This window comes from Ananas comosus, linkage group 21 (assembly GCF_001540865.1).
Source record: "Ananas comosus cultivar F153 linkage group 21, ASM154086v1, whole genome shotgun sequence".
NCBI classification, from domain to species: Eukaryota; Viridiplantae; Streptophyta; class Magnoliopsida; order Poales; family Bromeliaceae; genus Ananas; species Ananas comosus.
This window is the reverse complement of record NC_033641.1, coordinates 1,855,880-1,927,968: the sequence shown is the minus strand read 5'-3', so window position 1 is coordinate 1,927,968 and position 72,089 is coordinate 1,855,880. Positions and strand designations below refer to the sequence as shown.

Genomic DNA, 72,089 nt, shown 5'->3' with positions numbered 1-72,089 from the left:
GGCAAGAAAAGAAAGTAGATACTAACCAGCTATGACATGTAACTACTACAATACCTGTATAAAGCTGAAAGAGACAGTATATCACATATGGAATTCATGCATGCATACTACTAATAATCATTACCCAATCAAACTGGTTAACACTTGTTAACCCCAGACTCACAACCCAAAATCCCTCTAAATCGGGGGACTCGAACCACCCGAGGGACCGTCTACTGGACAAGTACGTTAGTCCTTGGGCAAGCACGTTAGTCCTTGGGCAAGTACGTTAGCCCATCATGTGACAACTCCGGAGTGCACTGCTTGGACGGAGCGACCACCGCCAAGCTCAAAACAGACTATGTGAGTATGATTCAATCCTCACTTAGAGGATATACTAACAATGCCACACTTTAACTAGCTCTTTATACTAGATTTACATGTCCAACTTTAGATGCTAATCAGTTCATCTAGTTCTAATGCCACGGATTATACAAGCTCATTGACTTCATTTAACATTCACAACACTGGGTGTCACTCATGCTTTCTATTCACAATGCCACTTTGTCAACTATCTTATAGTCCAACACAAGTTCATGCATCTATAGGGTTCTATATTTACTATTCACTGTTCACAAGTAATTGTGCTTCCAAGCATACAATTAGACCACATGTCATAATTAACCACATATTAAGCTCAACCCTATAATGTATGAATACTACTAAACATATACAATATATGTGGGTTCAAGAAAAGTGACATAAATATAATAGGTCATTCGATGACTTCGGAAAGCACCACCCTGCAGGGATGCCGAAATGCTAAAACCCACGTCTTTGAATGTATAAGCACCTAGCTCTCGCGACTCGATACAATAAAGCTAGAATGAAACGTTTCTTAATTAGCTCGTCGTAGATCCGTCAGAACATCAATTTGAACTTCCGAGCGCGTCCACTTTTCCTTCATAGAGGAATAAAAGGGATTAAACTTAAGTCATATGTGCATCTTTACAAACTTTACATTTGCACCCCCCCCCCCCCCCCCCAACTTGTATACACAATGCTAATATATACATACATATATCTTTCTATGAAATTCTCTAGGCAGTTTAGGGTTTAGGAAACTAGAGTAACTCATAACTAACCCCCTTTAGGGTAGTAAACATGAACCCTAATCGTTATAAGGTCATATTCCCTACCATAAGTTCCATTTTAATCCAAGCCATAGCTCACATGTCACTATATAACCTATAGTTTTTATAGGTCCATCTATAGCTTTTATAGGTTTACCCCTGACCACTTCAACCTTTAGAAGCTAATTGATCCATCATTCTCAATCAGATATTAAAGTCACTCCATCTCAAATTTTATCCCCAACAACTACTCATAATATATATATATACATACATGCATATATATAGCATAGAGCTAATTTCTACGAGGTTCAAGGCACTTATGGTCTTAGCACTTTAAAAATCCCTTGTTCACTGCTTCTACACAGTGAGGGACATCATTCTAACCAGGTTTAGGATTAATCCATCTCAGATTTTCATTCTTGTTCAGAAATTAATCTAACTTAACCCAGGTTTCATTCCGGCTAACCATTCATATGTATACACATATATACATACATAACATACAAGTTCTATAAGGCTTGTAATGCAATTTTCTTTTTGGGTTGCCACTAGCTTAAGTATCCATAGAACTTTAAACTAGCTTCCCTCAGCCACCATTAACTGAATTCTAATCATACATAATCATTTTTTTCACGTCAATTTAATGCTGAATCAACTGGTTCTCAGCTCCAACAGCAAGAATTCAAATGCTGAAATCTGCTCTACTGGGTCCCCTTTCAATTCGGGCGCCCAGAACATCAGCAACTTCACAATTTCTCTCTTTTTTCAGCTCAACCCCAATTTCAGCATTTTAATTTTCCTTCACAGCCACTCAGATTTTAACCCTTCCTCAGCTAATTCCCTGCTCTGCTTCCTCCTCAGCTCAAGACACCAAGAAACCCAATTCCATTAAGCTCTCTTTCCTTTGTATAGTTGCTAAATGTTCTACATCATAATACCAACTTTAATTACTTAGAAAATCTCTATTAGATTAACTAATCTAATTCTTAACTGAGAACTAATCTCTTACCTCAAATTCCAACCTCTCCTCTGCTGATTTCCTGCTCGGACACACCTCACAGCCCCAAAATATTAAATCTGCCAACTCTCTCCTTCAACCGAACTCCACCCACATAGAGAGAGAAAGAGAAGGAAAGATGTGAGAAGGAGGCTGTGGGAGGAGATGTCTGGTACGTGGGCAGCTGTGGGGAGTGGCTGGGAATAAGATAAGCTCAAAAAACTGCACTTTAACCCCTCAAAAGACTCAAAGTGTATTGCATCCCTGCAGGTTTACAATTCAGTCCCTGCACTAACAGCAGTTGGCAACAGCAGTTTTTCAGCCCCTTTTGCACGTCTAGCTCACTCCGAGTCCCTTCAAACACTTCCAAAACATACTAAACACTATGCCGAAGCTACTAATTAAGCTCGGAAGTAAGCTAACTTCATTTTGGCATTATCTTGATCAATTTGATCAAGATTAGCAACGTAACCAAAAATCCAACATATTACATCCAAGCATCTCCGAATTTACCATTAACTATCCTCGCACTTCCAAAATAATTCGGAGATAGTACAATTAACATTCATACCTCACTTTGATCGCGTAGGTCAAAGTTAACGTCATAATCCGAAAATCTCCTTTCAAGTTCATTTCGCGCCCGATTTGTGCCCGAATACTTAATTACCTTCAGAAATCATTCCCACACGTCCAGAAACACTCTTGAATGATGCACATCCAATTCAAACTTCACTTTAATCTTCCAAATCAAAGTTAGCATCGCAACCTAAAATTTTTCGTATATTACAGTTAGATTATGTTTACAGGTGTCGAACGATCAATTTGGAAGCTTATCATCGACAAATGGTAGTAACCGAGCCGTTTACTACCGATAGTTTCTAGCAAAAACTTATTATATAATATATATATTATATATATATATATATATATATATATATATATATATATGAGCTCCTATACTTTTAAAAGTACAAGTCATTGATACTTGTAAATTTTCGGCTCTTGGATTAGGGATGTGCGGTTAGGATGATGTGGAGACCCTAGGGTTGAGTGGGTGTTGTGTTGAATAGTATAATCTACGGTAAAAATGATCAAGATGTAGATCTAACGGTAAAAAATTTACAAGCACCATAGCCGACTCTATAAAACTTAGAAGCACAAGGGCAAAAGTATTCATGCTCAACATAATTATATATATATATATATATTATTATATATAGTTGAGTGAGCTGGAATACTATCGGTAGAAACGGGCTCCGTTGCAACCACATTTGTTCGATGATGGAGCTCCAAATTGACAGATCGGTACGCTTGAAATGATCTATACCACTTGAAGTATCTAGAATCAAATTTCATGTTTTTCGATATTGTTCTCTCGTTCATCAAGTGGGCGTTAAAAAATGAACAGCTGAAAATGAATATCCTCTAAAAAGTGATGATAGGAATTTTGTAATCAAGATCGAGAGTGTAGATCTTGTTCTAAATACTTTAAAAAATTTTCTAACCAAAATTCAATTGATTTGGATAGTTTTACACCGTTAAACGAGAAAACACCTCACATCGACCATTAAAATTACAAATTTTGAAACCCTTTGATCATTAGGTCAATGATATCGAAAATATTTGAAATTTAATTTCTAGATACTTCAAGTGATATAGATCATGTTCAACGGTGTCGATCATCGATTTGAGGGCTCCATCATCGAAAACAAATGGGTGGCAACGGAGCCCGTTTGCTACTGATAGCATTCCAGCTCAACTCTATATATATATATATATATATATTTGAGCTAGAATACTTTTGCCCCTTGGTGCTTCTAAGTTTTAGCCCTTGGATCTACTACTTGATTACTAATAACCCTTGGATCAAATACTATTTCACTTACCACCACCTACCACCATCATCCCAACCCTACATCTCTCCATCCAAAGGCTAAAAACTCAAAAGCACCACTCCCATGGTGCTTTTAGAAGTATTCTAGCTCAACTCTGAATTGAGATAGAATACTTTTAGAAGCACCAATCCCTTGGTGCTTCTAAGTTTTTAGCCCTTAGATCTACTCCTTGATTACTAATAGCCCTTGGATCAAATACTATTCCACCTATCATCACCTACCACCAGCATCCCAACCCTACATCTCTCCATCCAAAGGCTAAAAACTCAAAAGCACCACTCCCATGGTGCTTTTAGAAGTATTCTAGCTCAACTCTATATGAATTGAGCTAGAATACTTTTAGAAGCATTAACCCCTTGGTGTTTCTAAGTTTTTAGCCTTTGGATCTACTCTTTGATTACTAATAGCCCTTGAATTAAATACTATTCCACCTACCACCACCTATCACTATCATCCCAACCCTACATCTCTCCATCCAAAGGTTAAAAACTCAAAAGCACCACTCCCATGGTGCTTTTAGAAGTATTCTAACTCAACTCTCTCTCNCATTGAAGAACTGAATACTCAGATCGCCATAGAGATTGTGCTTCAACTTCACTTCGTATCCTTTTTTCGGATGTCGTTTGATACCTATGCATGCGATCTACACAAAAAAGCAAAAAAGCAGTGGATAATACGCAACTAATACTCTCTCCATCTCCAATTCAGGATAATACGCAAAACTCGTGAAGATTCGGCACAATTCCTCTCTCCACGTCTCCTCTCTCCTCCTCCTCTACTTACTCGGCAATGGCGGATCAGCAGCACAGATCTCATCTGCGTTGGCGCGGCTCAGCGACACAGATCGGATAAGCTGTGGCGCAGGTTGGATCTGCAGCGCTGATTCACATAGCCCCGATATAGATAGAGAAGTAAGAGGGAGGAGACGTAGAGAGAAAGGAATTGCACCAGATATACCGGCGCCGACCAGACCTGATCCACCACCGCGGAGCGCGGATCAGGTCTCAACGTCTTCTCTCTCTTCCTCTTCTACAAACTCCGCAGTTGCGCGGATCAACTGAGAAGATCTGATCTGCTGCGGCCCCGGGTCGGATCTGCGGCGCTAATCTGCGTCGCTGTGGAGTTGGCAGAGAAGGGAGAGAGGAGACGAGGAGAGAGTGTGACCGGACCCAATCCGCTCCCGCGGGGCGCAGATCGGATCTGCACCAGTACAGGCACGACCGTGCCGGATGTGCGTCACTACGGGAGATCAAGTGCCGCCGCACATCGGATATGCGCCGGCACAGGCAGATCCGCGTCGGGGATCTGCGCCTCCGCGGGAGTCCGAGTGCTCCCGCAGATCGGATCTGCACTGGTGCAGGCAAGATCTGCACTCGGTATCTGAAATGCCGCGGGAGTGCGAGCGCCGCCGCAGATCGGATCTAGACTGGCGCAGGAACGATCCACGCCAGGGATCTGCGCCGCTCCGGGAGTCCAAGCGCCACCGCAGATCCGCACAGATCGGATAGGATCTGCGCCGGTGCAGCACAACCCGTGCCGGGGATCTGCACCGCCGCTGGAGTCCGAGCGACGCCACAGATCGGATCTAAACCGGCGCAAGAGCGATCCTCGCCGGATTTCTTCAAGATCTGTGCTAGCGATGCTGCCAGATATAATGGCTTGTGTATAGACCTCGCAATCTCGACCCATACCCACGGGTGCCTGCGGGTTACCCGCAAATTTGAGGGTATGGGTACCGGCTTTTCCAACCTAAAAAATTACGGGTAAAACGGGTGGGTACCCATTAAACTGTGGGCATTTTGGGTAACCCGCGGGTACCCACGGGTACCTGTATATATATTTTTTAATTACAAAATATATTTTCTTAATTAAAAAATATATATTTTTATTTACCCATTCTAAAAATTATAACTCTAATTTCTTATCACGTCTTTTATATTACGAAATTTTTAAGCTCTAAAACTTTAAATATTTTTATTATATGTTATTATATTTTAAATAATGAGTTATGTTATATTTTTAAAAGTAATCTATATGTATTTTGCATTTAGAAAATATAAGAGAAAAAAAGAAAAAAAAAATTGCAGGAAACCCGCATACCCACCCGCCCACCCGCGGGCGGGCATGGGTAATGATGTTGGCTATCCAAAAATTTGCGGGTAAATTTTATCCATGCCTAAGTAACCCGCGAGTATAATGACCCGCCCACGGTTTACCCAATCCACTCGTTTGTCAGGTCTAATTTTGCATTTAAAAAATATAAAAAAGAAAATAAAAAAAATTGCGGGTAACCCGCATACCCACCCGCCCACCCGCGGGCGGGTATGGATAATGATGTTGGCTATCCAAAAATTTGCGGGTAAATTTTACCCATGCCTAAGTAACCCGCGAGTATAATGACCCGCCCACGGTTTACCCAATCCACTCGTTTGTCAGGTCTAATATGAACTAGGCTGGAATACTATCAATAGCACCAAGTTATTGGTACTATTAGATTTTCGGCCCTTGGATGAAAAATTGTACGGTTAGGATGATATGGGCCATTTAGGGTTGAGTGAGTTATTGGTTTAATAGTATAATAATCTAACGAGTGAAAATAGTCAAAGGGTTACATCTAACAATAGAAAACTCGATAGCACCAAACGCTTGGTGCTATTGATATCCCAGCCGGACTCTATATATATTATACACTATAAAATATAGATGTCTAAAAATTATAATGGTTGATATACATATGCTTTGTGAATGACATAAAATATAGTTAACAAATTTAATTTTAATTTTGAGTTATTATTATAATTATATAGCTTTGGGGATTTGTATTGTGGCTTCGTTGCTGCACCATTCTTTTGGTTAACTGCGCACAATGGCTGATGGATACGATAATTTTGAGGTGCACTGTTTCGGAGTGTGGCTACACAGCCGTAGCAGGCAATAATTTCTCCATAGAACAGTGACTTGTACGTAAGCTCTTGCGTCATCTTCTGCCTTCAAAGTCAGCAAGCCGTCACAGCCGGCCGATGACCGTCAGTTTTCTCAGCCAGGGAAAAAAATTTAAAATACATCAGGTTTGATTATTGTTGTGTGTTGGTTTAAATAGATCAATATTCTGCTGTCCTGTAGCAGAAGATCAAGTTGAGTCGGGTTATGTTCGAAATGATATAAGACTGGATTGGGCCGAGTCATATTTAAAATGGGAAGAGGCGGATTGGGCTAAATCACAATCGAGACCAGTAAACACTGTATCTGTACGGTTATGTATTTCTAATAGTTCAAACCTTTGGAATTAATAGTTAGCGTCAACAATCCAACAATATGACATTTCCAACTAAGCAGTTTATTTCTTTAAATTCATTCATCCATCCATCGTGGTTATTAGAAAAATATTTTTATTGTATTTTTCTTGTAAAAAGAGAAATGTGATTGACTAATTATTGATGATGTGCTGTAAGTATTATATAGTAAACTTCTCTCCTCGCCATGAGATCTCCGACAAACTGATAGTTGATACCCTCGGAGTATGTCTGAATTATCGGTTGGCTCGGAAATAAACAGAGATAAATACAATATATATCGAAAATAAATAGAGACAAAATTAATTATGTTCAAATAAAAACTAAATTATTTTTATGAATAAAAAATAATATTTAAATAGTTAGATTGAAATTATGGAAATAATTATACTTTTAAAATAAAAATATTTTTTCTCATTAATTAACGTCAAAATATTATTAAATAATAAATTAATAAATTATTTAGCTGCGAATATTGTATAAGATAATGAAAAAATATATGAATTAATTCTGTATAGAATAATATATTTTTTGATTAATTAGTAAAGTATTTAATTAGTTAGATAATTAATTAAGAAATTAGTTAGATTAGTCAAAACATTAATTGGTTAATCGACATAAATATTAATTATTGGATAAATGTGGTATCCCTGGAGTGCAGCAGTTGAGGCTTGTCGACACGCCGAGAGAGTGTCGAGACAAGTCCGAGTCGCGTTGGCGCGAAATGAACGCCAAAAGGATTCAGTAGAGACGCGAGAGCAGGATTTAGCACTGGAATCGAAAAAATGCAAATTTTCTGCTTGCTGTACCGGTACAACCATCAAGGAGTACCGGTACATCTTGCTGTACCGGTACAACATCAGAGGTGTACCGGTATACTGCGCAGATCTCCACGCAGACTGCTCTCGGGTTGCCATTTGTACCGGTACAACTGCCTGTGTACCGGTACACCAGGGTAGGTGAGAGAGCATTTTGGTCTTTTCATGCCTCGTACGTGTCACCCTTTCCTCCCATTGCTTTATACATGTGTAGAGAGGTGAGAGAGAGTGTTTTGCATGCTTCTTCTCCTCTCTCTCTCTCTCTAAACTCGACCGTACACAGAGAGGAGCTCGGGTGGAGTTGGAGTTTCGCCGACGTCGTGCCGCAGTGCCGTTCGAGCGCGCGTTCGTCGTCGTAGCATCGTGGGGAGGCCAGGCGATGGTGCGATTCCGCCGTTCTCGACGTCGCGCTGGATTGGGAGTAGCTTTTGAGATGGGTTAATCGTCGGTGCATTTCCTAAGTATATAGATATAGTCGGCATGTGTTCGTCGTAGTGTTGTGCATATTGCTTTTGCTCGATTCACAGTTTTAGCGTGTTTATCCTCAAATCTGAATTGGAGCTTTGTCGTTTGATTATACCTACTCGCACATGTTGGACTTGGATATGACTTAGGAGAAAACCTGCGATTATAACCTGTCATATGCTTAAACTACCTGATTTAACTCTAGGAGCCGTTGTTATTTTTGTATCGTCACAGTATCAGCGTGGTGGATACCCTAGGTAGTTTAGATTTTAGTTACGTTCATGCTGGGATGCCGAGTGTATTTTTACAGTAGCGTTCAGACTATTCCGAACTGTTGGGGGCCGTCGTGGTTGACGGTGGACCCATATCGCCGTTTTGGCGTCAGATTGTGCCGAGGGCACGTGAACTGTTGGTTGTCAGACCAGTTAAACCCTATTTACTTGACTCGAACCTGTGAGAGCCGGAATGAACATAACAGAGACACTTGTAAACTCGTTGACTCGAACCTGTCGCAGTTTCTGTTTGGACAGTCCTTGAGCCGGCCACCCTCGGGGTGGTGTACAGTATAGCTGGTTACAGGTAGGGCGGGTTCGTTTGGGCAGCCCGGGTGAGATAGTGAGTGACGCTTTTCCCTACCTTCAGTGAGGTTGTGACGTGAGTGGAGTCTTAGCCATCCTGTTGGACCTTTTACTAAGACCGACTACTCTTGAGGTACGGTATAGTCTAGTTAGGCAAGACGGATGTATTCATAGTCTCTAGAGAGTTTTCTCCGCCAGTTACTCTTGAGATACGGTGTAGTCTAGTTAGACGAGACGGGTATGCTCACAGTCTCTAGAGAGCCTTCTCCGTCGATTACTCTTGAGCTACGGTGTCACCTAATTAGGCGGGATGTGTGTATTCACAGTCCCTAGAGAGTTTTCTCCACCAGCTACTCATGGAGTAGGATACGGGTTCGATCCGACAGGCGGGACGGGTGTGTTCACAGTCCCTAGTGAGGTTGGGTCAATTTTGACATTTACTACAGTTGGTTAGTGTAGAGCATGATAGTGCAGTGGCATTTAGCTGTAGATTTCTTCCAGCTTTTCCTACTATCCTTGCGTCCTCCTGTAAACTTGGTAGGTGGATCGACGATGTTGAGGGCGGTACCCACTGAGGACTACTCGTTTTTACAGTAGTTCTCACGCCCAGTTGTTATCTCTTTTTTGCAGAGCCTTCGATTCCGGCTGTTGCATCTTCTGAGACAGATCGTGGCAAGGGAGTTGCGAGCTAGAGCCCTACACGACGAGTCGCCGAGCTAGATGATTACTCGCTACAGATAGTGTAGCTTTTGAGTCATATACATACTTTTACTGTATCTCGCTGGGCGAGTTTTTGTATACTGGATGTTGTATGCATAGTGAACTTTTATTTTCTATCTTGCTATGTTTTGTTTCCTAGCAGCCCTATACTACTAGTTGTAGTATTGTATGTTTTACAGGTACAGCTACACTTCGTATACAGAAAAAATTTCTTTGTATACGGCGGATTTGTCGGCGTGCCCGGAAAACGTGTAATCCGGGGCGTGACAATAAATACATTAAATAAATTAATTTTTAATTAGCTAATTACTTAAAAATAATGAATTTATTAATTATGCAACTATTTATGCAATGAAAAAACTACTTAAATACATTAATTAGATTAATCAATGAGTTAATATAATAATTAAAATTAGATTTATACTTTAATCAAACGTATTCCCATTTAATAACAAACTTGTTGTCACGGCTCGAGTTCCGCCATTTGGACTCGTCCTGACATGTGCAACAAATTGCAACAAATTCGATGAACGGATAAAATTTCTCACACCCGCATGAAGTGAAACATACATCAACCTCGACTGGAATTATTACAATTTGAAACGTCTTTAAAATTTATAACTCTTTGAATCCCCAAAATATTACACGGTTTATACTTTTACAAAATGATATCCGCTAAATCAACTCACACTGATCTAACTAATTCGCGCGACGCCCTTGCCGCGATCTCATGCTCACCTTCTTCACATATAATCAATTAAGAATAAAAAATATAAAACTATAATTTTTTTTTTCACTTTATAAACAACCAAATAATCCAACTAAAAAAAATCACTTTTTTAAAAATTACTTTTCTAAAAGGGTTAATTTCATACAGATTCTTGTAAATATAGCGAATTGCAAATATATCCCTACAAAATTCAATTAGTATATGTTGTTTCTATAAAAGTCATAATATTTTCAAATATGTCCCTCTGATTTGTTACCGTTAAAATATTATTTATTTTATAAATAAAATAATTTTTTTTGCACCACAAATATATCCCTCCAAAAGTCCCAACTATTAATTAAAGATAGATCAAACGGTCAATTTATCTCATTAGCTAACTAAGGTTAAATATCTTATCTATGGTTATCTAATATTTTCTAAAGAATCAAAATTTTTATAGGGATAATATATAAAAGTTAAATTTTATAAGAATATATTTATAATTCACCGTATATTTATAGGACCTGTATAAAATTAACCCTTTATAAAAATATATATTTTTTAATTTTCATCACTGTTGAATGACTAAAGATGCCTTATATGTGAATCAAATACTGTCATAAGACTTCTAAACTTGAGGACAAAAAGGTATAAGGCATATCCTCTTTTTGAATGTGCCGGCAGTATCTTTATTTTGAAGTGGACGCGCCAAAAACGGCCATCGACGGTTTGACATCGCTTGTGTGAGGTCTTTGCCGCGCGCACAAGCGCTGTGACGCAAGAGCTTCCGTCAATCACGTAGTACGCATACCATACGGCTGGACCTGAAATAATGGACGAATTGTATAATCCACCAATGAATCATTATACTTGCGAATTATTTGAATATGAATATAATTTATTCGTAAATTTTTAAATAGTCAATATTTTTATCCATATCTGACCGCAGGTATGTAGGTGGGTATGCAGATAACGCGTAATTTTTTTTTCTTTTTCACTCTTATCTATTTATCTATGTATATAGTTTTATTAGTTTTATAAGTAAATATGTTTGTTGGTTTCGTCTCACCCCTTACTTTGTCGGTTCATATATAATTACTAAAATACCCTTCACATCACTAAAAATAATTATTAGCACTTCACAGATAGTCTTACAAATAAAATCTTTTTGTTAACAACATATCTAATAAATTAATATTGAATGATCAAAATATATTTTTAAATCTTTAATTTTAATATTCTAATTTCACATATTATACCAAGTAATAAATTTAAATATGAGTTTAATTTTTGAATTCCGATAAAGTCGGATGGTTCAATTCACTATAAATAAAGTTTGAATTAAAAAATTACACTTAAATTTAGATTTACAATTTTGATGTACATTGAAATTTAGAATAGAAATTCAAATTTTAATTCAAGATTAAAGTTGTAGTTTAAATTTAAAATTATTATAGTTAATTACTATTAATAATTTTTCCTCACCTTTTTGTATGAAGAGTACTTTAGTAAGTTAAGTTTATACATTAATAAATATCTCTAAAACATTTCACATATCCTCTTTATAAATACAACTTTTAATATTAAATTAAATACACATAAAATTTAAATTTTTATGACCTTTCCTATACTATCTTAATAAATGTATTTATTCTTATTAATTACATAAATTAGTGTTCCTGAGCTTTGGATAGGATTGGCTTCAGTATTAGTGACTGGTCGACATCTCTGGAGAGTGTCGGACTGAGTCGGAGTCAATTCTGCACGAATTGGATGCAGAATTGGACTCGACGCACTCAAATAAGCAAAACTGGAGTTTTGCCAGATTCGGGCGCTCAGAACATGTTTAGGGTCGCCCAGAAACGAGTGTTGAATTTAACTGAAACTGAAAGCCAATTCGGATCCCATTTTCCGGGCGCCCAGAAGTGGGTCCGGAAATTTCACCTCGTGAATATCGCTTGCTTCGACGCGTGGCAGGGCGGTAGGTGAGTTCCGCCGGTGCCATTTACGGGCGCAGCACACCGCGAGCGGAGAGTCCGAGGAGCCCGGTTTGTGCAGTCAGGATGTTCTGGTCGCCCAGAACATGTTTCCGGGCGCCCAGAAACGCCCGTTTCTGCAGGGGCACTGGATTGCGGCTATTTTTCCTGGGGCTTATCTTATCCATCCAGCAGCCTATAAATACCTGGTATTCGACCCCATTGAGCTCTTTTACCTGTTCTTCACAGAGGACTTAGAATTTTCATCCCTAATCTCTCCAATCTTTCCAATTTGCATCAAGATCCACCTCTCCAAGAATTTCAAGGTGCTGATTCTGCAGTTCTTCAGCGACGACCTTCAGTGTTTTGGCTCGTGCACGACGTAGGAAGATCGGAATTCGACGAAACTTGGTTTTCTGGATTCTAGACTTCCAGAGGAATCCACGAAGCCCTGAATTGCAGATTTTGGTTGAGGTTAGCTTGGTCGAATTGAGGCTTTTCTGGACTGCTGTTGGCTTTGAGCTGAAAATTGAATTTTTGAGCTTTTCTTGATGCTAACTTTGTAGGCAGTGGGATTTTAGTCCTGAGATTGATCACCCCTCAGTATTTGCTGGATTTGGAACTGTCCTCACCTGATTTGGAGATCATTAGGTGAGTTTTGACATTGGAGTTGAGATGAATTAGCTTAAGTGCTGAAATTTTGGCTATTTGGTGATTTTTATTGGATTTTTGGGTGAATTGTAAATCCAGATCTTAAGGGGCTTTGTTGCTGGTTTGGAGGGGTTTCCAGCAGTGTTGCTTGAAGATCCGAGACCCTCTTGCTGCCAGGAATTGCATTAGAGGTGGGTGTATCATCGGTTTCGCTCCTAAGTGCATGTTTAGTCGATGTGTATAGTTCGATTTTTGTATATCATGCTTTAATTCATCAATTAGCATTTTGGATGTAGTATGAATGTAAAGTATGCTGAAATAAATATTTATATTATACATGTTGGACTTGAAATTTGACTTAGGAGAAAACCTGCGTTTTGACCCGTCATACTTAGTGGGTGGACGATGTTGTTTTGGGCGGTACCCACTGAGGACTACTTGTTTTTACAGTAGTTCTCACGCCAGTTGTTACCTGTTTTGCAGAGCACAGGTTTCGGCTGCTGCGCTTCGCCAGATCAGATCGAGGCAAGGTTAGAGCCCTACCCGACGTGCTGAGCTAGAGGTGCTCCTACTGCAGGTAGATGTTTTGTTTCGAGTTTATGAACATAGTGGACTTAACTCGCCAGTGCGAGTAGCTTTGTATTTTGGATTTGGACTATGTATATGAAACTCAGTTTGTTTAGCTTTTGTTTTCTCTAGTAGCTCTCTACTACTGTTCGTAGTAGTGTTTGATTTACAGGTACAGCTATCGCTTCGTATACAGGGGAAATTCCTTTGTATTCGGCGGATTTGTCGGCGCGCCCGGGGAAAGTGTAATCCGGGGCGTGACAATAAACATAATAAAACTTAAATTTAAAAATAAAACTTAAATTTAGATTAATAATTTTGATGTACAATTAAAATTTAGAATAGAAATTTAAATTTTAATTCAAGATTAAAATTATAGTTAAAATTTAAAATTATTATACTTAATTAGTTTTAATGTCACACCCCGGATTACACGTTTTTCCGGGCACGCCAATAGACCCGCCGTATACATAGAAATTTTCTCTGTATACGAAGCGATAGCTGCACCTATAAATAAAACCAAGCTACAACCATAAGGTAAAGAGCTGCTAAAAGAAACATATATATATATAAAACCTCGAGGCGTTCCAGTACATACAAAATATCTACTACACCACTCGCTCCAGCGAGTACCGAGACAACAAAACCATATGTACATAAATACCCCAGAACTACCTGTGGGAGGTACTTCTCTAGCACTGCAACAAGACTGGAAAGGATCTAACTCGTAACTCCCTTTTCACTATCAGAATCAGCAACAGCAGCAGCCGCGGACGAAGGCTCTGCAAAAAGGGTCAACAACTGAATGTGAGAATTACTGCAAAAAGAAGTAGTCCTCGGTGGGTACTGCTACCGACCTCAACGGCTCGCCCACTAAGTCTACAGAAAGTATGCACAAGAATAGTAAAGGATGCTGGTAAAACTCTACAGCTACATACCACTATACTATCGCTAACCACTAACTGTAGATATAGAAATGCACTCTCTGACCTAATCTTACTAGGGACTGTAAACGCACCCGTCCCGCCTGTCGAAGCTACACCACACGCCACCACGCTGGGCTGCTGGTGAAGAGCAAAGTCCTAACTGGACACTACGACATCAACGCAAAAGTATAAACCCCAACTCCAGAGTGGCACTTGTGGGCGCTACCCAACCGAGTATGCAAGCGTGTCTCTGCCGAGCTTAATCAGGCTCTCACAGGCTATAATCAATGCAAATAGGTCTAACTGGTCTAACAACCAAAGCTCACGTGCTCTTGGCACAATCTGATGCAAATACAGAAATCTGGGTCCACCGTCAACCGCGACGACACCCGACAGTCCGAAACAGCCTACATGCTACTGTAAAAATAACCTTAGCATCCCAGCACGAGCGTAACCTCATCCTACACTAATCTGGGTATCCATCGCATACTAACAGCGATAATACAAAAGAACCACAGCTCCTAAACCTAAATCTGATAATTTTCAGAAATGACAGTGTAGGGTTCAATAGTTTTCTTCTAAGTCAATTCCAAGTCCAACATGTATAATTTATCTAAATCATTAACTATGCTCCAAATTCAGATTTCAAAGAACATGCAAATCAACGAATTCGAGCTATTAAACATGACATACGAAGCCAAAAATACATGCTGTCAACTCCGGCTTAAGAGGAAAACCGACGATTTCGGTAAACTTCAACCTACCTCGAAAAGCTCGTCCAACAACGGTAAGAAGTCGAAAGAAGAGGAAAGCACGCGCTCGCCTGGCCTCGAACGGCGCAACTGCGATGCCCACGCGCTCGAACGACCCTCCGACGCAACGGCGACAACTCCCGAGCTCGAGCCACGGCCTCCACCAAGCACCCGATCAAAACGAGAGAGAGAGAAAGAGGAAAAGGAGAAGAGTATCCTCTCTCAGCAACTCAGGTTGATATAGATAAGGGAGGGTAGGTGGCGATGATAACCATCAACAAAAAGACCACAATTGTCACGCCCCGGATTACACGTTCCCCGGGCACGCCGACAAATCCGCCGTACACAAAGGAATTTCCCCTATATACGAAGTATAGCTGTACCTATAACAAATACAATACTACAACCAGTAGTATAGAGCTGCCCGAATAAAACTGGTATAAATAGGAACAAGTTCTATATACATACATACGTCCAGGTATACAAAAATGCTCGCCCAACGAGATACAACATGTATAAGAAACTCAAAAACTAGCACTACCTGTAGCAGGTAACCTCTCGAGCAGCAGTAACTGCGAAGGGCTCTGACTGGCAACGCCCTTAACACAATCAGTCTCCGAGAAAGCAGCAGCCGGAATAGCAGGCGCTGCAAAAAATAGAGTAACAACGGGGCATGAGAACTACTGTAAAAACAAGTAGTCCTCAGTGGGTGCCACTCTCAACATCGTCGGTCCACCCACCAAGTCTACAAAAGGGAGCAAAGATAGTAGAAGAATGCTGGAAGGAAATCTACAACTACAAGTCACTACACTATCATGCTCTATACTAACCAACTGTAGGAAATGTAAATTCTGACCCAATCCGACTGGGACTGTAAGCCTACCCGTCCCTGGAACTGTGAACACACCCGTCCCGCCCGGTTGCGACTATACAGCTACCTCCACACTAAGCGGTCCGTGGAGAGCAAGTCCAACCTGCACGAACGACACCAACGCGAAAGCACAACGCCCGTCTCCGGAGTGGCACTCATGGGAGCTATTCAACCGAGTATACAGCGTATCTCTGTCGAGCTCAATCAGGCTCTCACAAGCCAAAGCCAAGTAACATTGTCCAATTGGTCTAACAACCAACAGGTCACGTGCCCTCGGCACAATCTGACGCCAAAACGGCGATAGAGGTCCACCGTCAAACCCGACGGCCCCCAACAGTCCGGAACAGTCTGAACACTACTGTAAAAATACACTCGGCATCCCAGCACGAGCATAAGCGAAATCTAAACTACCTGGGGTATCCACCACACTGATACTGCAGCGATACAAAATAACAACGGCTGCTAGAGCTAAATGAGATAGTTTAAGCATGTGGCAGGTTCAGGATGCTGTACCAGTACAAAATGTGTACCGGTACACCCCTGATGCTGTACCGGTACAACAAGCAGAAAAATATGCAATAACAGTTTCCAAAGCAAACTCCTGCTCTCGCGTCCCCCACTGAGTCCGTTTTGCGTCTATTTCGCGCCAACGAGACTCGGATTTGTCCTGATACTCTCCAGAGCTGTCGGCAAGCCTCAACTGCTGTACACCAGGGATACCACAACAATACCCCTTACCAACTCAAAATCCCAGCTGGAATACCGGTATCGGATTTGGTTACCATTACTCGGCCTCTCAGCCCGCACACTCGCAAATCGGGTACCGGTACCAGCCCGATGCTGTACCGGTACTCAGGACCAAATTGGCGCAACCCGAGAGCAGTCAGTTTGGAAAATACACTGGGGTACCGGTACTCCCCTGTCTGGTACCGGTACTTAACACTGAAAATCTGCACTTTGCGGATTCCAATGTTAAACTCTACTCTCGTATCGCACTGAGTTCGTTTTGCGTCCATTTCGCGCCAAAACGACTTCGACTTGTCCCAATACTCTCTAGATGTGTCGACAAGATTCAGATGCTGAAATCTCACTGGCAACCAATCACAAGAAATACTACATTTAATAAATTTTTCTCATCATTTTGCGTGAAGGCTATTTTAGTAAGTACATATACCTATTAATAAATGTTTCTACAACTTTTCACATACAATCATAATAAATATAATTTTTAATATTAAATTAAATGCGCATTAAAAATTAAATTTTTTTAAGACCTTTCACATGCCCTCTTAATAAATATATTTATTTTTATTAATTATATAAATTAATATTTTAAATTGGTTTTGAATTTGTATTTTAATTCAAATTCAAAGTCGAGTTTAAGTTTGAAATTAAAATTTTAAAATTTTTAACTACTTATAAATATGTTTTGTTATAAAAAATAAAAAAATCATCTACTATTAATTCATTAAATAGGTAACGATCTCAAATTTTTAATTAAAATTTTTATTTTTATTTTATTTCATTAAATATGATTTTATTCAAATATATAATTCAACATTGACTTTGAGCTTAAATTTTGAATTCAAAGTCTAAATTACTTTATTAGTTATAAATTTATTTAGGAGTATAAAATTATTTTGAGAAGTCGAAATTTTTTTTATGAATTCTAAAGATTCTTAACCTGAAGAATTTAAAAAGTAGGTGGTTTAAGAATTTTTGCGAAAAATCAAAAGCCCATGTAAATTTATACGAATAGCTAAAAGGTCATTAGAGTATCTATAAATAGTTAGATTTAGATTTTTAGTAAAGCAAAGTTACCAAGCAAGAAAATTATCTTGTACCAAGTTCTCTTGGCACCCAACAAATCAAGTAAGTTTTAGTATGTGTGAAATTATAATATATACCAATTAGTATTGTTCCAATCTTATCTTTGTTGCTAAGAGTACTCTTCTTTCAAATTTTATTCTATACTCTTCATTAATTACTAAAAAAACTATCAATTAGATATAAAATNTATCAATTAGACATAAAATAAAAATATTCAATTTGTTAGATATATTGCAATTTTAAATTTCTATTCGAATTAAAAATTAAGTTTAAATATTGAACTCATATTTCAAATTATTTAAGTAATTATAAATTTATCTTTGTTTAACAAATAATAAAAAGTTAGTTTAATATAAATTCATTAAATAGGTTGCAATTTCACATTTGTATATCAACTTAGAATTTGTACTTTATTCAATGAGATGTGTTGCTATATTTACTTTTTTTTTTAATTTGAATTCAAAGTTGAACTTATTCAAATTTCATATTTTAATTAATTGTAAAATTTTGCATTAAAATATTAAAAACTTTATTGATGTAAGATATATTAAAAGGATAATCTAATATAAAAGTTTTAATTAGATTGTGGCCAAACATTTTAATAAAAATATAAGTTCAAGTATTGACTAAATGTATTACTAAATTTAAATTTCAATACTCTAATTAAAATTTTATATCCAAATTCTAAATCTAAATTATATTGTTCTAATAATTTGATTTATAAAAATAAATACATTTTATAAATTGTTCAAGATTTTTACATGTGCATCGCACATGAGTTAACTAGTATCGCGCGCGCGCGTGCGGCGCGCGCGCGTGCGCGCGCGCACACACAACACACACACACACACTATATTATATAATAGATATATATTATATGTCACGCCCCGTTACCCGCAAATTTGGTCGGGTTCGGGTCACGTCAACAGACGCCGAACGAGCAGCATCTCCACTGCCCGCCCAAGGCTCTAATCACAAGTATAATTAAGCAATCAACCAAAGTAATTTGCAATTATACAAGCCTTGCACGAGAGCAAACAACAACGGAAGCGAAAGCTCGAATCTACAACATTCAATCATACATAATACTTGATTACATTTAAACCAAATATTAGTAAACTAAACTATTACATTCATTTGCTTTCATTCAAGGTTTCTTACATCTTAATCATTTCACCAAAATATATGATACGGTTTCAACTTATACAACTATAGATCAACAAAATAAAAGTTGATACATGTACATAAAAGGAATGACTAAATGCATAAACTCCGGTGGCCACTAGCTATGGCGCAATACCCTTGCCTCGGTCCTCCGCCGCCCCGCTCACGCTCAGACCTGTATGTTTAGTGGTGTGAGAACTACAACGAAGTTTCCAGTGGGTTCGGCAACCGGCCTCGCAGACTTATCCACTAGGTCTATTCAGGCATAAGTATTTCAAAGAAATAGAAATGGTAACCATACTAATGCTAATACTGTCACGCCCCGAGCCCGATCCTCTTTGGCCGGTTCGAGAGCGCGAAACAGACGCCGAACGGATAGAGCTTTTCCTGTCAGCCCAAGGCTCAACACAAGTATCAATAGAGTACAAATTTGTATAAGCGGAAGCATACACAATGGCTTGCACGAGGGCAAGCAATAGCCAAAGTGAAAGAATTAAGAATTCAACATATAAGTAATATGACTAAATTTAAATCACATACATGCATCCAACTATAATCAAGTTCTTCCACATTCTTGCATCATTTCTTTTTACATCTCATTTCTCTCAAAATATAATTTTTGACATTTAAAGCAAATATCCCTTACATCATTCATTAGAGCACGTTCGTGATACAAAAATCATCAAATACAAAAAATGATAGTAAAGGGTATGCAACTACAAAATGATAACCATCTCGGGCGGTCTCTACCTAGGGTGCGATGCCCTTACCGCGATCGTCTGCCGGCTCGCTGGGTCCCGGCTCTGTGAAAATAAGGGTGTGAGAACTACAACAAAGTTTCTAGTGGGTTCGACAACCGACCACGCCGACTATCTCACTAGGTCTAATCAGGCATAATAGAGTGAAAGGAAGTAAGTAACCAACTAACAAATGCAACTAATATGTCTGAACAATATAAAATGATATGCACAATGTAAAGCTCATGATGAATGCAAGGTCATAGTGTCAAAACCCAATCTCTTGGCTAACCCGTAGGTTTCGCCCTCAACAAACTCACCAACTCAAAATCCCAATGATCGGGGAGATACTCGCTACACCTGATGGGACCGCCTTCTGGGGAGATACTCGCTACACCCAGTGATGTCGACTCCGGAGCACATCGCCCGAGGGGGAGCTACCACAATCTCGAGCAAGGACTAAAGTGAGTACGATCAATCCTACATTTAAGGATTCCAAGTTCAATCAATTCCTTAACTTTAAGGAAGACCATGCTCAATGACCCTTAACACTAAGGTTGAATGTCATAATATCTCAATCGTTCTTGTTCTTGCATTCTTTGCTATCACTAATATCATATACACTATCAAGTTCTTGTACTCATGCCACGCTTGTTTTCTAAATGCTATATCCTCGTTTTCATGTCAAATGCCACACTTGTTTACTAAGGACTCTAGACTCGTCGATGTCACTTGCTAGATCTATGTCAAAGTGTCACTTTTCGTTTACTAACCCTTCTAGGTTCTTATCACAATCATGCATACATAGGGATCATCATTCTCACATTCTTACAAACATTTAACATGCATTTGAATTTACATTAAGCTATAATAAAGCTCACAATTAACCCTATTATGCAAGATGCTCAAAAATGCACATATGCTCAAGATATGACACTTAGACATAGAGAGATTTTCGATATCCTTGGAATGCACCACCCACCTTAGATGGTTACAAGGATGCTTTGGTGAATTTCTTGGAATTTTTGAAGCCCTAATCCGCGTGTTGTGACTATCTGTACGAAAAATGACGTTTTTGTCAATAACTTTGCGTACACTCGTCGGATTGTTGAACCGAGCGTTCCAACGGGTTTAAAATACCCTGAATTAAGTTTCTACATGATCAAAATAGATCAAAACCTAATTTGGGCAAAAACTCTCTTTGGGATGCCCTAACATGCAATTTTTGCATTTTTCCTAGATTGATCTCATTGCTAAGCAAAAGAAAGCTTAGAATTACTTGGGAAGCTCTCTACTAAGGTTCCTAAGCTTTTAGAACCATCCCTAGGGCATCTACTTTGAGCCCTAGTGATCCACCATGAGAGGGGTCCAAGAAATCCATGTTTTTCATAGAGTCATGGTCTTTAGAGGATTTCTAGGTTAATTAGAGGATCAAAACTCTAAATCCTAAGGTTTAAAACCAAGCCCTAGACTCTCTTGTGCAATAAAGTCACCTTGGCCACGAGCTCACCAAAGTCCACCTTGTTGGAGAGCCACCAAAGCCTCCAAGCCTCCAAAATCCAACTTCTTCTTCTTCTTCTCCACCTTCTCCACCAAACCCTAGGATTTTTCTAGGGAGAGAAAGAGAGAAATAAAAGAGAGAGAGTGTTTTGAGAGTGTGCTGTGAAAGGGAGAGGGCTAAGGCTTATAACATGTTGCAACAATTGCGAACAACCCCCCCCACAAAGTCTTATTTGCATCAGACTTCAAAGTGCTGTTTGGGGCCTCTTGTACCGGTACAAGGATTATTGTACGGGTACAAGACCAAACAGTGAGCCAAACCCGAGAGCTGCCTCTCGGGTGCGCAGGGTCTGTACCGGTACAAGGGGTCTTGTACCGGTACAAGGCCTGGACTACATCAACCCGAGAGCTACTCAGCTCGAATTGCGCTGGTTGTACCGGTACAACCATCACCTTGTACCGGTACAACAGCTCCAGAATGCTATTTTAGGTTTCGATTCGCCTCTACCTCGCGCCGGTCGATGCTAAAACCATTCTAAGTCTTCCCAAACTCATTTTTAGCCCCTCCAACATTATTAAAATGCAAGAGGAACTTGTTCATCGCTTTCTTTCGACACTTTAACCAATTTGGTCAAAGTTCGATTATCGTTTCGGGATTTCAATACGTTACAAATACTATGCCTGCAAGAAATATGTCAGTGGATATATAATTAAATGTAGAATGCTCATGCATGCATGCTTATTCCATAACTTTACTTTGACTTTTACCCAATCTTGTCGGTTAACCTTGTTAACCCCAATAACTCACAACCCAAAATTCCTTAATAACGGAATATTCGAACCTCCCTAGGGACCGTCCTCTGGGGGGACTTTACCACGGCCAGTGGTGACCAACTCCGGACCGCACCGCCCGAGGAGGAGCTACCTCCCTCAAGCCAAGACTTATCATGAGTATCGATCCAATTCCCACATAGGGAATGTATAGCCACTTGCCACAATGCCACTTTGCCAATGATAGGTCTCTACCGTATCATGTTTGCCACTCTCTAAGCTACTCTTGCCACAATGCCTCTAATAGTTAAACTTTGTTTAACAACCAATGTCGCAATGCCAATCTCGTCTCTATTGTCAATATCACCTTTGTTTACTATTGTCTTGGTCCAAGTCTTACATTCATACAATCTTTAGAGTTCTACCATACATGTCCATTATGGTTCTTTTTCAATCACTATGTCATCTACGTTAGAAACATAATATTGAAATTCTAACCACTAACCACATGTCAAACACCCTATCATGCATAAATGATTCTATACATAAATATGCTCAACAAAAGTGAAATAGACATAAAGGGAAATCCGATGATTCCGGTGTGCACCCCCCACCTTGAATATTGTAGCAGGGTTGTAGTTCAACTCTCGCGATTTTAGGACGCCTATCCCGCGACCTAAACCCAAAAATAAAGCCAAATTAGGCTTAATACATAGAACTCTTAATTAGTCTTTTCGTAACGTCAAACGGAGTTGTCCCACGCGTCGGGAATACCCCTAATTAGGTTTCTAAGAGGTCAATTTATCTCGAAAATAACCGAAAGCAAAAGCCCCAAAATCCATGCCCTAACAATGCCATAATGGGATTTCTCCTAAATTGATCTCATTCCTAAGCAAAAGCTAGCTTAGAATCAACTAGGAAGCATTCTAATACCATCACTAAGCCATTCCAAATATCCCTAGGGCATCTACTTTAAACCCTCGGTGTTCACCATTAGAGCACATGAAGCTCCCATGAGTTTCATGGTGTTCATAGCCCTAAAGGGTTTCTAAAGCCTCAAGAAGCTCAAAACTCTAAAACTTAGGGTTTAAAACCAAACCTTAGAAGTAATCTTGCAATAACTTACCTCTAGTCCCAAGCTCTACCAAGTCCTCCTTGTTGGAGAGCTTCTAGAACCACCAAAACCACCAAAATTTCACTCCAAGGCTTCTTCTCCACCTTCTTCTTGCTCTAGGTCAAGCTTTCTAGAGAGAGAGAGGGAAATAAGAGAGGGAGAGAGTGGAGGGGTGTTTGCTGTGAAGGAGAGGAGGGTTGAGTTTATTACATGTTGTAACATTTGCAAATAAGCCCCCCAAAAAGTCTTATTTGCAGCAGACCAATTTGGTACTGCCAGACCAAAGTATACCGGTACACGGGATTTTGTACCGGTACATTTTCTGCGCAGAGGCAACCCGAGAGCAGTCTCCTCGAATTTTACCAAAATGTACCGGTATACACCAGGGGTGTACCGGTACATTTCTGCGAAAACTCAAACCCGAGAACAACTTTATCTCAGACTGCTGGTCTATATCGGTTACAACTGATGGTTGTACCGGTACACATGCACCAGATTGTAGTTTTAGCTCCAATTCGATTCTACTTCGCGCCAGTCGATGCTAAAACCTTTCTAATCTCTCTTAAACTCATTTTTAGCCCTTCCAACCTTGTTGGAATGCTAAATAAAACTTGTCCAACTATTTCTCTCGGCAACCTTAACCAATTTGGATAAAGTTCGATAATTTCTTCCGAATTTCAATATGTTATAATATATATCTATACTACTTATAAAAGCGCGAGTTTTAAATTTTTTCTCTTTCCAAAAATGCCTCTACTCTTTTTACTAATATTTTCATGTGCAGTAATTTTCAACCAATCATTTCAAATAATTCACTAAATAATAATTTATTCTCAAATAAAGATATTAATTTTTTGCCATTAGATCTTATTTAACGATTGAAAATAAAAGTATCTGTCACTTTTTGTGACAATAATACCCTCGCGTTTATATCGTATATTCTAATCTACGCGTTTCTCAAATATTTCCTTCTCACGCGTAATACCTGTACCCATCAATTCTCAATCCTTTCTTAACGTAATATCCGTAAATTTCTCAAATACCTCATCAATCTACCTATCATACACGTTCAATATTTCTACCGTACAATACCCGCCCGCCATCTACGTTCAATATTTCTCCCGTACAATACCCACCCGCCATCTACGTGTCATGCCCCGGATTACTCGTTTCTCCGGGCACGCCGACAAATCCGCTGTATATAAAAAAATTTCTCCTGTATACGAAGCGATAGTCGTACCTGTATCTATAATCATACAACACTACAACCAGTAGTATAGAGCTGCCGAAATAAAGCATTTATAACATCAGAGGTTCACTATACATACATCACATCCAGATAAACAAAATACTCGCTCCAGCGAGATACAAGCATCAGTATATATGTATAATAACCCAAAAACTATAACTACCTGTAGCTAGTACTCCTCTAGCTCCGCAACTTGTCAGGAAGGGCTCTAACTCGCCACACCCTTTCCACGATCAGACTCAGCAGCAGCAGCAGCAGCAGCCGAAGAAGATGGCTCTGCAAAAGGTTTCAACAATTCAGTGTGAGAACTACTGCAAAAAGAAGTAGTCCTCAGTGGGTACCGCTATCGACCTCCACGGCTCACCCACTAAGTCTATAGAAGTAAGTAGGGATAGTAAGAAAAGCTGGAACAAATCTACAGCTAAATACCACTATACTATCATGCTCTAACACAACAATCTGTAGAAAATATAAATCCTGACCCAATCTCACTAGGGACTGTGAACACACCCGTCCCGCCTGTCAAAGCTACACTAACTGACACCAAACCAGGTTATCAGTGGAGAGTAAGTCCAACAAGGACAAAACGACACCAACGCAAAAGCACAAAGCCCGACTCCAGAGTGGCATTCATGGGCGCTACCCAACCGAGTATGCAAGCGTGTCTTTGTCGAGCTCAATCAGGCTCTCAAGGCTATAGTCAAGTAAACAGGGTTTAACAACTGAACTCACGTGCCCTCGACACAATCTGATGTAAAAACAGCAATCTGAGTCCACCATCAACCTCAACAGCACCCGACAATCCGGAACAGCCTAAATACTGCTGTAAAAATACACTCGGCACCTCAGCACGAGCGTAAATATATTCTACATTATTCTGGGTATCCACCGCCCACAAACTGCGGCGATACAAACAAACTACGCTCCTAAAGTTAAATTTGGTAGTTTTAACATATGACAGTATAGAAACGCCAGTTTTCTCCTAAGTCAACACCAAGTACAACTTGTATAATTTAGCTAGTATTCTAAGCTCCAATTCAAGATCAATAATATGCAAATCCAAGAATCGAGCTAAACAATATGCTAAACGAAGCTAAGAACACATGTTGTCAACATATAGAATTAGCAGAAAAATCCGCGAAATCCGGTAAGCATCACTTTGACCTATCTCGAAAGCCACTCCAAATCCTGCAAGAAGTTGATAGAAGCGGAACCACACGCTCGCCTGACCTCCCAACGGCGCTACCACGACGAACGCACACTTAAACAGCACTGCGGTGCAACGTCGACGTCGCTCCGGCTCCACCCGAGTCCTCCTCCTTGCGTACGACTTCAGCTAGAGAGAGAGAAAAGGCAGCAACAAAACTCTCTCTCTCAGCCTCTCAATCCTATATAGGCTGGGAGGATAAGGGTGCAAGTAATGTGACAAGAATTTACCAAAAAGCCCCTTACCTACCCTGGAGTACCGGTACCAAGTCAATGTTGTATCGGTACCACGCAGCAGAATATGCAACCCGAGAGCAGTCTGCGCAGAAAAATATACATGGTACCGGTACGGCCCTGGGTGGTACCGGTACCAAATGCTGAAATTCTGTAATTTGTAGATTTCAATGCTAACTTCCTTCTCTCGCGTCCCGCTGAGCCCAGTTGACATCTATTTCGCGCTAACAAGACTCGGACTTGTCCCGACACTCTCCAGATGTGTCGACAAGCCTCAAATGCTGAACTCCAGGGATACTACACTATGCATAATATAGAGAATGTTAATACCCTCACATATAAAATTTTCCTTCCCTACCTAATTTTATCTTATTATAATACTTATCCATACATAAAGTATATCTTAAAGTATATCTTTTTTAATCTTAAAGTATATATTTTATTTTACTTTTTAAAATTTTTAAATGCTAATAAGTTTGCATTATCATAACCTTTTATCTTTTATATTAATTGCGCAAGTCATTGTCCTTCCAACACAACACATCGTTGTCGCCCTCACCAGCGGCGATACCTCATCGTTATCAACTTCGTCGATCATCGTCGCCTTCGCTAGCACATATCTCATCGTCACCTTTGCCAGCACTTCATCGTCATCCTACTCACTAGAATGATCATTTTTCTGACAATTGGAATGCACTTCATCATCATCCTGCTCACTAGAACAATTATTTTTTTAACAATTGGAAAGGTATATTTCCCCTACCTAATTTTATCTCATCGTAATACTTATCCATACATAAAACATATCTTTTTTTATTTTTTTTAATACTTTCTCATTTGCATCTATACGTTTCTTAAATATAGAGCATATATTTTTTCATTTCCACTATACGTTTTCTCAAATATATTATTTTTATTTTTTAAATTATATTATTTTAGTAATATTTTATTCGTTCCTCATCATCATCCCCGGTCGTCTTCGCCACAGTTGAAAATGTATTTTGGTTCCACCTAATTCATTTTAGAGTGTCATAATATAATTTCCCATCTAATTCATCTTTCACATATTTTGTTTTAATTTTTAAAATTTTTAAATGCTAATAAGTTTGTATCTTCATGACTTTTTATCTCTTATATTAATTGCGTAAGTCATCGTCCTTCCGAAACATCATTGTCGTCTTCACCGGCGGCGACCCGTCATCGTCATCATTTTCGGCGATCATCATCGCCTTCGCTAGCACATCGTCTTTGTCATCTTTGTCAGCACTTCGTCGTCATTCTACTCACCGGAACAATCATTTTTCTGACAATTGGAAAGGTATTTTGATCCTATCCGATATTTTCAATCTATAACTAATTTTTCATTTTAGTTTCTAACTTAGATTTACTAACTAAGTGCACGTGAAATACATGTTGCATAAAATATTAAAAATATAATATATACTGTTTAAAATTTTTGAAAAACTAAACGCATAACTTTTAATTTTTTAAATAAATCTAATTTTTTCAAACTTCTAACAGACGTAGATTAAGTTTCACGAAAACTTAAAAACCAAACAATATTAAAAATTCTTTTACAAATAAAAAAATTCTTTAAACTGATATTAGGAAAAAACTCAAAACAATATAATAATTCAAAATCATAATAAATGGAATAGCTCAATGTGTCATACATCATATATGATTAAATATATATATATGCATTACATAATTTATTTATTCAAAAATAATAAAATATTTTTTAAAAATTTAAAAAGATAAAATATTAACAATATTTAAATTTTAAATAGGTCATAAAAATTTAATATGATCAAAATATATTATTATACACGAAGAAGAAGATTTTTAAAAAAATGCATAGATTCAAAAAAAAATATCTATGATTTAAAGTGCACATATTGAGAAAATGATGGATACTCGGTTTGTAAAATAAAAGTAAAAATCGAAATAACAAAAGAATTCTGTAGATTTGAAAAGATTTGCATCTTAAAATTCGAATAATACAATAATCATACGAATTCGAAAAAATTTAAACTCTATTATCTATACTATTTATAAGAGAGTGAGTTTTTATATTTTTTTTGCCAAAAATGTCATTCACATATAGGTTAATCCCACTCCATTTTAATTAATCTAATCCATCTTTTTTGAAATAAGTTACTTACATTCGTAGAATTTGAGTTTTTTCTATAAAATTATAATTAATCAACAGCATCAAATCTAATTCAACGGTTAAATATAAAGTATTTGTCATTATTTCTACCAAAAAATCTCTCTATTTTTTAATTATTTTAATTTTTTTGAAAATTCATTCGTCTCGCTCGCTATTATATATCGTGCATATTTTTAAAAATAAATAACTCTCTTCATGTTTTCTCTCTCACGGAAGGGAGGCCGACGTCCAGGTCGAGACGGCCTAGCGCCAGCGCCACCAGCGGCAGGCCCTTTGTGCTTACCCTAAGGGGCTCTCGCTGCCTCCCACTCAGTCTCATCCCGACTCTATCTCTTCCTTTCAATCGCTCATCCCATCAGAAAGAAATGGAAAGACCCCTTCGAGTGTAAGCAATTTTGAAATACACCCCTCAACTTTTTATTTATTTTTTTAATTCGATATCTTATCTGTTTATATTGTTTTACTGATTAATTAATTTAGTGTTTTCTGTCTCAATGAAAAAAAAACAGGAGACTAATTCGCAAATGATCTAAGGATGAGGGGCTGTTTTATATTTTTATCTAAAAAATATACAACAACACATTTTTCATAAAAGATTCTACCATATAATTCAAGACAGAAAAACCCTCTTCCACTATAGATGATTTTCAACTAGACTACTCAACTATTATGTATCACATCTTTCATAAAAAATTGAACCATATGATTCAAAATCGAGAAACCCCCATAATTATAGATAACTTTGAAATAAAACCCTCTCACTATAGCTGACTTTGAAATAGAACCTTCAACAATTATGTATTTATTTTTAATTGATATCTTTCCGACTTTTATATTTTATTAATTAATTAATTCAGTTTTATTTGATATAGAATAGTTAATTAATCTATTTTCTAAAATTTACTATTTACTATTTAGAATTTAAAAATTTTGGTTAAAATTTTAGTTTATTTGGCTAAATTAGTAGTTATGTGTATATTAATAAAAAATAAATTGCCTAAAGGTGAGGAAGAGTTTGTACATTTTTATATAAATAAATTATATAATTTTTTTACCAATTAAATAGATCTCTAATGTGGAGGTTTGCATGGAAACTAAATAATATATAGAAAAAGGATATTCCAAGAAGATTTTATTAATTAACAATGTTTTAGATACTGTTTGATTTTAAATTTGGTTTGGATCATTTTTAGTATGTAAATTGTTAAATATTTATCTGTCATTTATTAGCAAAAAAAAATTAGGGGCTGATTTATAAATGGCCTAAAGATTGAGGGCCTTCGGCCATTTTTTCATCATAATAAATAATAAATGATATGATTTGTATTCATTAAGGGGGTTTCAAATATAAAAGCTTTTGAATACAAAATAAATCAGTATGAATGACAATGGCCTAAATCATTTTTGTATACAAGGTTTGCATAACTTAAATAATTTTTGGCATAATTTATATAATTCAAGGGATTTCATGTATAAATATTATTTTTGGCCCAAAAAAAGTGGCTCGTTTATCAATAGTATAATTTTTTTTTTTTTATGGCCACATGTAGAAATCTAAAATTTAATTTATATATCTATTTCTATTACATTAAAGGAGGGTTGGGGGAACCTTAGGTTGACACCTGTCCCCCAACCCTCCACTTCATTCTCTCTCTCCACACACACACACACACACACACATATATATATATATATAATTAGTTAATTTTATTAATAAATTATATAACAGCTTATTAGTAATTAAATTTTGATATGAAAATTTAAAGTTTTGATACTTTAAAATTTTAAATTTTAAATTCTAAATTGAAAATTTTAAATTCTAAATTCTAATTTTAACTTATAATATTCATAATTTTAATTTTAAATTCTAAATTATAATAATTAATTAAATTATAATATAATTAATTAATTTTATTAATAATATGCATAATAAATCACGTAATAAAATCTAACCTGATAGATACAATTTAAATCATGTAAAATATCGTTGTATAAAAAAAAATAGTATTTAAATTTTAGGAGTAAAATTTTAGAAATATAGTGTATTTTTGTGTATATATAATTAATTTTATTAAACAATTTCATTTACAATTTTATTTTCCTTCTATTTATTGATTTTTTAAAATTATTTTGATATATTTATCTCAAATCCTTTTCATATGTATCTTTATAAAATAAATTATTATATAAATTTACTTTGCGCATATATCAATTTTAATGACTTTTCTTTAAATAGATTTAACTACTAAATTATTTTTATGTAATTTTTGTTTAATTAATAATTAGAGTTATAAAACTATATAAAAATATTAAAAAAATAAAATTTATTATAAAAATAATTTTATATCCGCAGCATCGCGCGGGTAATTCACTAGTATGATCAATTGGATAGTGATTTTTTTACTATCTTATGTAGATATAATAATTAAATTATAAATATTTATTAATAATTTATTTAAAATTTATATATTACGTATCAATCATGTCCGATCTTAATTATTTTAAATAAATAAATATATATATATATATATTATAATATTATATATGACGTGCATTGCACGTGCACTCTACTAGTAAGTTTTAAAAGTGTAACATAATTTATTATTTAAAATATCATAACATATAATAAAAATATTTAAAGTTTTAAATAAAAAAATTCATAATATAAAAGATACACGATAAAAAATTAGAATTACAATTACAATTTTAGAATTGGTAAATAAAAAAAATATTTTAATTAAAAATGTATTTTATAATTAAAAAATATATGTGCCGGTATTTGTGGGCATCCGCGGATTATTCAAAATGCTCACGGCTTAATAGGTAACCATTTATTTTACTCGTAATTTTTTGGATTGAAAAAGTTGGTATCAATATCCGCAAATTCACGAATAACCCACGGACACCAACGGATATACGTCGAGATCGTCGGGCCTACATACAGCAACAACAATGCATCCAATACTACTATACATGTTAAAGCGGTGGGCCTCCAACATATACGTTCTATATACTTGTTATGATATATAGGGATCTCCACAAAAAGTTAAATAGAAAAGACGAGAGGAAGAAAACAAATTAAAAAATCTGGTACATTGTTATGAAAGCAAAACAAAATAACTTATTGAAGAAAACAACTCATCACCATATGAAACCTTCCACGAGCGCTAATTAATTATGGCGACTGCCGGCTTCATTAACCAAATAATTCCGGCCTATCTATTTATAACTAATTACACGTAATCTTATTCGAATTCGATTTCATCTTAACCATAATTTAAATAATAACCCGATAAAATCAAATAATCCAATCCTAATTCTAATAAGTCATTAGCATTATCTCTAACACTCCCCCTATAATGCTAATATTCTTCACACCGATTCTCTCTCAGTAAAATATAAATTTCTCCAATGGTAGTGCAGTGTATCAACTCGAACATTTCTCGTACTTTTTCGGTCATCAATTGAACATGTCCAATTACTATTAAAACAACCAAAATAAAAATGGTTAGGGTTAGTATACCACAACCAATGGTCTCTTGTTTTTTTCAAATATCTCAATATCCTTTTCGCCTTATATATCCACTTAAATCCAATAATTTCAAGCGATTCAACAAACTCGTAGATATTATTTTTTCTTAATGCCGCATTTCTTTATTCATCGCATTACACCAATCATTAGACTTTGTCGCCTCCTCGAAGGTTTGCGGTTCACCAAATTGCGAGTGTATGCATTGCTCATATATTTTAGTAAGTGACTTTACTTTTCTTGGCGTCATCTCTGGAGAAGTTTCTAGCAAAATTCGTGGTGAAACTTATGGTGTTGTTTTCGTACTTATCGTACTTTCATTATTATTTCTATTTTCAGTTGCAGTTTCATTTTCGAGTATCAGAAGTGAATTATTCTGCACTTTTAAGCTCCAATCCTAAACTTTTTGTTCATCAAATATGACATCACGACTTATAATTAAAGAATTAGTAGCAGAATTATAAAATCAATAGGCTCTTCTTTAGCTTTATTCAACAAAAATACACTTCTGATTATTATCATTCAATTTTTATCTATTTTGTGATAGGATGTGAACAAAAGAAGTTGATCTAAAAATTTTAAAGTGTTTTACCTTCGTCTTCCAACCTGTCCATACTTTATCAGATGTAATATTCTTCAGCACTAAAGTTGAACTTCTATTGAGAATGTATGTTGCAGTAAAAATTGTTTCTGTCCAAAATTATTGAGAATGTATGCTGCAGTAGATACTGTTTCTGTCCAAAATTTGTTCGAAAGTTTTTTCGCTTTCAACACACACTTTTACCGGTAGTACTGGCTCGTCGCGAAGCAAGGGTTTTTAACTAATTTTCAATAATGTGAATTTTAATGCCTACTTGAGGTTATAAACCCCTGCGGCCTAAAAAAAAAAAAAAGAAAAAAAAAGGAAAAAAAAAGAAAAAGAAAAAAAGATCATTCCAAATCATAAACCCCTGCGGCCTAAACACACTCGCTTCCACAGTGCAGGTCTACGCTCTGCACATTTCTCCTCTTCTCTCTCTCTCTCTCTCTCTCTCTCCATGCTACTACGCAACCTTCTCCTCCGCCGCTCCGCCGCCGCGCTACGCTGCCACCCGGGGCGGCGCTCCGCCTCCTCCTCCTCCTCCTCCGCCTCGTCCCCACCGCGGAGCCACCGCCACCGCCGCGGCGGCGGCTGCGGCGGCGGCGGCGCCGCGATAGGGGGCTTCTCCTCGCCGCCGCCGCCGCTGGGGTCGTCGTCGGCGTCGGAGTGGTGGGCGGTGGACGGGGAGATGGACGAGGTCGGCGAGGGCGTGCCCCACCGCGAGCGCTTCGCCATCCCGCGCGACAACCTCCCCAACCGCCGCCGCAAGCAGATGCGCGACCAGTTCATGCGCCGCACCCGCCTCGTCCTCAAGGACTCCGTAGCCTCTAAACCCTAACCCTAACCATTACGCTTTTTCTTAACTTCCATGTTGATGTTATATGCCTCAATTTCGATTTGTGAGAATCACGTGTCGCTGTTCTTTGGGGTTTAGCTTCATCAGTGGCTTCTCTGGTGTTGCTCTACCCGAGATGTCTTTTTATGTTGCTGTTGTGTGCCTCAATTGTTGTTTCATATTGTGTCAAATTTCTATTCTTTTATAGTTTTGATTTGCAAGGTTTAGGCTAGTTACTGGGTTCTGTGGTATTTGTTATAGGCTATTTACTGGGTACTTGTTATAGGCTTCAATTATTTCATGTTGTATCAAAGCTCTCTTCTTTTGTAGTTTAATTGTAAAGGCTTGTTCGGCCCTGCAGTATGGAGTAGTGCTGTGTGGGAAGTGCTACTGGAGAAGCTCAGTTATGCAATTTCCCCAATAGCTTCTTTGTGCGGCAGATTCAAAATGTTAGCAAAATATGTACTGCAAAATGTTAGCACCTAGTTTTAAACTAAATTTATCGATGTATGCAAAGTAATTTTGTTTTTACTCGAATCATTGAGAGTCAAATAAATTAGGACAATTTTTTAGGATCATTCTCGATTCGCATGAAGCTATGTCCACATGGTGTCTCACTGTATCGTGCATAAAAAAGAACTTCATAATTTAAAAATAGGCTTGAAGAATCAGCTTCTCCAAAATGAAGAGAGAAACTCCCTATCGATCTAATTTGTTATAATTCGGGTCATGCTAGAGCAAGGAACACAGTGATAGGACAGAGGAAACAACACTGAGAAAAGCATAAAAAAGATTTGTAAACAATGAGGAATGAAAGAGGATTGTTAATAAGTCTGATGATAGGATAATTGTGTTCTGCTCTCTGAGATTTTCAGTAGATTTGAATGCATTTGGCTGTCTTCCTGGCTTCGCCAGTTTAACTACCACAAGAAGATTTTAATGCCTCTGTTTATCCTCAGATGATGAAAGACGAGATCATGAGAGGTTTGAAGTAGTTTGTAGCATGCCGGTGGCTGTATGCTATGGAAAGTGTCCTAATTATGAATTTAATTTTACTTAGCCATCTGAGGATGTGGCCCAACTCTTCTTGTACACTGTAACTCTTCTTGTACACTGTAAACTGAGGTCCTAAGGAAAGGTGCGGCCTGTTCTTACATGATCCAACTTTTCTTTTGGAAAAGGCTAGAGAGTTCTAGTAGTTGAAGGGCTCTTAAAATATGTGTTCTCAGACGGTTAAGAGAGGAGAACTGTTTAGGTTAGTTAAGTGATTGAGCATATAAATCTTTTGTTTCTTTCTTACGGTAAACGGGGTTCTTTGTGAGTTGCTTTGTATCTCTTTGAAAATTCAGGCTCTATTCCTGACTCTCTTGGTATTTGGTAATATTAGTGAAATATAAATAACATCTTGAAAGTTTTTTTTTTACATCACGATGCTAGGCTTTTTGACTATGGTTTGTAATTTTGGGAGAAGCTCCCAAATTTGATGAGTGCCGCATTGAATATAAGGTCTTAAATTGAAACATTTTGGTTTTTTAGTTAGACTGCATACAAAAAAGGCTTAACTGTAGAACATCAATTCAAATTGACTGGAAATTGCTTATAGGTATAAAGGAGGCTTATAGTTTGTGTTATACAAGATGATGTGATTCTTGGTATATTTTTCTGAGCAAACAATTTACGAGAAGAACAATTATCAGAACAAGTAGTTCCATGAATTGAACTCCTTATGGAGCTCTTAATTTTACCGTTTGATTCATTTTAGTTTGTGATTGTTGTGTGATTTGTTTGAAAATTGCTCACTGTATAGTATATTAGGGCCATCCAATATGTGGACATCATGCTTTTCTTGTTTACTTTGAACATAATCATTTTGGGATCTGGTAATGTAATATACATGAAACTATCATTATTTTCTTTTTTTTATAGTTCTTTTTTTTTTTGTTATGCTTCTGCAGTTACAATAACTGTATTCCCAAAACCAGTTAATTAATTCTTATGTAGTTTGAGGCTGAAATCATAATTTGACAGGAGCAAGAGTCTTGGTGTAAAAGGTACATGGAGTTATATCAAGAGATGAGGGAGAACTGGGAACGATTGTACTGGGACGAAGGGTACTCGAAAAAGATTGCCCAAGATCATGTCGATTACGAATCTGCTGAAGATGATGACTTCGATTTTTCACCATACAGGTAACAAGTCATTGAATTCGCTAGGAGATAACTCTCCTCTGCACTAATCTATCAAATTTCACAAATAATTTAATTTGAGCTGAAGTTGTTTTATCAAATTATAATATTTTGTAATTTTGGTCTTCACGGGAGGGCAAGTCAGGATCTTTTCTCCTCGTGTATTTAAGTATGAGAAGGATTGTGGTAAATGTAACTGCATTAAACTTTGTCCTCTTTATGGGTCTGTGGAAAAGGAAGAGGGAGCTTGTGCTTTTCTGCATCATCGTTTCTTGCTTTTTCTCAGTGAAGTTCTATCAACTTTTTGAATAAAATGTTGGAACTCCCAGTTCTTTTGATGCAGCTATTCTCTAATTCCTTCTCTTCTACTGCAGGAGAAGTCAATCTCATACAAAGCTAAATAAGGTACTTCTCTTGGTTTATGATTTTGTGCTGTACGTAACTAATGTCGGATCACAACTTAAAAGAAGGAAATCTAGTTGAAGTAATATATACCGTGAAGTGACCACTCCGTAAACAAAATGATCATAAACTGTTTTTAGAGAAAGACATCTTATTGCTGATGCATGATGTATCTGAAGATTGCTCTGATTTATCTTGGCTAACCAGTAATTTGAGCATACTAGTTTATGTTACTTGTATTGATTCACCAAACTGCCACTTTAAATTTATTTCATTAGAATAATATGAGAATGTTATGCAGGAACAAGCTTTTGGGGGAAACAAACAGGATGATCGGTGGGAAAGGGTTAACCAAATTCGCGACAAGTTTGAATATGATCGGGAGAGAAGGATGAGAGAGAAAGGTTAGCGGACTCTTTTTTCTTTTTTCATCTTCTTTTTTTGTTTAACTTGTTATCTAGATATATATCGTATAGGTAGAGATGAATATGAATTGATCGGCCACTTAACTATGCATGATTTGATGAATGCCTTTATTTGCCTCGCTTTTTATAAATATAACAACAAACCAACATGAATATCTAATATGATAGTAGTTATTCGCAAATTGATGTAAATCTTGTAATTCGAGAATATAGTGGAAAGTTCTCTCTCTATAGTGAATTGGCATTAGAGGATGTATCTAATCATTATAGAAATTTCTCCTTATGGGTAGGTTAAACTGGTGCCAATATTCGCAATTTTACATATTATGCCGTAAATCTCTTACTTTTATTTTCTTTCTATCTCACATCTTTCTGTTGTTTGCAGCATTTGCTCCCATGAACATGGCAAATAATTTCGACTCGCGGGATCCAAGTCCCAGAAACCAGCCATTTGACGCCGAGAAGTTCTTCCCACAATCTTACAGAGATTAAAAAGGTCAGCTACTTAAATACCTTCTTTTTATGTTTATAAATGAAGAGCATGAAGAAAAGACGGCTTCGCGCTGCTCGTAAAGAAAGTAAGCGTCCGAAATGCGCTTATTAATGACCTGTCTAATTTCATATTTCTAATAATAATAGTTGCCAGTATTTTTTTTTTCCCCTCAGTTTGTGATAAATGAAATTCCATAAATAGGAAATTCTGTTTCTCACGAATAAATCTCGTTTATAAATTCGTGCAAGAAAATTCTCACTGTTCTGTTGTTTCTCTTCTCGAGTTGATTCAAATTGAGAACTTTTTATTCATCTGTTAAACGCATTTATGTGTGCACTGTTCTCAGTTGTAATGAATTGAATTTAGGGCTTGTTTGGTTCAAGGGTGGAATTGAAATGGATAATGGAATGAGAATGAATTGGAATGGTAATTGGAATGGCCCACTCCCCTAAGACGTTTGGTTTATTTGTGGATTGAAAATTGGAATGAATTATTCACATTTCATTGTTTGGTTTGTATAAACTAAAAAAATTATAGGATACTATAATACTAATTTTACTCTCAAATATAAATTTATATTATTTAAAATTTATGAAAAATATAATACTATTCTCTAATAAGTTTTCCAAAAAAAATATTAAATTTATTTTTAAAAACTTTTATTGATGTGAGTTAGGGATAGAGTTTTGAGAGAGGATAGGTTTTTTTTTTTTTTTTTTGATGAGAAAGGGGTGAAAAGAAGGAGGGTGAGATGGTCACATGGACTTCGATAACTTAGTAGGTTTCTGGAATGAAATCTCAATCCGGGCTAAAAGATCGGAATCAAGTTGAAGGCTAATGGGCCATTCCCATTCCAGTCCGGAATAGGAATTCCAAACCGATTCATGCGAACCAAATAAAATTAACCGGATTTGATCAAATCGATTTTTATTCCATACTCAAAATGAATGAATCAAACGAGCTCTTAGAGTAGGAAAGGTGTTAGCAGTAACGTCCCAATAGTTCCACATCCGACGGAAAATGAGTTCTGATTGAGAATATAAGGGGAAATGGAATTTAATTGGAAATATAAGAGGCCACGTACTCTAATAATAATAATTAGATTTAAACATTTCTAACGAATTATTATTATTATTAGCAGTACTCAATACATAAGTACTGAAATGACAAAAATATGTTTCACCGAAGTTGTCATTTTCTCTACATCTTATTAAGGACACCAACTACTTTAGAACACCTGCAGGCCTTGGCAAGTATCATTCGTTCATCTATCTACTCCTTTTGATCCTTGAGGCCTTGCTGTAGTTTCTACAGAAGTGCTCTTTGAGTAAAGCTGTGTGAAGAAACACGAATAGATTTTCATCAAATTCTTTAAAGAACGTATCATCGTAGTAGAATCTGAAACTTTAGATTCAAATGGCGTGGTAGCATAGATATATAACTAGAACCAAGCAATAAACATCATAAGTTGAAAAAAAAAAAACATTATCTAATCTACTATACCCTATTTATCTTCTGGCCTGTCGTAAGATTTGTTGTCACGAAAAAAAAGGGGCTTTTTTTTGCAATTGGTTCCTTAGAAAAAAATTATTTTAAAATTAGTCCGAAACAAATTTATAATTGTAAAAATGGTCCTACACCTGTCACGCAGACGTCACGTCAGCGCCACGCGAGCGGGGCTGGGGCTAAGGTGTTAAGTTGAATATGATGAATGATTCACCGTATTTAATTATTTATACACCAGCACAAAGGCGGTGTCACTAAACACGGTGAATGATTTACCGTGTCCAGACACTGTGAACCATTCATCGTGTTCTTTCCGTATTAAACTCTCGAGCCGTCTTCCCCACTCTCTCTCTCTCTCTCTCTCTGTGGCCCACCCAAACCCCCCCCCCCCCCCGCCCACCCCCCGCCACCCCCTCCGCCACGCGCGTCGCCACGTCTCTCTCGCCTAGCTATCAACCTACCCTCTTTCTCTCTCTAACACTAGAACCCCACCTCTCTCTCTCTCTCTCTTCTTCTTACTCTCTCACTGCGCATGCACCCCCTTTTTTCTGACGGAGGTAAAAATCTCTCACTCTCACCCTTTCTCTTCCTCTCACTCTCTTCCGAACCCAAGCTGATATAGGTTGGTGATTTCGAGTTACCTCCCCCCAACCCCCCCCTCCCACCCCCCTCTTTCCCCCTTCTCCCCACAGAACCTCCTCTTTCTCTCTCACATATCACCCGCTCTCTCTCTTACACACAGATCATTCTCTCTCTGTCTCTCTCACAGATTACTTTCTCTCTCTGTCATCACCCCTTTTCCTCCAGAGCTCTTAATCGGCATAAAAATCGTATAAATCGTTTTCGCAAAATGGTAATTTCATCTCTCACCCTCTCTTTTGTTGTATGTTAGAGATGTGCTATATTAATTTGTTATGAGTATAATACTTTTGTACATTTTATTATTTAACTTTAGAACTCTATGTCCGGCGAATGTGTTTTTTTTTTATATCTATTGGGATGAAAATTTAGTCGTGAATAATAATGTACCACGATATATTGGCGGCCGTAAAGAATTGGTTGTTATTCAATGTGATACACATTTCGAAAATTTGAGATGGAAATATACAATGTTACCAACTATGATCGAGTGGAAGACTGTCTCCACATAATGGTTAGATGTCCAATGTGAGCCAACGGATGGGAATTAGTTAACATATCAAGTGACAATGTATTATCTGGCGTGATGGGTTTTTTTTCGTTCTATGGATGTATAAAATTATTCATAGAAAAACATGTGTCGACTACACAAGACCGTCCAAGCACCGTTAATTATACGGAAATGCGCTGTAGTGATTATCAAAGGAATTACGTCAATCGTAAATGAGTTCCTACATCAAGGTATAGAGTAATAATTTTTATAAATATTTTTTATAATTCCTCAATTAGCTTAGGTGGGCGAAATTAATAACTTTGTCTTGTAAGTGTTATAGAGAGTTTGGAGTTCCATGTGTACCAGTTAGTGCATCATTGCCATCTAGTATAATGGATCCGTCTCTGTTGGTTGGTCAAAATGAGCGGTAGGTAATTGTATGATTGAGTTATATAAAAATTGGACCAATGCGAATACTTAATCTTAAATATCTTTCTAGGTTTACTATCCCTCATAATTAAAGTGAGGGTTCATCATCTAGTGTTTGTGAATGGACCGATTGGAAAGTGAGAACTGCAATTGATAATGAGGACGTAATTGGAAGTGATGAGGAGTATGTTATTGAAAGTGATGAAGAAGATTAAAGGCGAATTGATACTGATTCTAGTGATGATGAGGAATCCTTTGTTCCGCATTCTTTGGATCCTACTCATGACGGTGGTTTGAATACACTCACATGCGCCATTCAAGATGAAGGTGTTGAATGGATTAAAAATTCAAATATCAACAACGATGATGTGCAGAACTCGGTGGAATTCGAAGAATTTGAAGATCAACGACAACGGTTTCTCCTAGGTAATGAATTAATTCATCAAACCGTTGTTGATGCATATAGTGAACAAACTATTGATCAGAGTCCTCTAAGTGATGAGGTATGGGCTAATCGAACATTTTCTGATAAATCATCCTTGGTGAACATTTTGGAAGCTTGGTACATCGCACATAATGTGCAATTTAAAGTTGTTAAGTCCAATACAATTAGATATATTATGAGATATGTAGTCAATTCTTGCCCATGGAGATTACATGCCTCTCAACTGAAAGGTAGTTCATTTTTTAAAATAAAGACTTATAGAGCTCCACCACGGCCAGACATACTACCGACAGCTGCTATGGTTGAGTATGAGATTAGACAGGTGATCGAGACGCAGGACACTCAGCCAGTTGTTGAAGGTGCTGCTATCGAACATCTCGAGTCTCGACCAGTTGGAAGTCATAGAGCCCTTCGATGAGCATGGTGTTGATCGTGGTCGCGGTCGAGGTAGGGGACGTATAGGTAGACGTGGTCGAGGGACCAGGAGGAGAATATGATATTACATTTTTGTAAATTTTAAATTAAACAGAACTTTCTATATTATTGTGATTATATTATTGTAAAACTTACTCTATTTTTTGATATTTTGTTGTGATGATATGGTATTGATGCTCTATTGATATTATGTTGGATTTATTGTTGTGTTGGACTTATTGTTGTGTTGGATTTGTTGATGTATTTGTTAGTGTTGAATTTGTTACGTTGTTGATATTGAATTTGGTATGTTGTTGTGTTGAATTCTGCACATAGTGGGCTGTATTTCTACTGAACACAGTGAATGACTCGCCGCGTTTAGACACGTTGAATGGTTCACCGTGTTCAAACGCGGTGATCCATTCACCACGTTTAGTGTATTATATACCACCTTCATGCGGGTGTGTAAGTAACTGAACACGGTGAACCATTCACTGTGTTTGAATACGGTGAATGGTTCATTGTATTCAACTTAACATCCTGATCTCAGCCCCGCTTGCGTGGTGCTGATATGGCGCTTGCGTGGCAGGTGTAAGATCATTTTTATAATTATAAATTTATTGGGGCTAATTTTAAAATAATTTTTTTAAAAAATAAAGTTTTTTCAAGAGCCAATTGCCCAAAAAAGCCCGAAAAAACCGCAGCAGGAGCTTTGTTTACAAATAAATCTAATAATAATATTTTACAAAGTCTACAACTTAATTATCAATTATACCTTTCTCTTCGTGATTTACATTTCGTTGCCAATTAAATACTATCACGTCACGTATACTATTTGTATAGTGTTATACCTCTTCTTCTTTTTTTTCTATTTTTTTGGCGAGTATATCATTACTCGTTAGGATAAATGCCATGTCTATCATACGTGTACGTAGAATTAAAAGCTTTATGTTGGCTAAATTAATACGGGACCTATATGGGACCTACGTTATTTATTTTTGGAATTAGTTTCATACGTATTCCTACAAATATAGTGAATGACAAATATATTTTTATAAAATTTAATTTTTATATAGTGGTTCTATAAAAGTTCTGATATTTTTAAGCATGTTCTTCTGATTTATTACCGTTAGATAATTATTTATATTTTCAATTTTGTTATCACAAATATATCCTTTTAAAAACCATAACAACATAATAATATAAGAGGAGTAAAAATATCAAAAAATAATCAGGATTAGGTATTTAATTTATGGTTAACTAAATTTTTTTAACGGATTCTAACAGCAGGAATATATTTGAAAACGTCAAGACTTTTGCTGTGATAATATATAAAAATTGAACTTTATAGGAATATATTTGACATTTACTATGTTTATAGTGACCTGTATAAAATTAACTTTTTTTTTTTTTTTNATCTCATAGTCATAGCGGCCCCTGGAATAGCACAAATAGTATATAGAATTTATAGATCCGCAAATGTGTATGGGAATAACAAATCCCTGCTCTTCTTTTTTAATTACTTATCTAATAAAATGCCATGTAATTAATTTGGACTCCTGCATTTGTTCATTCGAAAACAACAAAGATTAGGATTCCTGCAATTTGAATGCGAAATGCCACTACTCGGCTCTACGTGCTGCGATCTTAATAACCCAAAACTTATCTCCCCTCACAATAATAGCTCTTTTCCAAAACCGACCGTCCCTGGCGCAAGTGGTAAAAGGTTTGATGGTTAGTATCCGAAGTTCGAAGTTCGAATCCTACATGATTCACATTTTCAGCAAGTTTATTTCTAAATGNGCGCAAGTGGTAAAGGGCTTGGCAGTAAGGATGTCAATGGGTACAGATATTCGAAATATTATTCGAACTCAAATCCGAACGGAGCGAATTTATTCGATACTATATGGATATGGTTTCGGATATGGATATCAAAAACAAAAACCCGACGGATATGGATACGGATATGGATTTTGACGGTACCCGACCCAAACCCGAATTTATTTTATATTATATATAATATGTATATGAAGAAACTTGATGTTATATTTGAATTTGTATTTTAAAAATTTAGATTTTATATAATATATTTTGAAATATTGAAAATAAGAATAATTATTTCGGGTTCGGATTTTCGGGTTCGGGTTTGGATATGGATTTTTAAAATCCGTCGGGTTCGGGATTTTAAAAATCCGCTCCGAATCCGATCTGTTGACATCCCTACTTGGTGGCGGGTACTCAAGATCTCAAGTTCGAATTCTAGTTGATTTATATTTTCAGCTAAGTTTTTTTTAAAAAAAAAAAATAAGTAAAACGGATAGCATACTATCTTTCTCTCTGGAAAAAAAAAAAAAAAAAAAAAAAAAAAAAAAAAAAAACTCTTTTCCAAATGAAAGGGACTAAACATGCCACCTCATGTGGGCCCTTTTTGTGTTTAAGGGCGGCTACCTGACTTTAATGGGCCGACATAGATATATTCTTTTTGAGAAAATTATTTATATATTTCTACATAAGTCGGGGAGAAAACATGCAGAGATATATTCTTTTGAGAAAATTATTTATATATTTCTGAATTTTTTTCTATTAGTGAACTGTTAGAAACAATCGATATCTCTATATACTCTTCCACCGTCATCAGCTTTCTCTTATTCACCCTTAAGTTACGAGCAGTAGATGTATTTTGACTTCTTTTTAACTATTTTCGGATTTAACCCGAGATGACTTAACGTGTATTAATAGTAGGATTATTTTTGAATAACGGAGAAATATACAAAAATAGATTTGAAACAAAAAAAGTAGAGATATATAAGATATTTCAGAAGTTTTTTGGGGTATATTAGATATTATCCCTTTTTTTTTTTTTCTGTTTCGCAGTGAAGCTGCAGGAATCATATCTTAACTAAATTTACGCGATCTACGAAATGTGCACGTATGCTCTGCTCGGATGCGAGAACATTTTGTTCAGCAGCATAATTTTTTATTTATTTATTCAAAAAGCTTGTAATACTTGATAGATTAGGATTGTGATCGAATTTGTAATCTGGCATATTATATTCGTCCATCGATTAATATTAGGAAAATAAAATAAATAATTACGTAGGTAAAATATATTATTCTATCAAATAATATATGTCGAGACATACCAACTATCAAGAACGAAAGATCGAGCTCAAGAAAAGTCATCACTGGATAATTTATTACGACATCCAAATAAGGCCGTAAATGTAAATGTGTACCTCTCTACAATTCCCAACATTGGATGCATAGTCTCAATATTGTTTGGTCTTAATGTGTGACTAGGATTGATGTATGCCTAGTCCTAAAACCTTACATCACTTGCCACAATCATTACAAGAGACCAAAGGAAAGGAAAAAAAAAGATAGCTAAGACCAAAAGCTAAGATTGTTTCCCCTCTCTCTCTAAGAAGTTTGGCATAGATGATGATGCCTCCCACTTTGTGAAAGCTCCAACAATATGATGGGATCCACTCTTCCTCCTCTTCTTATTTCACCACAAAGTTGGTACCAAAATATTTAGAGGTGGTGTTCCCCTCATAAAAATTTGCTACACTTCATTTTTAGGAGAGAAACTCAAATAAGATAACACCTTCCTCATACAACTCTCAATAATTTGAGGGTAGGGGATCATTGAGCTCACCAATTGGATGGTTTCGTCCTTTTCGAGGGCCCAAAACTTTCGGCAAGTGGCGAGCGACTATAGGAAGTTGGTCCAGCACCTAGAAATTGAATTGTCGTGTTATTAATAAAACTCTTTAGGTATGATATTGACACGTAAATTCATTATATCTGGTCTGCTGACCAACTGTTCCAGTTTAATGCATCCCATTCGCTTCTAGTAAAGATGCCTTCATTAATGTCGCTTTCGGAAAGTGAGATATGCTGAAACTAATGGAGAGAGATTGAAATGGCATTGGAAAATTTTTACTCCTACAAGGGTAGCACAAGTTGGTGTACTTTAATGCTTAAAAAATAAGGAAGGATTGTTAACATAAGCACCAATTGTAATTATAGCAGAGAAATTTTCACTAACATGTCAACCAGATTAGGATGAAATTAAATTGTGGTTCTGCTTGATTGGCTTAAAGTGTATAACACATCTTGTTTCATCCTAATTGATAAATTTCAAAGAGAATGGTAAAGTTTTGGCCAAATATATATTACTTTAATAAGTTACACTTTAATTAAACTATTCCTGCTTAAGCTATTCATGTGATAGAATGTTGACATAGGAGTCACTTAGCATCTATTACTGGCTATTTTCAAATTGTTTTATATTAGATCGATCTTTTGAGTTATATGATATCAGACTGTGTGCAATAAGTCCAACCAAAGGTTTTAAGACTATTATTCTTGAATTAATTTTTTATGAGATTGATCTTTTAAATCATGCAAATATGGCCATGCAACATCTTAGCCAACATTAAAATGATCATAATAGGAGAAAAGTTGTGGATGCCCCCAAAGCTCACAGTGTTTGAGTACTCAACAATGAAGCTCATGAAGGCTATGTACAAACTTTTTGACATTGTAGGTTGTGGCCATTATGAGTGCCACATGGGATTTTGTGTAAACTGGTTTTAATTGCTTGTGAATTGTAATGACATGTCATCCTTTTTTATCCCTTGATAATGTTTTGAGCCATTATTTGAAAGGGATTCTTTAAGTGAATTGTAAACTAGGTTTTAATATGGAATCTTAAATCATTTTGGCTACATTTGAGATTGTATAGAAATTGCGTTCTGTACGGAGAAAAGATACGATGCAAATATATTTCATTTGTCTCTACAAAACAATATCATGTTCTATAGATCGTCGTGATTTGATTGTGACATAATTTGTGTAATCCCAGCGAATAATATAGAAACTTGTCGCGGTATGTTTTTTCTCGATAACTTAAACCTCAATACCAAACAGACCCGAAGCTTTGTCCAATTTATGATTTACCATCAATGATTCAACTGCAAGCCATCAGAATTAAGACCCCTATTTTTATTAAATTAGCTAAACATCCATTAAGAAAATTAATTACCTAGCTGAACACATGAATTGGTAATTAAGCTAGTCACATCTCACATGACAAATGAACATAAAATCAAATTAACGAAAATAGGGTTTTATAATAAAAAAAAAAAAGTAATTCATACCTGCTCATTCTAGGGTTTAGAAAAATTTTTAGATTTTTAGTATGATTTTTATTTTTTCTGACAAGATAAGGACTTAATCTGATTGGATCTTTGAAAATTAAAAATGCTCCCTGTACAACCCAAAAAAAATAAAATTTTTTTTTCTAACAAGACAAGGACACATCATTTAATACAAAATTGAAAAATACTTTTTGTACACTCAAACAAAGGGTAATTTATATCCACTTATCCTAAGGTTTAAAAAATCTTTTAAGATTTTTAGTATAATTGTTTTTCCCTGACAAGATAAAGGACCCAATATGATTAGATCTTTGAAAATTAAAAGTGCACCAAAAAAAAAAAAATTTACATTTGCTCATTCTAAAATTTAGAAAACCTTTTAGATTTTTAGTATAAGATTTGTTTTTTTCCTACAAGGTAAGGACTCAACATGACTGGACTTTTGAAAATTCAAAATGCTCCTTCTACATAAAAAGAAGGGATAATTTCATATACCATTCATATGATTCCATATTTTTTTACTTTAGTATTCTATATTTTAAAGTGTATCAATTTAGTATCATATAGTTTTTTTTATCTTTTTATTATCGATTACTAATTTTTTTTCTGTTAAATCAATGACAAAATTAAAACTAAAGAATACTGAAGTGAATATTCGATAAATCTAAGTAAGATATCTGAAGTTTTTTTGTATATAATTTAACGAAATATTAACGGAGGAGTTGACGAAAAAAAAAATAAATGAAACTACAGGATACTAAAATAAAAATATGCGAAACTATAGAAGTGGTATCTGAAGTTTATCCTAAAAAAAGGAATAATTTATGTCCGCTAATCCTAGAACCTAAAAAAATTTATTAGATTTGTAATATAATTTTTATTTTTTGTGACAAAATAAGTGATTCAATATGATTGAATCATCACCAGAGTGTAAAATTTATTCCTATATTTTGTGTATACAGTTGCATCTCATTGCTTGTGCCTTTTTAACTAATAATGGATTGGTCCCATGACATTTATGTTTGTTTCATCTTGTGGACCAATAATTCATCATCTTGTGGTTGTGCACCAACCAACACCTGCATTTTATATATATATATATATATATATATAAAATTGAGCTCCTATACTTTTAAAAGTACCAAGTTATTGGTACTTGTAGATTTTTAGCCATTGGATTAAGAGATATGCGGTTAGTATGATGTGGGCCCCTTAGGGTTGAGTGGGTGGTTGGTTAAATAGTATAATCTAATGGTTGAAAATGATCCGAGGAATAGATCTAACGGTAAAAAACTTACAAGCACCAAGTTCTTGGTGCTTTTACAAGCACCATAGTTAGACTCTATATATATATATATATATATATATATAGAGTCCGGCTGTAATACTATCGATAGTACCAAGGATTTGGTGCTATCGAGTTTTCCACCGTTAGATTTAACCCTCTGATTATTTTTACCCATTAGGTTATACTATTCAACCAACCACTCACTCAACCCTAGGGGACCCACATCATCCTAACCATCCATTTCTCAATCTAAGAACTAAAAAATTAATATCACCAATAACTTGGTGCTATTGATAGTATATTTCAGCCTTGTTCTATATATATATTTACATATAGGGTAAATTGCATTGTTACCCCCTGAACTTTTGGCGAGTTTCACTTTACCCCTCGAACTCCTAAAATGGACAACTAACCCCCTAAACTCTAATATTTTGTTCATATTACCCCTTCCGTAAGTTTTCCGTCAAGCTCCGTTAACTGGAAACTGGCGGAATGGGTAAAACGAATGAAATATTAGAGTTTAGGATGTTAGATGTCTATTTTAGGAGTTTGGAGGGTTAAGTGAAATTCGCCAAAAGTTCAGGAGGTAGTAGTGCAATTTACTCCGTATGGGACTCTTGACTATAAATTATTTTATTATAATATGTTACTTATGGATTGGCTACTAATCCTCAAGTTAGTGATTATACTTGATTTTGAATTTATATATATTTTTTATCCTAAAATAAATTATACCATAATTTATCCTACATTTTATTGTAATAAAATAAAAGTAAAAGAAATGAATTAGAGTGGCTTAAAGATAAAAAAAGAGCGATACTAACTACATACGATGCTCGAATACTTTACTATCATGGTATACTCGCTAATATGATTGATTTACAATAGGTGTCCTCACTCAGATATAGAGATTTTAATTTTCAGTTAATTTTCTGTAGTACTCGTTTGTCCCTTTTATCTTTAGAAGTATTATTCTATAAAATACAGTTAAATAAAATTTTTGTACTTCATTTCAGCCAATTAGAAATTTTTAATATAAAAATATAAAAATAATTTATAGTAATAATTTGGGTAAATTGTATTGTTACCGTCTGAACTTTTTGGCGAGTTTCACTTAACCCTCCAGACTCCTAAAATAGACATCTAACACCCTAAACTCTAATATTTTATTCGTTTTACCCCTTCCGTCAGTTTTCGGTTAACGGAGCTTGACGGAAAACTGACGGAATGGGTAACATGAATGAAATATTAGAGTTTAGGGGGTTAGATGTCCATTTCAGAAGTTCGAGGGATAAAATGAAACTTCGCCAAAAATTCAGAGAGTAATAATGCAATTTACCTTTTATATATACTAGTGTAGTTACCTGCGCGATACAGCGGGTAGATATTATCGAAATAATTATTTTATTTATTATCATTGATCATCGATGATGGTCTGAAAAAATAAACCTAAAATATACAATTCATCAAATATGTAAAAAATATTACTCTAACTATAAAATATAGAATATTATTTTAAATAATCAGCAAAAATTAAATTGATAAAAGAGCAATAATAACACAGAGCTACTATAACTACTGCAATAGCATTTCCAACAAACCATTACCTGACTCGTTGCTTTCTTGGTGAGGTGGTTCATACTTTTTTCTGTATCCGAAAAGAAAGTAAGTAATTTATTAACTGAAGTAGACACAATGAAAAGAATTTTATCATATCAAGAAGGTAAATTTACAGCATAAAATGTGACCACTTTCGATCTAATTTTTAAACAAATTAATTGAGCTACTAATACACTTTAGAATAGGTGGATAAAATACTTGACTTGCAATTATAAATTCAAGGGTTTGAGCTTCTGTGGCTTAGGAAACCTACAGACGTCAATGTGAATTATATAAAATGCTCTATTCACATTATAAAATAAATAAAAAGTAGAGGCATAAGTAGGTTGCGTCAGATTAGTCTTAGGAATTGTTTCTAATATTTTTTTTCTTAAAGAAAAATTAGATGTATACTCAGAAACCTATAAAGAGAATGGAAGAGAAGAGCACGATCTAATTTGGGCTAGCTTGATATTTTTTCATATTTATATATTTTGAATTTTACATATATTTTATATCAAATTAAAAATATATATATAATTAGTTATTCCAATTATTCGTTTTTTAGCTCCAATCAGTCCATAAATAACTATTGTCAGTTACAAATAATGGGCCAAAAAAATGATCCAATTCTTATCATATTTTGAGCACGAAAATTCTAGTTGGAAAGAGTCATCAAATTCTAAAAAGCTCAAAATAAATAAGTAAATAAATAAATAAAATAAATTACCGCCACGGGTACCGCCACCACTGAGGACGCGGTCACTGTCGCCATAGTCATTGTCGGCAATAGCACCGTCCTCAGCCTCGATGCCGCCCCGCCTCCCCGACCCCGCATCTCTCATCGCCCTCCGGTCGTCTAATATAAAATTAACTCTTTAAAAATATTTTATTATGAAGTTGCTAATCCTAGTTGTGTTGATATGCTCTAACTTGATAAAATAATAAATTTGTGAAATTAATAGATTTGGTGCAAGAAGAATATGGAGGGGTGAAAGTTTATGCTAAGAGAGCGGAAAGGTAAGATACACGTACATTGCAAGGAGAAGATGGAGGGATGGGAGTGAAGCCGAGGGGAATAAATTATATATGTTAATTAATTAATAGAAGTTTGTAAATTAATAGATTTATTGCAAGAAGAAGATGGAGGAGTGGAAGTTTATGCTTAAGAGAGGGGGAAGGTAAGGTATACGTTGCAAGGAAAAAATAGAGGGGTTGGAGTTAAGACAAGGGAACATGGGCTGAGTTAAAAAAGAAAAAGTAATGTGATTGTGCCATATCAGTAAGATTATTGAGAAATCATATATGTTAATAGTGTAGGGCCCGCGCTTTTTTGGCGGGTAAATAATATTTTATCAAATTTAAATATTTTAATTTGTAGTATTTTAGCAAATTTAAAAATTTTAATTTGTACCCAATCCAAATGGGCCCTAAGTGTATAAAAAATGATACAGATGATTAGTTTCTGCTTATATAAAAATATGCACTATATCATATATATAGATGATAATAAATTATCTATAGATGAACATATCAAATCTTTGTGGCATAGTATATTATCTTCTTCTCTAATCAAATGAATATATTAATTTGATCAGATTAATCTACTTTTTCGATGAAGGATAATGATGCGAATTGGCTAAAAAAAAAAAAAAACCTGGGACGCTACGAATGCATGACAAAGAAAAGAAAAAGGAGAATAATATAATCGACTATATTGGGAAAGTAAGAAAAAAATAATATTATAGACAAAAAATCTAACAAAATTTTCACTCTACTCTAGTCGATTTTTATAGTGTGCTTATAATTGAAAATTTTTATAACTCTTATCTATGAAAAAGAGAGACAATATAGAAAAAAGTAAATAGAGAATTTAATTCTCTTATTTAATTTCTATTAGATGAACTGCCAAATTAAAAAAAATGTATTTATTGAAAACTTTATTTAAGATTCACTCTTAAAAAGAAACGGTCAAATTAAATATGCATTAATTATAAATTTTTATTTGTTTAAAGTAGAGCATGAAGCTAATTACTTTCAGTTATTAATCATGGAAGCTAAAAGGTTATTATATATATGACAACATTAGAATTAATTATATGTATTAATTTATATTAAACTATAGTTATTATTGTGATTGTATATCAATATCAGTTACTAATCATTAAATTCTCATTTTTGCTCTTTCAAAATATGGTAAAGTTAAAAATTATAGATAAAAAAGTGATTTAATTCAAAAAGGGCTATAAGAATGAACGATAATTTGACACGTGGCAAGAATTATTCTAGATCATTAAATATATATTATATTAATTTATTATTATATATATATATATATATATATATATATACAGCCCCCCCCCCCCCCTTCACTTCCACTCCCATCCCTCTCACACTCACCCAATCCAGCTATGTATAATAAGTAAGAATAATTTGATTATTTTATTTTATGTTTTTGTTACTGTCGTGACTCTGTAAAAATATTTCTAAAATTTTAAGCGTGTAAAATATAAATTTTTTTTTGAAAGTCAGAAGGAAAAAAAAAATTGCGAAAATTATATAAATTATATTAACTAAATCTGTAAAATAAGCAACACATTCAAATTTCAAAGCTAGAGTATCAAACCAACTTAACTTCGATCAAATAAATTAAGAAAATCGGATAGTAAAACTAAAACTTTGAAAGATTGAATATAATGTTCTAAATATTTTTAAAATAGTAAATATGTAGGGGGAACAATGTTACAGATACATTCTAAAGTGAGGTGTACACGTAACACCCACTCCATTTTAAGATCATTCTTATCATATTAATTTTTTAAAATTTTACTAAATTTAATTTGATTTTTATCAATTTTAGAATTGGGGATATATTTTAGAATGTACTAGAAGCTTTTTTTTCTTTTTTTTTTTCTTTTTTTGGTTCACGGTGCTCAAAGCACAGCAGCACAGTGACGTGTCACTGGCGCCACAGTGGCGCCAATTGAGCAGGTGGGGCTCCACAATTACTATTACTACTATTATTATTATGTTTTTAGTTTCGCGACGAGTGGGGCCCCACGTGTATGGCTGGGGCCCGCACTGGGTGCGCGTAGTGGGCCCCACGCTGCATGCAATTCGTAGTGGGCCCCACGGCCCACGGGACTTGGTCGGTGCCACTCGTCGCGGCGCGAATCCCCACGTGCCGGTCACGTGATCGTGAATCATCGTCCCTGCCACGTCGTCCCCCACTCGACACCGGCTCCTCCCTGCGCCCGGCCTACGCGTCCATCGCTGCACCTCCAGTGACGATCCGCCGCCGCGACCGAAGAGCCAATTCTCCTCTCGGGCCTTCCGCTGACGTGCCGAACCGGGTGTACGAAAATAAACGATGTGATGGTAAATCCGAGGGCGTCAGCGTACGGCCGGGATGACCCCACCGGGGGTTGTACCGACGAGATCTCGGCCGTCCGATCAGATTCCGCGGTGGTGGTCCCACGTCCCATCATCAACCTCCCATATCAGATCACGAGCATGTCCAGCGCATACCTCGGGAAGCGCATCCGACGTGGCGGTGGGCCCCTCCCTTCGCTGTTTGCTGTTTGATGCGATTAACCGCATCCTACCCCCGCGGGTAAACACTTGCTGGACCCGTTAAAATTTTATCCGGATCCGAATTTAATACTGAACCCGTATAATTTTGAATATAGATATAAGAAACAAAAACTCAGCAGATTTTAATTCGGATATAAATTTTTTTTGTATCCAATCTGAACCCAAATTAATTTTAAATTATATAATATAAATAAGTATTAATTTCAGACAGATTCCTTCAAACATAGTGAATGACAAATATATATTCCTATAAGGTTCAACATTTACATAATATCTCTGTAAAATTTCTGATGTTTTCAAATATGTTCCTCTTATTTGTTACCGTTAGAGAGCCGTTAAAAAACTGTCTATATTTTCATTTTGTCATCACAAATATACCCATCTAAAAATCATAACAGTATAATATAAAGAGATAAAAATGTCAAAAACTAATCAGGGTTAAATATTTAACTTGTGGTTAACTAAATTTTTCTAACGGATTTGAACGACAGAGGCATATTTGAAAACATTAGGACTTTTATAGGAACAACATATGAAAATTGAACTTTGTGAAATTTATAAATGTGTGAAAAATTATCCACCATCGAAATTTAATCCAAAAATATTTAATAAAGATTTAGTTTTATACTCACCTCCTTCCAACAAGTGGTATCAAAGAAAATCGCGCTTCCAACACATAAAATATATTAAATAGGGATAATTACCTATATGCCCCCTCAAAATTTCAGAAATATCCTATTTATCACTATTTTTTTTATCTTTTCAATATACTTTATTCTAAATTATCCCTACAGTTACCATTCGTTAAGTTAACTTAAATTAAACGTGAGTTAAATATCTACTACAGTTAAAAAAAATTAAAGTCTCTTTTGCTCTTAACTTAAGGATAAATAAGAAATGTTGAAGATAGTAAAAGGGTATATTTTTTTTGAAAAATAAAATACTTTTTTAACCCTAACTTAGGCTTTGTTTGGAATTGCGAGGAGATTACAGTACGTGCGGTGAGAAAGTACGCTGGAAAAACATCATGTTTGTTTCCATACGTAATATTAATACTGCGTTCCGCATATCGCAGAGAGCTGGTTATGATATATTTTCTGTGGTCCCACCGGAGAACGCAGAAGTATATCTCTATATGCTTTTTTCTCAACTCCATTTTATCTAATAGCGTTAGATAGACCTTAATACCAAACTAAGCCTTAAGGTAAATAAGAAAAGTCGGTGATGGTTAAATAGTATAATTAAAAGAGGCAAAATAGTAATTTTATACAAATAACAGCTATTGCTAACAATTCATTAACGAAATTTAACTCTAATAAGGATATATTTGAAATAGTTGGAATGTAAAAAAATATTTTCAATATTAGCTTTTTAAGAGAGGTAATTAAAAAATCAAAAGTTTTTCAGAAATATATAAGCAATTGCCCCTATTAAATAAGCATATAAAAATAAATACCATATTAAAAATTTTTTACCCTTAATAATTTCAGCCAATGTTATCTTATTATGAGTGCCGGGGCGGTCTACAGGTGAATCGGTACACGGGGTCCAGGGAATATTTTCTCGGTTAAAAGAATCCACATGATGGGATTGCTCTGTCGACGCCACGTCATCTCCCGCGTCCGCTTTACTTTTGTGGGGGCCCACCACCGCACCGCCACCACCCTGGACCGGGCCCACCGCCGCGTGGGGCCCGGACGCGTCGTGGCTCTTTCCAGAGCACAGTGGGCCCCAGTGGTACACTCCCCCTCAGTAAAGCCAACCAATAGATGTCCGCCACGTGGACGGAGGGTACCTCGGGAGACGTGAAGGCTTCGCGTGATGGGCGCACGGCGCCCAACTTTGCCGGTGGGGATGATTTTTTTTGATATTAATACTCCCGATTTTTACAAAATCACGCCCCTGAAGCGAATACTTGTGGTAAGTGTATACGTATAGTTATTTAATTAATTAATACGGATTAAAAAAATAATACGGAAAAAATGACAAAAAAATTATTTTAAAAATACAAGTACATAATTAAAATATAAATATGCAGAGTAATTAATGGACACATTGTAGTATAATAACTAATAAAAAGTTATATTGTCTTTTATTTAAATAATTATTTATTATACAAAGTTAATTATATTGTGTTTTTCTCTGTAAAAGTACTTTGTAAGTATTTTTTATATATTCAAATTTATTAGAAAAATTATGTTTTATTTATATTGGATGAATTATACTATTTGCGTATAAAATTTGCTTAATAAGTTTTGCTTAGTCAAAAAAAGTGATTTTCTGACATTCTTTAGAAAAGTAATTAAGAGAACAAAATGAATAATGATTTTCCTACCAAAAATATTATATAATTATTATATCATTTCCATAAAAAGTTGTCGTGCATTTAGCAACTTATTTAAGTTTCATAATTCTTTTAAAATTAATAATGACCAAAAAGATACATGCATGCATTGTTTGTATATTTAAAGAGCAAATGATAATAATAATAAATTATAAATAAAAAAAGGTTTTTATATATACAAATACTCTTCTACGTGGGGGACCTGTATTTATTGATGTAAAAAGATTCCACATAACATTGCCCACTCCTATGCTCCAATATAAATACCCCCCAACACCCAAACCCTTTTCCCATCCCACACAATATAATTGTGATCACACCCCCTCTCCTGCTTAATTCTCTCCTCTTCTGTATCGCCGTCGCGCGCCTCTCTCCCTCCCCAGTCTCCGACGATCTCCATGGCTTCTGCCGAGGTGAGCCGCCGTTCGATGGGCTGCATGCAGCTTCGGCGATTGCGCACCGATCTTGCATGCGTACCGTGCAGTACGACGAATAGCAGTAGCCGGATGATGATCCGATCGTGTAGCGATCGATCTGACTAGCCCACTAGTATTAGCAACTTGTTAAAGTTAAGAGTAATCAAAATATCATATATACTTAAGTCACCAGTTAAGCTTCTACGCTTTTGAAAGTACACAAGCATTTCTGCTTGTTGCTTTTAGTCGTCAGATCGTCTCAAAATCTGTATAGTACTATAAGCAATTTATTTTATTAAATTTTGTTTATTGGTCCTGCACGGATTTTAAGCGATCCGGAGGTCAAAAAATTACAAACACGTTGAGCTAGCTTTTGTTCTTTTAAGAGTCGCATGTATATAATAACTAGTATATCAATTCTAACAACTTTAGGTTAATTCAGTATTTTGGATCGGTGGTTTTAAGATTAGACCGATCGCTAAACCGATGTGAGACGTCAGATTTCACAAAATAGACGGTGGTGATTCTCCCGTTGTATAGAAAAATTGCAGTATCTCTACATCTAGGTTGTAGTTACTTAGCTATCTTATTAGATGATGATATAGATATATATATATATATATATATACAAATACAGATGCATGCATGTGGATGTTGTGAAGGTTTATTATTTCCTTTTCTTGTACTAAGAAGCTATAAATAATAGCTGAGACTTATTTTCTAATAGATCGATTTAATCGCTTGCTATAAATATAATTTTTTTGTAATGGTTTATATAATTCAATTCTAGTTTCAAAAGTTTATGTTTTTGAGTTCGTATGTAGACTTCTTCGTCGATCTCCGGAGGAGAATATTTATATTTTTATATTCAAAAAGCGTAGGATACGTATGAGTAAACTCCGAGAGCTTAGAATGGTGATCAGAATAACAACCACTGTTGTTAATTTAGTGATCCATGATCTTTCATTTTTGGTAAATTAGGTCAATTTTGCCCACTATTTATCAAATTTATCTGTTTATTTTTATTATTGTTTTTCACTTTTCATAATTAGGTTTTTTTTCTTTTTGTTCAATAGTTAATTGTTTCAAACAAAATGGTCATTAATTGGGGAGAAAAATTTGTCACCTTAGTTCCAAATAATTAATATTTGCCAACATTAATGCGAAACCTAATTATGTCAAAAAACTCATTAATTAACTTTGACATAAATATATATATAGTGAGTTTTTTGACAAGTAATAAGTAGAGGTTGGGGACTAATTAATGTTGTAATTAGAATTTATGTAGCTCCTTACTGAGATGCCTTACCATAGGTCAATAATCTGTAATAAGTNTATATATATATATATATATATATATATATATATATATATATATATATATATATATATATATATATATATATAAGTGTTTATGTGACATGGCCTCTATGATTTTATGAGTGTGAAGATTACAAATTTGACTCTTAATTTCTTACTTGTCGTAGCTCAAGACCATATTGGTAAAGAAATGTGCTTAATAAATGTATTCATTTCATGTATCTTATTATGTAATTAATCATTTAATTTTGTAAATGAGTGAGCATATATGCATTGAACTAGTGTCTCAATGTTAGTAGTTTTATTTTGACTTGGTCACATTTGTATATCACTAAGTCCACATCAAAATTGGTTAGCACAAAGTGGCAACGAAGTACTGTGTTATGTAGCCAGGTTGATGTAATTGTGTTGTGATATATCAAACTCAGTGCAATTTTCTCTTCTATGGGTGTACATTTCATACTTTTAGGGTGCGTTTGGTTTGGCGTAAAATAAATCGAAATATTATTTCGGTATGAAAATTGCTTTTTCGCTTATTTGGTCCGACGTAAAAATATTTTTTCTTAAAAGTTCTCGTGTTTACTTGTGTTACGTTAACGATTTTATAATTGTAAGAATTGCATGAAGTACACTAAGAATTAAACTTGTAAAGTTGAATGGCGTATTCAAAATTTGAAGTCATTATTTGTTGCAGGTTGAATCAGTCCCTGCCGTCGAGGCTCCAGTCGAAACCCCGCCCGCCGCCACCCCGGCTGTCGAGGCCGAGGCCCCCGCACCGGTAGTCGAAGAACCCAAAGAGGAAGCCCCGGCCGCCATCGAACCCGAGGCGGAGGCTGAGCCGGCGGCTGAAGCCGTCGAGGAGAAGCCCACAGAAGAGCCGGCGGCTGAGGCGGCCGCTGCCGCCGCACCTGCTGAGGCAGAACCAGTGGCTGACGAGCCTGCAGAAGAAGCTCAGCCAGTCGAGACGGAGGCCGTCGAGCCGACAGTCGAGGAGACTGCCGCAGAGCCGGAGGCCCCGGTCGAAGAGCCGCCAGCGTCAGAAGAGGCCGCGCCTGAAGAGCCAGCTCCGGCACCCGCCGTAGAAGACGAGGCCAAACCAGCAGAGGTAGCAGAAGAGGCAGCAGTATCAGAGTAGTAGACAAAAGAGTTATGCAGAACAGCGCAGTCGGCAAACAGTTATTCATATGTTATGGCTTGTGGCTTTTGCTTGCATTGATTATTGAGGGTTCTAGCTTAAGAGTAATTAAGTGCTGAGGTATTAAAATTACATATATATTTATGCTATTTCTGAGGTATTAAAATTACATATATATTTATGCTAGTAATTAAGTATTTATTTTTAGTAATAAGTCCTATGAGTATGATTATCTAGAGGTGAGTTGCTATTTATTAAAATAAAAAAAAAAGTTGGTTATTATGAGAGAGAGTACGCGTCGAGTGAGTACGGGGAGAGAGTTCTATGGTTGTAATCTTTATATATGAGTTTACCTTGTGGTTGTTGTGTTGATTTGCTCTATTTATTTTGTGCATTTTCACTCTTTTATTTATACATATATCCATGTGCATATAATATATGGTCTTGGTTATTCCTGAAAATATAGTATAGTTAAACTATACTACACTGATAAAAAAATTATTCTGCAAAACGTTTAGAAAAAAAAAATAACATGTATAACAAAACTATGCTCGAAAAAATAGAGTAAATTTATAATTCATTCTAACCAAAGGAAAAAAAAAAAATTTCACCGTTCTTAGGCTCGCTTATTCTAAAGATGTATCGACAAATAATGTGATATAATATCCAAATGAATAGAAAAGAGTAGAATACTCTCCCTAAATATATGCATATAATTAATAAGCATATAACACAATCATAGACATAGCATATATCACAATAAAAGAAGTAAGCAACCATGTAGGCAAAAATCAAAATGTAAATGAGGTTCACATAGCATAATAAAACATAATAAACCACCCCTAAATATATGCATATAATTAACAAGCATATAACACAATCATAGACATAGCATATATCACAATAAAAGAACTAAGCAACCATGTAGGCAAAAATCAAAATGTAAACGAGGTTCACATAGCATAATAGCAAACTATAATACACATCTCCGAGCCCACGAAATATATGCATATAATTAACAAGCATATAACACAATCATAGACATAGCATATATCACAATAAAGGAACTAAGCAACCATGTAGGCAAAAATCAAAATGTAAACGAGGTTCACATAGCATAATAGAACATAATAAACGACAAGAAGTTTGAAATTTTAAATTTCAACATAAAATTTTAAATATTACTTTAAATTTTAAATTTTAAATTTTATAATTTAAATTTATATTCAAGTTTTAATTTCTAAATTTTAAATTTATAATTTTAAAATTTAAATATCAAAAATTTAAATTTTATAATTTCAAAATTTAAATGTCAAATTTTAAATTCAAATTTTCTAATTTTGTAATTGCAAATTTTAATTTATGAATATCAAATTTTAAATTTTAGTTTTCAAATAATAAATTTAAAATTTTCTAATTTTATAATTTCAAATTTAAATTTTAAATTTTCAAATTTCAAATTTTATTTTAAATTTTAATTTTCAAAATCCAAATTTCAAATTTCAAATTTCAAATTTCAAANAATTTTTAAATTTAGAGAAATCCCATGAAATTGTATAATGCGCGTCCCAACCGTTTAAAAATTGAATCCGTAGAATTTTTTAGCATTACAGAATTTTCTATTTCATCTAAACTAGAATTTTTACTATGTATCCAAACAGGCCCTTTTTGTTCTTACTTTTTTTTTTTTAGAGATATTTGCATAGAAGAACACAATTAAGAATTTTGAAATTCTATTTTAAATTCTGTTTCGGTAGGCCAAACATCATACAATTCAAACTGTTTGAAATTCAATTTTAGCACCATATAATTTCAAAATTTTGCATCAGCTGTTTTTGTTGCAGCATTAGTTTAGAATTTTATTTTTCAGAACCACATCATAGATTTGACTTTATTGATCTATCAATCATGTAAGAACTAATATGCATATGATTTTGCTATTAGATATAAATTGGCATGGTAGAGGGTTTTGATGAGATTGCACCAAAGCAGATGTGGATCGTCGAAAAAGCGCCACCACCATTTGGAGAGAAGAGCCACGTTCATGGCTTCCATTTCTAAAATCCCCAGTCCCCCTTCCTTTCTACTTTTGTAAACAGATCTCCAATTAACAAGGCATGCTCCTCCCGAAATTTTGGAGCATTCTTTCCAGAAGAATGCTCTACGTAAAGATTCTATCCAGCGCAGAACCCATTGAGGAGCTCTGAAGATGGAAAAGTAGAATAAAGGAAGGTTGGTGAGGACCGAGTTGACAAGGGTTAATCTTTCTCCGTAGGAAAGTAGTTTTGCTTTCTATCCGTCAATTCTTGCGTCAATGCGGTTAATGATCAAGTTCCAATCTTCCTTGCGTAGTCGTTTGGTATGAAGGGGCAGACCAAAGTAGCGGAAGGGGAAGGTGCCTACTTTGCAACCGATAATATGCGCAAGTCTAGTAGCTTTGTGAGGGTTTTGACTTAAGTAGAACAGCCCCGATTTAGATTTGTTTATTTTGAGCCCAGATGCCCACTCGAAGATTTTCAGGATAAACCATAGATTTCGTAAGAACTTTTTCCTCAGCTCGCAAAAGAAGAGAGTGTCATCAGTGAATTGAAGTAAAACGGTCTGACTATCGTCAGAAGGTCCGATGCCGTGAAGCAGGTTATTGGCCTTTGCTGTTTTCGTCAACCTGGCCAAGCAGTCAGCGACCAGAATGAAAAGGTAGGAAGAAAGAGGGTCTCCTTGTCTGAGCCTTTCAAGCTTTGAACCACGACGTTAGGGTGTCATTCACCAAGATAGCTATTTTCGCGTTGCAGACGCATTGTTGTATCCAAGCCCACCACTTGTCATTGAAACCTAGCCACTGTATGACGTGTTTTAGGAACGACCAACTGACATTGTCGAAGGCCTTCTGAAAGTCCGTTTTAAAGCATGCGCATTCCTTACCAAAATTCGAACACTTTTTTTTTCTGCCTTTCACCTCTCCGGAAGCCCTAGCTGCTTCCACCTTGTATCGCTTAGTTCACTTCCACTTAATGAATGAAGCGGATAGCTTGCTACCTTTTCTCAAAAAAAAAAAAGAAAAAAAAAGAAAAAAGATATAAATTGGCATGTACATACCAATGTTTAGAATCATAAATAAAATAAAATATAACTCATAGAGCATTGTAGAGAAGAAAATTTTTACCAATCAGTAGAAGCGAAAAGTTTTGGATGCGATATAAATGTCACCAACCAAAGTAGGTTAATCTGATTTCTTCTTCTTTCTCAAGCACTTTTTTCTTCTCTTTCAGTCACTCTTCCGTATGGTATGAAACAGATAATAATTCTTCACCAGAATACACATAAAAATATGATAGGACCAATACCTTTTATATAAAATTTAGATAGATTTTTCATTAAAGTCTAATTAATATTTTGCTAAATTAACATATATGTTAGAATTAATATTTATTTATAATAAATGTAGACTTAAATATTATTAATTGGCCCATATTTATAATATCGGATAGGAATGAGAATGTGATTGGGTATATAAAAGACTTAGACACTAATAATAATAATTGAATTTAGGCATTTTGAGTAAGTGATTTGGGCTCAACGAATTATTGTTATTAGTGGGCTGGATCGTTACATTTACCTCCTCTCTTTCACTAGAAGAGAAAGAAGTTTCATTTTCTCCAAACTACTACTACTTTGTCATATCAGATTACTCTAGATCCTGTATCTCTCTACCTACACTTTTTTTTTTTTTGTTTTTTTACCCTATCAATCTTAGATTCTCTTCTACTTTTCTATGACTTCATCATTGTCATTTTACTATTTTTCTCAAAATCAATATCTCTTGTTCTCAAAATTCTATCAATTAAAATTTAGTCTTATTACTAGAAAAGAATCAATAATACAATAAGATCACCAACTATTGCTAGCGCAAATGGTAAAGGACTTGGTGATTGGTATCCGAGGTTTTAAGTTCCAATTCCAACTAATTTACATTTCCAGCTAAATTTTTTTCTAAAAAAAATAGACGAAGCCGGTAGCATGCTATCTTTCTCTTAAAAAAAAATATAATGGGAAGCAATCTAAATCATTTTCTTTTAAAGTTGTAAAGGGATTCCCTCAAGTTGGATATATATCAAAACCAATCCCTATCAAACAGATGTTCAGATTCTTAATGATGTGACTTTTTTAGAAATAAGTCTATTCTTTTATTAATAGATAAGAGGTTTTGTGAATATTTTGATTCAAAAGCATTTTAACAACTCTTTTCAAAGATTGTATGCAAGAGTCAATGTCAAAGATTTATAGAGATACAGAGCCCAGACGAGGTATGCTGGTCGAGGCGTATTAGATGCTGTCCTAGAAATAAGATTGTCTCTCCACGTGCAAGACTCCAACAACCACTTCTATTGATATAACGGTTACGAGTTACTTTGTCGGCACGTCCTCAGGGTAGCGTAATATGAATCAGAAAGGTTTTCAGAGATCCAGCAAGCAGAGTAAAAATTAGAAGAAAAGGTAAAGTCCAGTGAGGAGGGAATGGAACCAAGGGGTGATACCTATCCTATTCCATTTGCCCTTTCGGGCAGGTTAATTTAAGTGGTTAGCCCTTAGGTTAAGGTTAAGTTAAAATGTAATAAACTCCAAGCAAAAAAAAAATAAAAAATAAAGTTTGAGTGTAGGTGAACCGAACCTAGAAAATGATGCAAGTGACTTAGAGAATTTTTTATTTATGACTAAACTCATATGTAGTAAATGATGCACAAACTCTTACGCAAAGCCCATTTGATTTTGGGCCCCCCAAAAGGCCCATAGGCTGAAATGAAATTTTAATTAAATTTAAATCAAATGAATACTAGCATCTTCTACGACCTTTTGGAAGGGAATTTCTTTTTTAAATTGTTGGTGCTAAAACAGTATTTCTTTTCTTTTTTTCTTTTTTTTTTGTACTGTGTGATGTTTGGCCTGCTTAAATAGAAATTGAAACAAAATTTCAAATTCTTAATGTGTCTACTACAAATTGTAGGTTATTTTATCTTAAGAATGAGTTTGATACCAAAAAAAAACTTACAAATTCATAATAAGGGATATAAAAAAAATGTAGGGGAGATATCAAGGATTATGAGCTCCTTTTAGTGGATCTTGTCAGAGAATATTAGTTATTTGCTTCATCATAATTTTCCTTCTTTGAGATAGGCTTATTTGGAGAAATCGCTATCCCTTTCGATTAGGGATGTCAATGGGAATGGAAATCCGAAATTTTATCTGAACTTGAATCCGAACAGAGTGGATTTATCAAATGCTAAACATATATAGTTTTTGATATGGATATTAAAAATGAAAATTCGACGGATTTGAATTTAGGTATGGATTTTGACGGTAGCCGGCCCGAACCTGAACCCAACTTAATTTTACATTATATAAGATATATATAAATATTTGATGTTATATTTGAATTTGTATTTTACAATTTTAGATTTAATGTAATATATTTTGAAATATTGTGAAGAGAAATAGTTGTTTCAGATTCTGGTTTTTGTGTACGGCTTCGTGTTCGGATTTTAGATTTTTAGCTTGGTTTGGGTTCGGATATGAATTTTTAAAATCCGTCAGATACGGGTTTGGATTCAGATTTCAGGTTTCATTGTCAGGTTCAAGTTCGAATTTTTAAAAATCCGTTCCGAATCAGATCCGTTGACATTCCTACTTTGGAAACTGGTTTTGTGTGTTGGCCTTAGTGGCTCTAAATTATCACTCTACAATTTTGATGGTGTTTCAGAGAGTTTGGAGTTCCATCTCAGCCAGTTAGTGCAGCATTGCCATCTGCTGTAATATACTATATATATATATATATATATATATATATATATATATATAGAGCTAGGCTACTATGCTCTCTATACTATATATAGCGCTAGGCTACTATACTATCTATACTATATATAGAGCTAGGCTACTATACTATCTATACTATATATAGAGCTATATAGAGCTAGGCTACTATACTATCTATACTATATATAGAGCTAGGCTACTATATAGAAGAATCTAAATTTCTTCAAATTTTGATAGAAAATACTTTAAACTATATAGATTAAGATTAACATTCTTGATCTTGAATTTCAAAGTCCTATGCTCAAATTTTAAAGATTATTCAATTTTCACTGTCTATTTTCACAATAGTTCATTATATGTGTTTTGAACGCTAATCATATGTATTTTTCACAATAGATTATATGGAGGCCTTATGACGACGCAGTGTTAGAGACGCTCCCACCTTTTTGTCCGGCGGGGTCCCAGGTTTGGCGATCGAGGACTATCTTAGTCTGCTTCCACATTTTTGAGCTCCATCATCCCGATCGTGTGCTTCGCCAGTTTGGGCTACTACAGCATATACCTGAACCTGTGCTTGCCATACCTCGCATCAATTCACGAGGCAAAGCAGATGAGGATTGGGCGGCATACCACGCCTCATACATTGAGCGTTGGAATGATAGATTAGTAGATATAGCAGAGGTGGCCCCTGAGACAGATCCAGATCCGATACGAGCTACCACTGTTTACATGCAGTGGTATTGGACGATCACCAGGAGGTGGATATCTAGACCTGTACAGCGGCCACCACTCGCCTATTAGCCACGTGGACACGTCGAGAGAGTATTGGTATGATTGTAATTGCAAATATCTTTTTATATTAATTTTTATATATATACAAGAAAGTTTCGTATAATCTTTTTTGATTGTGCTTTTATTTCAGGTTGATATCGTGCAGAGATCACATTATACGATCAGACGTGTCCTACCCGATATTTCAGGAGGTGGAGTCTTAGCTACCCTATCACAGGTCGCCGATCAGATGGAGGCAGTTCTGGAGACTTTACCTACGCTTCCACACTATATACCTCCAGGACCAGCAGACTATGGTGGAGCATCGACGTCCGGCCATGCACCCGTATATAGTCCACCGATGCCATCATCACCGATAGGGGAGCCACCTTATGCTGATATTACGGACCCGGCACCAGCACCAGTACCGCAGGATCCAGCTCGAGCATGTGATATTGTTTATTTTAGGCGTCGACGGCGATCGAGGTCTATCCGTACAGATCAGCCCTCCTCTTCAGCTCCTCCACGGCAAGATCAGCCCTCCTCTTCAGCTCCTCCACGGCCAGACATACTACCGGCACATGCTACTGCTGTGATTGAGCCGGTTATTGAGGGTGCTGCTATAGAGCATCTAGACCAGTTGGAGATCTTGGAGCCTTTTGATGAGCATGATGTTGGTCGTGGTCGCGGACGCGGACGTGGTAGGCGACGTGGTCGAGGAGGTCGAGGGAGGAGAACATGATATTATATTTATATATTATTGTATAACTTGCATTTATTTTGTATATTCTGTTTTGATTATTTGGTATTTATTATATTATTGAGATTCTATTGGTTGTGATGTTGTAATGTGTATTAATTTTGTGATGTTGTGATGTGTATTACTTTTGTGATGTTGTGATGTGTTGTGATGTGTATTGATAGGTATCTGTATTGTATTCTTGTATTGAATCTTATAATTGATTTTTCTACTGCAATTTTTAAGTTGTGGGCAGTTGTATTGGACACGGTGATCCATTCACTGTGTCCATTACAAATGTATTGGACACGGTGTGTATATATATATATATATATATATATATATATATATATATATATATATATATATATATATAGTTTGAGTGGGCTACTATCGGTAGTAAATTGTTCAGTTTACTACCGATTTATTTTTGATGATAGAGCTTCCAAATCGACGATCGGTACCGTTGAACATGATCTAAACCATTTAAATTATCTAGAAATCAAATTTCATGATTTTTTGGCATCACTAACTGAACGATCAAAGGGTCACAAAATCTATAATTTTAATGGCCGATATGGTGCGTTTGCTCGTTTAACGGTATAGAAGAGTTCAAATCAACTAAATTTTTGTTAAATTTTTTTTTAAACTATTTAAAATAAGATCTAGATTCTAGATCTCAAATATAAAAATTGTATCATCACTTTTTGAAGGATATTCATTTCCAGCCTTTCATTTTTCTGTTCACTTGATGGACAAGAGAACAATATCGAAAATGTGTGAAATTTGATTTNATATATATATATTTCATTTGAATTTGATTATAATAGTTCTTATATATATCGCAATATTATCTATATTTTATTCACTCAAAATTTCAAGTTGTGCACTTTGGCGCTCCTCGTTAGGATTCTATCATTGTTCCATCTGTTTTTTATAATCTATAATTTGATATACCAAAAATATCTTAAATATGAAAGAATATATTAAAAAATTATCTTTTTAAGAATAAGTAAAGACGGTTTAGTTAATTCATTCTCTCCTTTAATGGCATAATTTCGTGAAAATATTTTTAAAATTTTGATGAGGCAAATTATGAATTTTGAAAGTCAGGGAGGGTAAGTAAAAAAGCGAGTATTTATATTTTATAGGGACATTTTCTATATTTTAGCCAAAAAATAGGTAAAAATGTATGAAATTAACGTCAAGTATTACCTATTTGGCTTAGCCTACTAACATTTAAAATTTTTTATTTTACTATCCAGCTTTTTTATTTATTTGATTTGAGTGATTAGTGACTTTTTAACTTCAAAATTTAAATCTGTTGTTTATCTTTACGAATTTCTTATGCAAACATAACTTAAACTCATTGAAGTAGGCAATTAGTTTAAATTTTATATCGGATGAGCAATCAAACCACTTAAATTAAATAAATTTAAAGATTAGATACTAAAATTAACATTTTAAAATATTGGATAATCAAATCAAAATAGTCTACAGTTTAGATAAGTTTTATACATTTTTATCCAAAAAAAATCCCTTTATTAATACGACTGGATATTTGACAAAATTATATTTGCATCCGTATTTATTGTACAGATACAAATCTGTATACAAATATTAAAGAAATATTGAGCTTTATAATTACATTTAATCAGAAGGGATTCGAATACAATTTGAATTTAGGATGAAAATGGGTAAGAATTGAATTTTCAAGCTCTTAATTTCCTACAGAAACAATAAGAAGTTGTTAGGCATTAGTTTAAAAAACTATATTTTAGATTTAAAGTAGTTTTATTTAATACATGATTAGATTTCTTGATTAAATATGATGCAGCCAATTTAGCATTAGAGTTTTTGAAAAAATGTGATTCACCGATACTAGGCTGAAAATCTCGTTGAGTTCGACAATTTTTACATTCAGCGCTAAAAAACTCTAAAGTGCTATTACTTTTTGCTCGAGTATTCGTTTTCAGGTGCAACCTCAATTCAAAAAATACTTTTCAGGATCTACATAGTGAATGGCAAAGCCGTTACGATTGGATTTGGGACTCAAATTCAATTATTTAAACATCTATTTTTGCACTTTTAAATTATTTTGGAAAATTTTGTATGTTTTCCTAATGTGAGTCCAATTATTTAGTTGTTATTGGTGGGTAAATTAGCAAATTTTTCACCTTTTCTCCTTACTTTCAAAAGTTTAGAATATTTTGAGAGGTTTACAATGCTAAGAAAGAGAGCGAAATGACCAAAGTGCCCTTACTTGCACTAAAAAAGAAAATATAATTTTTTAATGAATTACATTTATTTTTAAAAATAATATCATAAGAAAATAGATGAAACAATGCCAGCAGGAGGCTAAATGCATTCAAGTTGAAATTTTAGAAGAGTAAAACACAAATTTTTAAAAATCCGAAAAAGAAAAATAAAACAATAATATTTACAGAAAAAATTTTATGTTTTTTTATTTTTTTATTTTTTTACCTCGCTTTATGATTGTACAAGGTAGAGATTTGTCCCAGCAATTACATGCTCTTACATACTACTCAAACAGAAGTACTTCACACACAACTTACTATATATTAATTCACTTAATCCGTGCGGTTCCATCGCTGCTTTGAGATTCGAGCACTGCATGTGATGGACAGTAAATTTGACAGTTTGACCGTGAGGAGCGGAGATACTACTTTGAGATTCGAGCACTGTATGTGATGGATAGTAAATTTGACGGTCTGACCGTGAGGAGAGGAGATAGAGATATGATGAGTCGTCCCTGCAAAATATGTATAGTCAGCAGCCGGGGGTCGCGGTGAGGTTGCACTTGGCGGGGAGCTGCAGGGCGAGGTCGGGGTCGATGCCCAAGGACGGGAGCAGGAAGGAGTGGCGGTACGAGCAGAGGCACGGCAGGTCGGCCCCCGCCAGCGCCGCGCAGCACTCTTTCGATGGGTCGGCGGCCGGGTCCGACGACCCGCTGCGCACGGACGGCTTGCAGGCCTCCAGCCCCCCGCGAGTCATGTTGCACAGAAGTACAGCATCGTCGTCGGCAGCGGCAGCACGCGCCGCACGGCTTTTAAAGTCTGGGGAGGAGTGTACCAGTACCAGCACCAGGGCCAAAAGGAGCAGCACCTTCATTGTGCTCTGAGTTGTATGTGTGAATGTTCCCCTCCTTAAGTTTATGATTGGTGAGTGTTGTAGTGCATCTATTTATAGAGCCACAAAGAGAGAAAGAGAGAGAGAGAAATATACAGTATAGTTTGATAGGATAATTATAAATACAGTATCTTATTTCAAAATTAAAATTTTATCTTTTTTCAATATTTTTATAACTTACAAATAGCTCAAATCAACTGTTAAAATTATCGATTAATTTTAAGCCCTCTCAATCACTAAATAAATGATGTAGCAAAATCACAAATGATAGTAGTCTCTTATTAGGGTTTAGTAGGTGATTGATAGAATAGTATAATCTAAGAGTGAAAATGGTCAAAGAGACAGATCTAAACGGCAGAAAATTTGGTAATACTAAGTAATTGGTGTTATTGATTGTATTGTAACCGGACTATAAAAATATATAGAGAGAAAGAGAGAGTTGAGTTAGAGTGTTTTTAAAAGCATCGAGGTCTTCTTGCTTACAAGTTGACGCAATTAAAATATAATTAGGATTGAATTATTATTTTTTAAATTTTTAAAATTTTATTTTGGCCAATTTGGATTAAAAAAATTAACTAGTTTTTTTAGCAAAAATATGCCATTTTTTTAGATTTTATAGATTAGATCTGAATTTTAGTAAATTGACTAAATTACCCTTATTTCTCTTTCTCCCCGTTCTTTTTTTTGGTTGTTCTTCTTCTCCTTCATTGTATCTATCTTTCTTGCCATTTCTTTCTCTTCTTTTTCTCCAGCTTTCTCTCGTACCTCATCCTACACGACCTCCACCTTGACATCACGATTCTCTCTTCTACCTCTCTCACACCTCCGTCGACGTTGGCAGTAGCAACGCGGCCTCAGATATGGCACAAATTGCAAAAGTGAGATTGCGGCGGAAGGCATGGCTATAATTTAGAAGCATGAAAGTCTAAGTACTTCTAAAAGTTATATAATATATATATATATAGAGAGAGAGAGAGAGAGTAGGGCCGTTATATTCTTATAAGTATAGAATCTTTCATATCCATAAGTTATTTTCGATGATAGAGCTTCTAAATCGATGATCCACACCATTAAATATAATCTAAAGTATTTGAAACTTTTAGAACATAAATTTTGTAATTAATTAAAATTATAATAAGATCAATCAAGCGGATACAAAATGAACAGTGGAAATCGAATGACCTACTAAAAATAAAGGATCATATTTTTTTAATTGAAGATCAGAGTTTTTGATCCTTTTCTAGATAGCGAATAAAATTTTTTATGAAAAATTTAACTAATTTCAATTCTTATACGCCATAAAATTAGACAATATCTCATACCGACCGTTAAAAATTGTCAATTCTGAGATCTTTTGATCATAAGGTAAATGATGCCGAAAAACTATAAAATTTGAATTCTAGAAATTTCAAAATACTCTAAATCATATTTAACGGTATTGATTGTCAATTAGAAAAATTTATCATCGAAAACGACTTATAAGTACCAAAGCGATCGTGCTCATAAGAGTATAATAGCCAGACTCTCTCTATATATAGAAAGAGAGTACAGTTACTATACTTTCGAAAACATAAAAGAACTGGTACTTTCAACTTTTTGGTCCTTAGATTAGTCCCTTTGACTATTTGTAATCTTTGGATTAATATTATTATCCTGTGGGGCGGGAACACTCAACCCTAAAGGGATCACTATCATCTTAATTGTACAATCCTTAATATAAGGGCCAAGAAGTCAGAAGTACGAACTCGATCCCTAATACATCGTAAAGCATAGTAACTATATACTATATATAATTGAGCTCTTTACTTTTAAAAATATCATGTCATTGGTGCGTATAGGTTTTCAGCTCTCGGATAAAAAGCTGTGCGGTTAGGATAATAGTGATCTTCTAGGGGTTGTGCAAATAGTTGGTGAAATAATATAATCTAAGAGGAAAAATTGGTCAAAAGAATAAATTTAACGATAAAAAATTTACAAAGACCAAATATTTGATACTTTTAAAAATATCATAGCTGGACTCTCTCTCTAGAGAGAGAGAGAGAGATTATATATAAAGTGGATTGGGGATACATAAAATTGTAGAGAAATATGATGGGCCCAATGGCAAGAAGAAGCACAGGTAAAACAAAACAAGCCCGTGAACTATGATTTGGCTTCATGCATGGTGGACAAGTCACGGGTCCTTTGGTGGCTTCTTAAGAATTTGTACGTTGGTGGCTGCATTGTGGTGACAATATGATGAGGATGACATGTACAATTATTGAGACAAAACCATACATATCAACCTACCGATAGGGGTTGAAACGTGTCGAGCTGGAGCGAGCTTATTCTGGATCATATCTAACGGAGTCGATAAATAAATTATGTCATTATTTTTTAAAAATATTTATTTTCAATCATTTATTTTATGTCTATTTGATGGACAAGAAAATAATTTTGAAAAAGTATAAAATTTAATTTTTAGATAGTTTAAATAGTCTAAATCATGTTTAATAGTTTTGATTATCGATTTAAAAGTTCTATCATCGAAAACAAATCGGTAGCAGAATGAGCCATTTACTACCTATAGTATTATAATAAAACTCTCTCTCTCTCTCTCTCTTTATATAGAGAGAGAGAGAGAGAGTAGGCCTTTTGTGCTATTAGAAGCATAAAGACCTCCGTGCTCCTTAACCATTTTTAATGATAGAGTTTTCGAATCGATGATCCGTTAAATTTAATCTAGAGTTAAATTTTACGATTGTTCAATATCATCTACCTAGCAATTGAAATGATTCAAAATCAACGACTAAAAATAAGAATCTCAAAAAAAGTAGTGATGTAATATTAAAATTTTCGATTAGAGATATTGATCTTGCTGTAAATAGTATAAAGAATTTTTTATCAAAATTTCATCTGATTTGAATACTTCTACACCGTTAAATTTACAAATAGTATACATCAACCATTAAAAATTTTTGATTTTGAACTCTTTCAATCTCTAGGTAAATGACATCGAAAAATTGTAGAATTTATTTTCCAGATATTTCAAATACGCTAGATTAAGTCTAACGGAGCTGATCATCGATTAGAAAGTTCCATCATTGAAAACGACTTACGAGCACGGAGGCCTCCATGCTCTTAATAGCACACAAGTCCTACTCTATATGTATATATATAATTTAAATCTTTTATTATTATTTTTAATAAAATTTTTATTTTCAGTCGTTCATTTTGAGACTAGTCATTCACTAGGCAATGAAGTCGAATATTATGAAATTTAGTTTCTAGATAGATCTAACACTGGATTATATCTAGCGGAGCCGATTGGCAAATCGGATTTTCTATCATCAAAAATAATTTAAAAATATGAAGATTTCAATACTTTCGAAAGTATAATAGCCTGGCTATATATATATATATAGAGAGAGAGAGAGAGAGAGTCTCTACCAATGGTAAAATGAAGAATTCAAATTAGTTCAATTTTATACACAAGAAACTGTTAAGAAATGGGCTAAAGAGTAGTAATATTTTGTAATTTAGCCTTTTTTTTGTATTTAATATAAAATAGTTTTTTTTTTTTTTTTTTTTTTTTTTTTTTTTTAACAGCTTGTACCTATATATATTTTCGTGGATCCGGGACACTGAACTCATGGCTTCGAAAAAGCCATAACCGTCGGCATATGTTTTGGTCCCGAAGTCGCAAGATTGTCTGAAGTTCTACCTACAATTATACAAAGATCAGCTGCGCGACTCTGATGGGACGCAGCGCGACGTCAAGTTCGCAAAATTCATATATTTCTCACTCTTCGACTTTTCACTTCCAAACAATTCTAAAATTCTTTTTGGGCCAAATGGCTATCTCACATGATCTCAAAGCATGAGATTCTGAACTCAAATATTGTCTGTCTATCTAGTCTATATTAAAAATACTATTCTCTAATAGCTTACGATGTTAGGAACACATTATATTTTTTATATCATGTTCACTCTTACCTTTTCTCTCTTTGGTTTATCTACTTGTAGTACTTTTCTCACTTTTCCTTCAGCAATTCAATCTAAATAATTAGTTAATATAATGCTAATTTTCC

The 72,089-nt window shown here is 35.3% G+C and overlaps 3 protein-coding genes and 3 long non-coding RNA genes across 6 annotated transcripts in view; 3 read left to right on the top strand and 3 right to left on the bottom strand.

Moving 5' to 3' along the window:
- The window catches only part of LOC109726411, a 2,652-nt gene extending 336 nt beyond the window's left edge, over window positions 1-2,316 (bottom strand). The window contains exon 1 of the long non-coding RNA XR_002220513.1: window positions 2,125-2,316. This is a non-coding gene — a long non-coding RNA (uncharacterized LOC109726411). The remainder of the gene's footprint in view (window positions 1-2,124) is intronic.
- On the top strand, window positions 12,641-13,217 carry LOC109726144. Its single transcript, XR_002220423.1, has 3 exons — window positions 12,641-12,775; window positions 12,869-13,040; window positions 13,133-13,217. It is a non-coding gene; the product is annotated as an uncharacterized LOC109726144 (long non-coding RNA).
- Window positions 32,751-37,143, top strand: LOC109726871. The gene is made up of 5 exons (XM_020256699.1): window positions 32,751-33,240; window positions 35,284-35,444; window positions 35,816-35,846; window positions 36,145-36,247; window positions 36,654-37,143. Exons 1-5 carry the CDS (start codon window positions 32,878-32,880, stop codon window positions 36,758-36,760), a joined length of 765 nt encoding a protein of 254 aa, XP_020112288.1. The 5' UTR covers window positions 32,751-32,877; the 3' UTR covers window positions 36,761-37,143.
- Window positions 43,864-49,954, bottom strand: LOC109726830. The gene is made up of 4 exons (XR_002220629.1): window positions 49,775-49,954; window positions 49,470-49,598; window positions 48,748-48,788; window positions 43,864-44,424 (listed from the first exon to the last, which is right to left on the bottom strand). It is a non-coding gene; the product is annotated as an uncharacterized LOC109726830 (long non-coding RNA).
- LOC109726317 (cytochrome c1-like) lies at window positions 54,935-57,933 on the top strand. The gene is made up of 2 exons (XM_020255855.1): window positions 54,935-55,090; window positions 57,108-57,933. The coding sequence occupies exons 1-2, from the start codon at window positions 55,076-55,078 to the stop codon at window positions 57,546-57,548; spliced, it is 456 nt and encodes a 151-aa protein (XP_020111444.1). The 5' UTR covers window positions 54,935-55,075; the 3' UTR covers window positions 57,549-57,933.
- LOC109726190 (putative lipid-transfer protein DIR1) lies at window positions 67,309-68,115 on the bottom strand. Its single transcript, XM_020255668.1, has one exon. It carries the CDS (start codon window positions 67,999-68,001, stop codon window positions 67,660-67,662), a length of 342 nt encoding a protein of 113 aa, XP_020111257.1. The 5' UTR covers window positions 68,002-68,115; the 3' UTR covers window positions 67,309-67,659.

What these genes read in the sequence shown, in the direction of transcription:
- LOC109726190 (XM_020255668.1), bottom strand. Translation starts at nt 68,001, where the DNA reads ATGAAGGTGCTGCTCCTTTTGGCCCTGGTGCTGGTACTGGTACACTCC.
- LOC109726871 (XM_020256699.1), top strand. Translation starts at nt 32,878, where the DNA reads ATGCTACTACGCAACCTTCTCCTCCGCCGCTCCGCCGCCGCGCTACGC. An exon ending in TTCGATTTTTCACCATACAG is followed by an intron (nt 35,445 to 35,815) that starts GTAACAAGTCAT and finishes CTTCTACTGCAG; the next exon opens with GAGAAGTCAATCTCATACAA. An exon ending in CTCATACAAAGCTAAATAAG is followed by an intron (nt 35,847 to 36,144) that starts GTACTTCTCTTG and finishes AATGTTATGCAG; the next exon opens with GAACAAGCTTTTGGGGGAAA.